Below are 65,520 nucleotides of genomic sequence, written 5' to 3'. Positions count from 1 at the left end.
CTTTGGGGGGGAAGTGAGGAGCTAAATCTCTCTCTGAAACAAACTGTGGACCCACTTCACAGAGACTTCCCACAGAAGATGTCGGCGGCCCTCTCAGAGAACCCTGCGTCCGTCATCCACTCGCTCAACTTGGCCCACAACTCGCTGGACAACCAGGGTACGATAACACACCAGCTGCTCGGCGGTCGCCAGTCACTAGTTTGATGGTAACAAGGGGACCTCTTGTGTGATCGCTGCAGGTGTGTCCAACCTAATTCAGCAGGTGTGTCGCCTCAGCAAAGGACTACGCCACCTCAACCTCTCGAAGACCTCGCTCACTTCCAAAGGTTTGGGCCCTTCTGCTTCGTTGTATGTATTTTTACAAATGAGCATCTGGATTGGATTCTTATTTTGGGAGCATAAAGCCTCTGACGTTCTGGAGGAGTCTCCCTCCCGAGGAGCTCTCCCCTCTGTCCTTTCATGTTCCGACCCAGCTGCGCCTCCTCGTTGGCTCCTCATTGGCTCCTCATTGGACCCTCCTCACTGTGTATCCAGTGGAGAACTTGCACATTCCCTCACATGATCACTGCTGCTGCAGATGTGCAAGAGGTGTACTGATGTGCAACCTCTCTCTCTCTCTCTCAGGAGTGGTGTCTCTCTCTCAGGCTCTGTGCTCCAGTGACGAGTACTCCAACTCCCTCCTGCACCTGGACCTGAGCAAGAACCCCGGGGTCCTATCGGGGGAGGACGCCTCGGTCAGAAAGCACCACCAAAAAGACCCTCCCAGCTCCATTTATTCATACGGCACGTTTCCATCTAAACACAGCATGTTCTTCTCTTTCCAGAACTTGTACCTGTTCCTGTCTCAGCCCAACTGCCTGGTCCACTTGGACCTGTCGGGCACAGACTGCTGCGTGGATTCAGTACGTTTAAACAGAAATGCACACACATACACACATGTAGATATGTATGTGTAGCCTGGACTAACCGTTCCCTCCCCTGTGTCTTCATGCAGCTACTTGGGGCTCTTCTGAGGGGGTGTTGCGCTGATCTTTCCTTTCTCAATCTTTCCAAAAATTCCTTCTCCCACCGGTTAGTTCTGTTTTAAAGATTACCTGCGACCACAAAGGACACCCCTGATCTGGGAGTGTGTCGTGCTTACGTCATCCCCCCATCTCATCCATTATCCCCTCCTTGCATAATCTAATCGTTCTGGTTCTTTACACCCTGACAGGAAGGCGAAGGACACACTGCCGCTGTTCCGCCAGTTCTTCAGCTCAGCCTTCAGCCTCACGTACGTCAGCTTGGCCTCCATGAAGTTGCCCCCCGACGTTCTGAGGTAGTCGCCGCGCCGCGTTCTCTTCGCCCGAAGCGGCCTCCGGTCGGTCCGAAACTCACTTCTTGCATCCTTCCGTGTCCACAGGGCTGTCCTCGCCGGGTTAACCTCCAATCCTCATATCAATGACCTTCATCTGGACATCAGTGGCTGCGAGGTAACAGGCTGTAGGGCGGGGCTACACGCTGATTGACAGGTCTCTATGTCAGTCCATATATGGTCACTTCCTGTTCACGGCAGTGGACATGTCTGTGGTTTAGTATGACAGATGAAGCAGAAGATGTGTGATGATGCTCAGAGAGGGTTTGTAACAGGGACACACACAGCGAGACACACTGAAGTCAGGAAATGGAGGTTGTGTTGTGTTTCTGCTTGAAGTGAGAAGATAACCAGAAGCCTTCTATGGTTTCCTACTACATTGAAAAAGTGACTCATATATTACGCATACAGCTCCGGTCTGCAGGAGCGGCTGTGATCCAGGAGGTCTTCCCCAGAGTCTCCTCCATCGGCACTCTGGATATGTCGGATAACGGTATGTGGCACCACGACCCTGTGTGAGGGTCTGCTGTCCATGAACAGCCACATGCTCAGCTGTGTGTGTGTGTGTGTGTGTGTGTGTGTGTGTGTGTGTGTGTGTGTGTGTGTGTGTGTGTGTGTGATGACAGGCCTCGATGCGGACCTGCTCACGGTGCTGCCGGCCCTCTCCAGGCACGCCTCCCTCAAACACCTCTACATGGGCAAGAACTTCAACATCAAAAACAGGTGCTGCTTCGCTGCAGTTATTGCGTCTGGAACTCCTCCTCCTCCTGCTCCTCGAGCTCATCCCTGCCTTGTTGTGTCTCCAGGGTTCTGGATGAAGTCCTGCAGAAGCTGGTTCATCTCATGCAGGAGGAGGAATGTGTGAGTGAAATCACAGGAAGTGTCCTCGCGCTGTAACACATGATGATGATGTCATCCAAGTAGAAAAGATGTAAACACCACGTGTCCCCTTTAGGTTCCAAGGACATAAGTTCTGCATCACATTTCTCTGTCGACGTGTTGCTGCTTCATGAATTATTATGGCAGGCACAGTGTCTATGTCGCACACACACACACACACACAGTGAATAATTCACGCAGACAGCACGTTCGTCGTGTCCGCAGCAAATTTACTGCACTTCGCTCTCACGGCTCCCATGTTCTCTTCCCATCGTGTGGGTTCTCCCCCCCCCCCCCCCCCTCCCCAGGCGCTGCAGTCCCTCTCGCTGGCCGACTCGCGGCTGCGTTCCCGCGGCACCGTGCTGGTCAACGCGCTGGGCAGCAACACGTGCCTGAGGAAGGTGGACCTGAGCGGAAACAGCATGGACGACATCGGGGCCAAGATGCTGAGCAAAGCGCTGCAGATCAACACCACGCTCAGGTCCAGCCACTCTCCAGAGCTCTCTGTGGAGGGGGGGGGGCTTTAATAATGAAACTCACCTTCTTTTTGTGGCCCTCCAGGAGCGTGACATGGGATCGGAACAACACCTCTGCGGCGGGGTTCCTGGATGTGGCCCGAGCACTCGAGCAGTGAGATCATTGAACTTTGACGTGGTCGGTAAACAGATCTGTATACTATGTGATGTGTTTCCTCTGTTCCCTCCTCCCTCTCTCTCAGTAACTTCACCTTGCAGTTCATGCCTCTGCCCTTAAGCGACATCAGCCAGGCGTACCGCAGCGCCCCCGAGAGGACGGAGCAGGCACTGACCAAGGTGGGCCCCCACCATCTAAACGCCCTGAAAACACGTTTCAGTTTATAAGAAGCGGGCATAGTCGCCCTGAGTCACTCAATGGGTTTTGAAGCCGATTGTACAGTCGCCGTCTTGGATTGTGGTTTGTAGTGACGAAGAGACACTCCCAGTAAGACCCGCCCTAAAGCATCCCCTGCTTCATGGTCTGTTTGACTCAGAATGGACCATCATTTACTAAATGAACTTATTGTAAGTCGCTTTGGATAAAAGCGTCAGCTTATTACATGTAATGTAATAATGTAAAATTAACATCAATCTGTATTGAAGACTTGAAACTAGAGACTGAGACCATCTCTAGTGGCCGCCATCTGCAATCGTTCGCGTCCTCGTCCTCTTTGTCCGCCCGTCCTCGCGCTGTTGTTGTTGTTGTCTCCAGTAACCACGCCCCCCTCCGCCCGCACAGATCCAGCGCTCGCTGGTGAGGAACAACCAGACGCAGCGCTTCTCTCAGCGGCAGGCTCTGCGGCTGCACCAGGGCCTGGTGACCAGCACCGCCGAGCAGGTAGCGCCCTCTACTTGGTACCGGGGGGTTCTACCGGTGTGTGCGTGTGACCCCCCCCCATGCCTGGTAACTCCTGCGCCCCTCTGTTTGCTAGGTGATGGAGCGCCTCTGCGTGCGCGTCCAGCAGCAGGTGAGCGTGCTGCGAGGTGCCGGCGAGGTGGAGGAGGTTCAAGCTGCCAGACAAGTGCTGAAAGAGGCCCGGAGCTCCCGCGCCGTGAGTGTGATTCGCGGTACTTTTAACGCTTTAAACACGGAGATGTGAACCCGCTTGTCCCGTCCTCCACCAGCTGTACCCGTCGCTGTGCGAGCTGGCTCACGTGCTGTCCGTGGACGGGCCGGTGCGCCAGCGGCTTGACTCCCTGGCCAGCGAGCTCGCCAAGGCGGCGGACAAAGAGCTTCAGGTAGATCTCGTAGGACGTCTTTCTGCACCGGGATCTAACGCTCGAGTCACTGATCGCAGCCCCCCGTCTTGTTCGTAGGTGATCGTGGACTCGATGGTATCACTGTGCCGCGAGCTCTGCCCTCTGTCGTCCTCCGCGGCGGAGAGGCTGAGTCCACCGCTGTCCTCCGTCTCCGAGCGCGTGTCCGTCCCCCGCTCCGCCATCCGGACGGCTCTGATGGAGAGAGCAGCGCAGGACATCCACCGAGCCTTAGAGTAAGCAAACGCCCGAGAGCGGTAGAGGGGAACAGCCTCCTCTCACTTTAACCTCGTCCTGTCCGTCTCTGCCTCTTCTCACCGAGCAGGGAAGTGAAGCTGTCGGTGGTTTCCTATCTCACCAACTCCATTGTAGACCAGATCCTGCAGGATCTCTACGCCACCCACAAGACCCTGGTAGATGCAACTTTTCTTTCTGGTTAAAAAAAAGATGTTGTGTGCCTGACACAAATGGATAAACTGAAGAGCGCTGCTGTCCTTCTCAGACTCGGCAGGTGTCCCATCTGAAGCGCTGGGACGTGACGGGAGAGGACGGGTTGGGCTGGAGGTCCAACAGATACCGAGACTCTCTGGACATCACGGACGAGGAACTCGGCACCAGCATCGTGAGTTAGGACACGTGTGCACGCGGCCTCTCTTATCTCTGATATCAGGCACTTTTCTAGTGATTGTAACCACACCAATAATCCGTTAACACGCGAGGAACGCAGCTTGGCGGGAAGAATCTGGGTTTAGTGAATACAATCCTTGATAGTAGCGTTAGCTATTGGGCTGTCTCGTCCCATGTAGCATTAGCTCCTCTTTTGAGGAATCTGTTTGCGTGGAACATCGACAAAGGTGGTACCATAAAAAGTTCTCCTGGTTATACTGTTTGTTTTTGGGTCATTGGGTATTTTCTGAGCAATGTTTGCCGTAATCCGTTGGACCAGAGTTCGACCAACAGGCCGGCTAGTCGTGCAGCTAAATGCTACTAGCTATCTACCGGCACGACGAGCTCCTTCCTTCTTTTTTCAGCTTTCCGTGGTTCGTATAGTGTTCTTCTCTGATGCTTTCTGTCAGCATCTCAGAATCGTTCTCTTCCTCCCAGGACACAATAGCCATTAAGAAGCGCAGCTCGAGGACGAGGCGAATACGACCCGTTTCCACCAGGCTGAGTGAGTGCAGCTGTGAATCCTCCATTAGCCTCCGCTCTCTATCTTAGATGTCTGTTAATGTTTTTACTCTGTCACGAACCTTCTGTGTCTTCTCTCCTCTCACGTCCTCTGTGATCTGTCTCCCTGCCATCAGGCCTGTGCGACGACTCCGGCTCCTCGCCACCGCCCTCCGTGCCGCCCTACTCCTCGCCGCTGTCCCGCTCGGCATCCTGGGAGGACCTGTCAGAGCTGCCCACTCACGGCCTGCCGCTCCATCACGTGACTCGGGTTCGGCCAAGGCCTCCGCGGAGGCACAAGGGATGCCACGCCCCCTCTGATAGCGTAAGGCGGGTTTGATCCTCAAAGAGACACAAGAAGCCCAGTATGCCACTCCAATCAGTGTACTGACCATCTACAGTACCAATGATCAGTCAATTGAATGAGGTGGTTGACGGGTTCTGTATATTTATCCATCTACCTATCTAACTGATCCATTGAAAGATGGGTATATATATATATATATAAATATCCCTATCCATCTATCCATCCTCCCATTCACTGATGTTCATGCCTGCTTAATATACACAATGTGGAGAACTGCAATTAGATTAGTTTCATTGCAACATTTTTAGATAAAGACCAGTGTGAGTATACTGACCCACATTAAAGAGTTTCTGTGTGTGTTTATGCAGCATTGCATTGAAAATGGAGGAAAAAGTCCTCTTGATGACGGACTCCCAGATTTCTACACTAAAAGAGTTCTCCCTGACAGGTAAAACTATGTTTAAATGTTCATTTATTGTACTTGGATCCTCGAACATCCCTTTACAACAGGTCCCAACGGGCAAAAAGAATAATATAACATAATAGATTAAACTACTTGTATTGTCAGTGGGAGTTCAAATTTAGGTTAACTTAAAGGTCAGACTGTCTGTATTTTGCCTTCACAGTTTATTGTAGACAATTTATAGGAGTTGAGGTTGTTCTAAAACAACACAAAAGCTTTTAAAGTTTGTTCCATTAAATGAAGAGAAGGAGAACTAGGACCTGGTTTGGCCCTCTGACATGTGACGCCTTCATAACCCCCTGTAATACGATGGCACCCACAATCGAAGGAGTGCTCTTTAGATTGATCAACGTGTAGCAGGAGATGATTGAGCATCTCCTCCTCTTCCAGCCAGCTCTCCTCGCTACACAAAGCCCACTCACTGAGGAGGAAGAAGAGGAGGAACATGCTGGCCATCTTTGGATTCCGTAGGAACCGCCACCAAACTCAGGGGCCGGAGGCCGAAGCTGAGGTCTACGTGGACGGATGCCACTTTGTTGCCACGGCAACCTCAGGGTTTGTGTGAAAAGGGGGGGCGGGGCCAACTTTCCAAATTCTTCAGTATCAAATACCTCCAGTTGTCTTCATATCCGCGGTGATAATAACAGCTAATGATAAATGGTGCCAACTTGCCAGGAGCCAATAAGACTGGCCGATAGGGTGAAATCACCTGCACACATACAAAGCAGACATTGTCTTTCCATATTCTACCTCCAGCAGCAAAGAAAGATCGCTTCTTCCTTCAACTGTTGACATGAGAGACCGAGGCAGTGAGGTCCTGGCGACGGTTCTTCATGACGCCCTAACGTCTGCTTTCAGGGCGGCCACAGAGAACGTCTACACCCTCCTTCAGCCCCCGAGGTCCGCTGCCAGAGCCGGATCCCCCGGCGAAGGGGCTGATGTGAAAATGAATGAGCACCTGGGGAAGAATGCTCTGGTCTTGAGTCTGCCGCTGGTGCCGGGCATCACACCCCAGGGCATCACTCCCCCTGGCATTGCTCCTCCTGGCATCGTTCCCCAGGGCATCATTGCCCAGCGCATCACTCCCCCTGGCATCACTCCCCCGGGCATCACTCCCCCGGGCATCACTCCCCCGGGCACGGGAGGAAGCAAACGCAACTTTTATTCTCCCAGAGAGGTAAAGTCAACGTTAGCCAGCAGGTTGATAAACGTTTCTTATGTTCCTTACGTATGCTTCAGTAGTTATGTTTAAGAAACAGTACTTGTTCCTGTGAATTCTGAGGGTTAGGGTTAGTCCCTTAGCGTACTTAGAGACTAGACCTGACTTGCCACAAGCCTTCGCCGGAACCAGAAGTTCTTCCTCGCCTCCTCTCGTTGTGTTTCAGCAGACATCCGAAGCGGACTCTGTGTTTGAGCCTCCGGAGGAGACGGACCGGTTCTGGGTGGACGACAGGCAAAGGGCCGCCGAGGAGAAGGCGAGGCAGGCAGAGCAGGACGGCGAGAAACATCGGGTCGAGAGGACCGCCGACCTGTACCGGGCCGAGAGGACCGCCGACCGTTACCGGGCCGAGAGCCGACAGTGGACCGTGGACAGGCACACCCAGCGGCAGATCGACAGGAAGATGGAGCGGCAGTGGGTTGGCGGCAGGCAGATCGACAGGTCGTGGTCTGAGCACGGCCCGCCAGAAGAGCACCCGGCCGAGGGCCGGCGGGCGAGCGGGAGGACAGAGAGGCCGGCGCCTCCTCTAGGCCACAGGCCACTGCCACCATACCCGTCAGACCGGACGCCTTCGCCCAAACAAGACGGGGATCCTCCGAAGGGCCCCGAGGTGGCAGATTGGTGTCAGCAGGAAGACAGGCCGGCGTGTACCGACGCTGGCGGAGGGTTGGCTGAGAGGGGGAAAAGCAGCGGAGGAGGACGGGCCGGCCCATGTGCCTCTAAACCCGACCCACCGCCGCAAAGCAGCAAACCCTACCTGTCCAAGCTGAGGCCGAGGCGCCGCCTGGAGAGCGCGGATGTTCTGCCAGGTACCGCTGCGCTGTGCGGAGTGGAAATCTCATGTTTGTAAAAAACATAACCTTTTTGTGACCTCTTGTTTGGTTCGTAGGTACAGAGGAGGAAGGAGACGTGGAGTGTGACAGCGGAAAGACGGAGACGAAAGAGAGGGAAAGGAGAAGAGACTCTGAGGGTCATCCTCCCCCGATTCCAGAAAAGGTATGCATGTGTGGCTTGTTCTGTGTAAATAAAGAATTATTTAGGTACGTTTTGATTTATTAATGTTTCTTTTATTTCCGGTCCATAAAAACAGCCAAAGACATCCTCGTACGTGATGTTTCCTAAAGAACCGTCCAATGAGAGGAGCTTACCTCCTCCTCCTGTGCCGCCTCCAGGTCTCAGGCTTGTGCACGGACTCCCCACCAGAGCAGCAAGTCAAGGTAAGTCCAACGAGGACGTCCTCGCTGCGTTATCACAGTCGGCTCTTTGATCATATGTGGTGGTCCATATGGTCCACCAATGGTCCATAATTCACTAAATTGACTTGAAACTAGAGACCATAGATTCATTTTTACAATGTTTACTGAGGGAATAAATCAAGAGAGAAGTAGAGTCATTTCCTCATAGACGTCTATGGGAGCAGAGGAGTCGCCCCCTGCTGGTCACTACACAGAAGTAGAGTCATTTCCTCATAGACGTCTATGGGAGCAGAGGAGTCGCCCCCTGCTGGTCACTACACAGAAGTAGAGTCATTTCCTCATAGACGTCTATGGGAGCAGAGGAGTCGCCCCCTGCTGGTCACTACATAGAATTCAGTCTGTAAACATTTAAACTGTCATTGACTTCACTTCTCAGGACCAGAGGGCCAGCATTTACCAATCTTGTTTTCCTCACTCCATATGAACTCATTTTACTCAACTCTACCTGTCCAGGTGAAGAAGGGCACAGACCTCCGGCCCCGGTGAAACCACAGAGGAACCGGAAGGCCATGTCATGTGACGCAGGTTTGATTCCTCCTTTTTTCCATCACGGTCTTCACAGTATGAATCATTCATGTTTGTACCTGTGTGTGAAGCCTCGGTAGCTAACTGTTGATTTGTGTGTTTTTTTGTCCTCACTGAAGGAACTGAACGGGAAAGCCCGAATAACGTTGAGAAGCCCCCAAATCGCAAACCCCCCGTGAAAAAACCTAGACTGCCCCAAAACAGAAATATGTCACTGGACTTGTCTGGTACACGTCTATGTTTTATTGAATCGTGTGTGTGTCTGTGTGTGTGCGTGTGTGTGTGGCAGATGTTACTGTGTGGTTATACAACCCAATGGAACCTGATAAATGGTTTGACGCACATTTCTTCATGTTGTGAGCTGATACCTTTATTGATTAACCACAGATATATGTATTTATTTGCTTTTTTTTCATTTTTTCTGGGATGATGATCAGTTTCTTGTTCCTGTTTTGCAGACAGCCTCGACTCAGCCTCTGGCCACAGCGATCTGTTATGATGCCTGGGACAAAATGAAATAATAATAATTCACCCAAACGCTGTTCTGCTGAAGCGTTGTCATGACGACCCTGGAGCGTGTCATTTCAACGAGGAAACAAAGAAGAAGGACAAGAAGAAAAAAAAACCCGAGCCAGAGAGAAATTGTCTGACAGACATCGTGAAGCATAAATCCTTCTCACTTTCCTTAAAGGCACAGTTCAGATGTTACAGTGCGTTTGTATCAGCTTCTTCTGAGTATCAGGTTCTACTACAGTAGATGTTTAGAGGAACAGAAACTACTGTGGTGGAATCATATAAACCCTTAAACCTCTGAACCCTCCTTCTTGTAGCATCACGTCTCTGCTTTCCCTTCACATGGAAACTCTTTTTTGTGGCTTCAGTAATTTAACGTTATTTGTACTTTGGAAAACCCAAATGATCTTTGTCTTTGGGCCGCGTGTCGGAGCATTGTGGCTTTGATAGACATTAAAATGAATAGAAGTAAAACAACGTGTTTACTAGAATGTGATCCAGCTGATTGCCTTGGTTGACACTTGAAAATGAGTCGCTTCTTTTCAGATGAAACCTAAATTATTTATATCTAGTTTTGTTTTCAGGAATGAAGGGTGATATATTTTATAGAGAAAAGTGAATATAATGTATGAGCACCCTCACTGTATGAATAAAACACTAATGGAGAACAACTTTGACTCTTTCTGTGTCTTTATCGTTAGTTATCATTAGCTTCGTTAGCTATCGTTAGCTTCGGATTTTTACTGTGCAGTTAATAGGAATCATGTCACATTAAATGTTGACATTTTCAAAATGACAACAAATAGTTCACATTGTAAAAATATGTTAAAAAGTGTTTTTAATTAAGGGCATGAATATTAACGGTAATATGCAGTTAATATACAATAGTACAACATTCCCAGGGGACATTTTAATTTTCCCCAATTGTACTTTGACTTTCATAACATTTAATTACTTTAACTTTTACTGAAGTAAAGCATCTGAATACTTCAGCGTGCTCATATTCATTGGTAATGTCTAATTCTCGCTGATAACAAAAGCTGTAAAAAGACATCCAACTGGTTTCCATGATCACATGTGGATGCTAAATATACTGACTGACTCCAGAAATGCACCTCACCGGTTGGCATGGCAACCTCAAATATTTCAGAAATCAAAGAATGTGAGAAACAGCAGGGGGCGACTGATGCCTACGAATGAGGCGGGAAACACGCAGAAACACACACACAGAAATGATTTCAGTCTTGCAGGTTGTCATTAGCAACTGAGCAGTGACCTTTGTTTTCCAAAGATGCTGCGATTTAACGAGTCAAATCAGAGTTACAGACGGAGACAGAAGTCCTGTAGTCATTACCATGAGAAATGAAATGATTAATATCTCAAGATAATGATCTTAATACCTCACAATAGTTATTTAGATATTGAGACATTAAAGCGACAGATTTCATTTCCTTTGTTTATTTTACTGGATAAAACAAGTTGAATGAGGGAGAAACTCTCTGTGTGACCTTTCACTGAACTTTTCACTCAGCCAGCCTTTGGTTTCCTTGATAATTCATCGCTGCAGTTTTCCACACAGAAGATGATTTAATATCTACCCCGAAGCTATTTAATATCTGAGATTTTGATTTATTTTTAGATCACACAGAGTTTTATTGGCAGCGTTTGCAGCGATGTCTTCATTCCGGCAGAGTGAAGCACACCCCTGGTGTTTGAATCATTAATCCACTTTAACTTGATTCATGTGGATTTCCCTGAAACGAGCTGTTATTGATGAACATTCAGGAGAAAGGGAGACACAAAGTGGAGCTTTGAGGACGTTAAATAGACGGATCGTGACATGTTTTAACATGAATGTTAATGTTAATTACTTTTTATTCAAAACAATTATACTTTTAAGCTCATTTTTATTTGCCTAATACTTTGAACCTTGAACATGTCTACGTGACAGTAACGTGATCCTCCACAGCTGATGTGAAGCTCACATCCCACCGCAGTTACCAAGCAACGCAACGAGGGAGGAGAGAGGGAACATGTGTGGGAAGAGGAGAAGGATGCGTGAAAAATGAAGGATGCAGGCGCTGCACAGCAATGTGCACGAAGCTGGTCGTGTTCACACAACACGGATCTTTCTCTCCTCCTTCCGGAAACTCCCTCAGAATAAAACGCTATTTTTATACACTCAGCAAATGTACTTCACTCGCCTGACAAGTACTCTATTTATTTACTTTACCTTCATACCGGTAGGAGTCTCATTATTAGCACCATTAATATAATAACGCATTACTCAACCGTATAATCAATATTGGTATTTGGTTTTTGCATTATTCTTATATCATAAGCAGTAATATTTTTATTTGTAATTATGTTGCTCTTTTATTATCATTATTTGTTGATGAATGGAGACAATATTATCATTACTATATTATTATATTGTCATTTATTTTACCTCATAGTTTACATTGCTTTATTATGATCTTTATTATGAGATATTTTTGCCTGTTATTGTTGTTATCATTATTTATTTATATATTTCTCTCTCCTGCAGCATACCTGAACATTCAGTCATTGCTTCATGAACATATGACCACATTCTTCCACACAGACAGAAAAGTCTCATTAATCTGTTGACTGAATATTTTGTGACACCTCAATGTGTCTGAAACTGAAACCTGTTTTTACTCCATCACACTGACTAAATTAAAATAAATGAAACCATTACTCCCTTCTGACTGGGGTTTACAAATTAAAAATATATGTGTTACAAGTGTAAGGATCGTATTCGTGCCACACTGGAAATGACTTGTGAAGGCAGACGCAGGGCAATTTGATGTAATTACGTCTACGAAAAAAAAGGCCCCGAGTTCTGCTGGGCTGGTCGTCATGGTAACTGTCTGCCCACCGGCTGACGGGAAGTCACCTCGTGGCCCCGGCTGTTGGACGGAGCGACTCAAACAGAACCTTCCCCCCATGTGAGGCTTCTGATCAACAGAAGCAGCGAGCTGCACGCCAATTAACCAACCAAATGTACAAAAAGGCTGATTTTATAGAATTGTACATTAATGAATAACAATTTTACAATCTGATAACATAATAATAACACTTGTTTAAAGCGACACTGTTAGTTTTTGTGCATAGTGAAACGTTAATATCAGATCACACACACACTGACAGACATCTCACTGAATAAATGCTGCACTTGGTCATCTGCGTGAAAAGTGAAGATGACGGCGGCTGTGCTGCAGAGGAGCTGAAGCCTCCTCTCTCTCAAATTCATCATTATGCATCTTTATTTAGAGTTTCCTCCTTGTAACTCCTCATAATCCTTCCAGGAGCGTCTGCAGAGGAGGAACCAATGAACAGACTGTGTCATCTCTCTGCATCGAGCACCTTAATCCCTTCATCATCCTCCTCCTCCTCCTCCTCCTCCAGAACCTCTCCAGCTGCTGTTGTTGTCGTCGTGTCATCTGATTTATTTACACTTTACACCAGCAACACATCTGTCCATCGTTGCACATTGCAACCTTATATATCTCTTATCTTCTATCTTCTTTTACCGGTGTGAGCGTGTGTCTGTCTGTGTGAAACTAGAGACTGAGACCATAAACTCATGTTTACAATGAGGGAATAAATCTAGAGAGAAGTAGAGTCATTTCCTCATAGACGTCTATGGGAGCAGAGGAGTCGCCCCCTGCTGGTCACTACACAGAAGTAGAGTCATTTCCTCATAGACGTCTATGGGAGCAGAGGAGTCGCCCCCTGCTGGTCACTACACAGAAGTAGAGTCATTTCCTCATTGACGTCTATGGGACCAGAGGAGTCGCCCCCTGCTGGTCACTACACAGAAGTAGAGTCATTTCCTCATAGACGTCTATGGGAGCAGAGGAGTCGCCCCCTGCTGGTCACTACACAGAAGTAGAGTCATTTCCTCATTGACGTCTATGGGACCAGAGGAGTCGCCCCCTGCTGGTCACTACACAGAAGTAGAGTCATTTCCTCATAGACGTCTATGGGAGCAGAGGAGTCGCCCCCTGCTGGTCACTACACAGAAGTAGAGTCATTTCCTCATAGATGTCTATGGGAGCAGAGGAGTCGCCCCCTGCTGGTCACTACACAGAAGTAGAGTCATTTCCTCATAGACGTCTATGGGAGCAGAGGAGTCGCCCCCTGCTGGTCACTACACAGAAGTAGAGTCATTTCCTCATTGACGTCTATGGGACCAGAGGAGTCGCCCCCTGCTGGTCACTACACAGAAGTAGAGTCATTTCCTCATAGACGTCTATGGGAGCAGAGGAGTCGCCCCCTGCTGGTCACTACACAGAAGTAGAGTCATTTCCTCATTGACGTCTATGGGACCAGAGGAGTCGCCCCCTGCTGGTCACTACACAGAAGTAGAGTCATTTCCTCATTGACGTCTATGGGAGCAGAGGAGTCGCCCCCTGCTGGTCACTACACAGAAGTAGAGTCATTTCCTCATAGATGTCTATGGGAGCAGAGGAGTCGCCCCCTGCTGGTCACTACACAGAAGTAGAGTCATTTCCTCATAGACGTCTATGGGAGCAGAGGAGTCGCCCCCTGCTGGTCACTACACAGAAGTAGAGTCATTTCCTCATAGACGTCTATGGGAGCAGAGGAGTCCCCCCTGCTGGTCACTACATAGAAGTAGAGTCATTTCCTCATAGACGTCTATGGGAGCAGAGGAGTCGCCCCCTGCTGGTCACTACACAGAAGTAGAGTCATTTCCTCATAGACGTCTATGGGAACAGAGGAGTCGCCCCCTGCTGGTCACTACACAGAAGTAGAGTCATTTCCTCATAGACGTCTATGGGAGCAGAGGAGCCGCCCCCTGCTGGTCACTACACAGAAGTAGAGTCATTTCCTCATAGACGTCTATGGGAGCAGAGGAGTCGCCCCTGCTGGTCACTACATAGAAGTAGAGTCATTTCCTCATAGACGTCTATGGGAGCAGAGGAGTCCCCCCTGCTGGTCACTACATAGAAGTAGAGTCATTTCCTCATTGACGTCTATGGGACCAGAGGAGTCGCCCCCTGCTGGTCACTACACAGAAGTAGAGTCATTTCCTCATAGACGTCTATGGGAGCAGAGGAGTCGCCCCCTGCTGGTCACTACACAGAAGTAGAGTCATTTCCTCATAAATGTCTATGGGAGCAGAGGAGTCGCCCCCTGCTGGTCACTACACAGAAGTAGAGTCATTTCCTCATAGACGTCTATGGGAGCAGAGGAGTCGCCCCCTGCTGGTCACTACACAGAAGTAGAGTCATTTCCTCATAGACGTCTATGGGAGCAGAGGAGTCCCCCCTGCTGGTCACTACATAGAAGTAGAGTCATTTCCTCATAGACGTCTATGGGAGCAGAGGAGTCGCCCCCTGCTGGTCACTACACAGAAGTAGAGTCATTTCCTCATAGACGTCTATGGGAACAGAGGAGTCGCCCCCTGCTGGTCACTACACAGAAGTAGAGTCATTTCCTCATAGACGTCTATGGGAGCAGAGGAGCCGCCCCCTGCTGGTCACTACATAGAGTGCAGCTTTAACTCATGAAGCTTTGACCTCACTTTGAAGAACCGGAGGTTGCCGCCTGCCACATTACAAATGGAATTTTGACAGATGGAATAAAACCTCAGAGGTAAAGGTGTCACTACTGGGGGTGGAGAACCCCAAAACTTAACAGGAAGTGAAGTATGTATGTCACGTATCTGGGGAAGGGGGGGGGGGGGGGTGTGAGAGAGAAGCATACGACGAAGCCTGGGGTGTGTTGGTCATGGAGCATGAGGTAAGTCCCTGTGTGCCCCCCCCCCCCCCCCCCCCCCCCCTTTGTCCCTCACGGAGGCCCTGTTGGTTTAGTGGTTAAGCTTCCCCCCCGGACACACAAACGATGAACGGATAGAGCGGTTAAAACGGGGAGGGGGGGGAAGCGTTATGACAGCCGTCAGATTCACGCCTCTCACATCGACCACACTGCCAGACACATGAGTGCATATTAAAAGCATCTATATAGATCTGTATGTTGGTTGAGTAAATATTTACAGTATCTACATATATGTATAGAGTATATATATTTTACTTTTTTATTGTATATGTTTGATTCATCTTAAGCTGCTGAATAAAGGTATATCTTTAACTGAGGAGACGCTTACAGCCTCCTGCATCTTCCTCTTATGCTTCTGCGTCAGCGCCTCACTCTGAGATTCCATCTCAGAGAGCAGAATGAAGTAATTATTACGCGGCATCCTGATGCAGCAACATTACATTTAGCTTTCATCTTTTAAGTGCTTTCCATCATGGGTTCGGACCCAGAACAACAAGAGTCCAGAAAATACCATTTCTTCGGCAAGGGCAAACTATAAAGTGCTGTGAGTGTAAAGTGCTCCCTGTTCAGGCTTCTGTCAGAACACAACGAGGTGAGAACGCAGAAAACGTACAAACTAGCAACCTAGAGAGCAGGAGTAATGTAGCAGAGACTCCACACTGCTAGAGACCCACAATGCATTGCTGCACCCACTGGAGGGAAGGAAGGCCCGAGAGAACCAGAACCAGAAATGAGGGGCTAGCTGTCAGTACAACGGCAGGTTTTTAAAAAGTCAAAAAAATAGCACGGAAAAAAAATTGGGTAAAGAAATGTCATGAAAAAACGTTAAAAAGTCAAAAAGAATTTGGTCAAATAATGGCATGGAAAGATAAACAAATATTAGGTAAAAAAAAGTCATGCATAAAAAAGCCTAAACAATATTATTTCAAAAAGTGTTTTGAAAAAAGACAAATTAAATTTGGTCAAAAAACGTTTTGGAAAAAAAAGTCAAAATAAATTTGTTCAAAAGTGTTTGGGAAAGAAAAGTAAAAATATGTTAGGTTGAGAAATATCACGGAAAAAATATTTGGAAAAAGAAAATGTCATGAAAAGAAACGTCAAAAAGAATTTGGTCAAAGAATGTCGTGGAAAGAAAAGTAAACAAATATTTGGTTTAAAAACGTAATAGATAAAAAAGCCTAAACAATATTATGTAAAAAAAAATGTTTTGAAAAAAGACAAAATAAATTTGGTCAAAAGATGTTTGAAAAAAAGAAATTAAATTGGGTCAAAAAACGTTTTGGAAAAAAAAGTCAAAATAAATTTGGTCAAAAATGTTTTGGAAAAAAAAATGTCATGAAAAAATGTGTCAACATGTTTTTAAAAATAAAAGTCAAAGAATTTGGTCAAATAATGTAATGGAAAAAAAGGTAAACAAATATTAGGTTTAAAAACGTCATGGATAAAAAAGCCTAAACAATATTATTTCAAAAAGATGTTTTGAAAAAAAGTCAAAATATGTCAGGTTGAAAAATATCACAGAAAAAGCATTTGGAAAAAGAAAATGTCATGAAAAAAACAAAAATATGTCAAAGTTTTTTTGAAAAGAAAAGTCAAAAGGAATTCAAATAAAATAGTCAAATAATGTCATGGAAAGAAAAGTAAACAAATATTAGGTTTAAAAACGTCATGAATGAAAAAGTCAAAATAAATATGGTAAAAAGTTTTGGAAAGAAAAGTCAAAATATGTTGTGCTTTATCAACACATAGTACACGCAGTACATGTGTCAATACAATGAATGATGTATATATAAAGCACCAATAAACATCTGTATAGTTTCCTGTGTGTTAGTGCAAATAAATCCGGAAGGGTTCTAAACTCTTTATGAACACAAACACTCAGGTTACTGCCATTGTGACATCATCATCACGTACGACCTCCTGACCTTTGGCGGCTTTGTGATTTTAGGGTACAAAGTGATCAATGATGTGACTCACCCCCCTCGCTTAGCTGAGGGAGGGGCTTTCCCTTCACAATAAGAGCATCGCTACTTTTTTGGGATTCGATGCCAAGTTGTAAAAAAAAGCCTTTTTAATATTCCAGATTAAATTATGGCTGAAAAATGTTCAACTGTTGTTAAGAGAGACAAAGAGGGAGGGGGGAGAGGAGGGGGGGGGTTGTTACACGGGGATTTGCAGCAGAGGGGACAGAAAGAAAGGGGGCAGTGGCACCCAGTGACAGCGAGCACACACACACACACACACACACACACACACACACACGGTTTCCTCTTCACTCCCAACGTGTGAGTGCAGCCGGTCAGTTGATTATTTGTGTGTGTGTGTGTGTGTGGTGGCAGAGATGTGGAGAACTTCATCTCTATGACCCACGGTAAGAACCCCTCCTGTAGAACTGCTAGTACACGCTTTGCTCTCTCTGGTGTGTGTGTGTGTGTGTGTGTGTTTGTGTGTGTGTTGCTGTCAAGGTTATTTGAGGTTTTTTTAGCTCCGGTCCAAACCCGCACCGAGGCCTCCACCGGAGCGCCGACTCTCCCGGCCCGTCCCGAGCGAGGGGGGGGTGGGGGGACTAATGAGCCGAGTCGACGGGGCCTTTTGGAGCAGACGTTCCTTCTAACTGTTCTGCTGCAGAGACGTTCACCAGCAGCTTCTGGAGTCTCAGGTCGGATCTTTTACTCGCGTCAGAATTCTGGCGCTCCGGGCGGTTTTTGTGTGCGCGAGGCAGATCCTTCTAGAAGATTTATATCTGTTGTGTGTGAGATGGAATCGCTGCTACATGGAGATGAATCCAAACACCAAAGATGAGACTTATATCTTATTTAGATGCTGCTTCGCTTCTGTTTTGATTGTTTTATCTCAAATGATGACGATTCTTTGTTAAAGTTTAGTGATCTCCAGTAGTTCTGGTTTCATCCAAAAGAGTCACAAACTTAAGAAGGTGTGCATTTATAGTCCTTAATGTGTGTGTGTGTGTGGGGGGGGGGGCAGATTAGTCTTAATGTAACTCACTCTCCGTCTAACTTCACGATGAACACGGCCTGTTTCGTCTACTGAGATGTATTTTAAATATAATAACTTCATCTTAATCAACAAACGTTATTGATTAAAATATGGCACCCCTTTATGATGAAGCTTAATTATGCATTTAACAGCTTTATTAATGCTTCAGAAATGATTTGCTTATCCTTCAGTAACTTATTGTAATCTTTTTGTCGAACCTTTATTAAACAGGTAAAAATGCAGGTAACAGATTGGAAAAAAAAAAAAGGAAATCGATCAAAAAACATAGAACCTTTCTTAATTGAAACCTAATAAAACTAAAGACTTAATCAACCAGCAGATTGCATCAATCAATTAGAACATCTTTCATGCTTTGATGACGCATTTAATACATGATAAATTATTATTACATTCATATGATAATAGACGTTATTGGGTTGAATTTGGCCCTACGGGGCATTAGTGAATGACTAAAGGGGAATTAAACACATCACATGCATTGCATTGCATTGTGGGTAATATTAATGCTAAATGGTTAAAGAACTCTTTGCTTTTAGCTTATTAACCCTTTTTAACGGTTAGGGGTGAAACAACAGAAGCTTTAGAATAACGGACAGATCAATACGTCCACGTCCTTCTGTCTTCACCTCAGGACCAGACAACCAGACAAGGACGCAGAGGACACTTCCTGTTGCCTTTGAGCGGCGCCGAGGCCGACGTCTCGACCACGATCCGACTCACGGGAAGAAATCCATCAAAACGCCATGTCCTCGCCCCCCCTCCCCATGCCCTCCCTCCCCCCCAGCCCCCTCGCCATGGAGTACCTCAACGACTTTGACCTCCTGAAGTTCGAGGTGAAACCGGACACTCCTCCGGGCGTCTACCCCAAATCCGGCCTCGCCCCCGACCCCTCCAGCTCGCCGTATACCGGCCAGCCCCCGCCGGACTCCAGCCTGAGCTCCAGCCCCTACGACTCGCTGCCGCCCTCGCCCACGCTCAGCGACGCCCACCCGCCGCCCTCGGGCTCCTCCTCGTCCTCCTCCATCTCCTTTCCGCTATCCATCTCCAACAGCTTCACCTCGGGCATCAGCTCCGGCTCCCAGGGCAACGCGGGGGGCAGCCCGGCCCACGCGGGGCCCCCGGGGGCCGCCCCGGCCTCGCTGGAGGACCTCATCTGGCTGGCGGCGCTGCAGCAGCAGTTCGGTGGCGAGGTGGCGGGGCCCGCCAACCTGCTGGGGGCCCTGGGAGGAGAGCCGGAGCGGGGGGGCGACAGGGAGAGGGGGCCGGTCAACGGCTTCCTGGGCTGCGAGGACGCCGTGGAGGCGCTGCTAAACTCGGCCGCAGCGGCCGTCAGCTCCCAGGTGAGACGACCGCTTCTTCACCTTCACACGGAGTGCATCTTCTCTGCTTCCTCTTCATCACCCCCCCGCCCCCCCCCCCCCTCTACAGTTCCCAGGTCTTTCCCAGAGTTCGAGCAGCAACCTGGGAGACTCCAGCAGCGACAGCGGCGCCGACATCTCCTGCCCCAAAGGGACCGACATGTGCCACCGGCCGCTCGTCTTCCTCCCGTCCGGCGCTCCCAACGCCGGCGCCTCCGCCGCTTACCCACAAGCCCTCAGCCCCCAGGGACGCCTTCATCACCACCAACATCACCATCACCACCCGCACCACCCCATGCATCACCACCACCACCACCACCACCCTCAGATCAATCAGGTACGCGCTCGGGGGGGGGGGGTTGGTTATTAATGTCCGTGTCCATCTGAAGTCTCTTGAGGGATCGCTCTCTGAGTCTTTGAGGGTTAAAGCTTGATTAAAAAACATTTGTCAAAAGAACATGCTGATGATTTATTAAACGGGGGGGGGGGGGGGGGGGCATCGTGGCCCGTCTTTGAACCTGATCTGACGCGGCCCACAGACTTGGTGGTCGGGTTCTGGTCCATGTGGAGCACAGCGTGAGCTCATTACAATAATATCTGCTATTATTGCTGTGTGTAATCCTGATAACTGTCACTCACACTTAGTCAGATTACACAGATTATGGACATGTGGTGTCCACCGTCTTCTAGGGCGGAGGGACAGTGCGTCCTGTTGTCTCTGGATTAAAGGACCAGAGCATCCCCCCCACCAGAAGCCCCCCTGGAGGGTTTATTAGGTGTTTTCCCTAATAGAAATACAGGGGGGGGGGTTCTTTATCACACTGTCTCCACTGGAATGGGGGGGGTGTACCATCTCCCACCATCCCATTTACACGGGCCGTGTCTGCTCGGCAGTGCGGGGGCGGCGACCGCTTCTCTGACGAGCAGCTGGTGAGCCTGTCGGTGCGCGAGCTCAACCGTCACCTGCGCGGCGTCAGCAAGGACGAGGTGGTGCGGCTGAAGCAGAAGCGCCGCACGCTGAAGAACCGCGGCTACGCGCAGTCCTGCCGCTACAAGCGCCTGCAGCACCGCCACGCGCTGGAGTCGGAGAAACACGTGCTCACGCAGCAGGTACGCCCCCCCCCCCCCTCCCGACTCGTTCACCTGGTGACATGGCATGAGGCAAACCCATCCAACACCTCTCCCCCCCCCCCCCCCCCCTCTCCTCCTCAGCTGGATCAGTTACAGTGTGAGCTGACTCGAGTGCTGAGGGAGAGGGACGCCTACAAGGCTCGCTACGAGAAGCTCCTCGCCACCAGCCACGGAGACGCCCCCCCACCGCCGCCCCCCCCGCGCAGGCAACCCACCTTCCCCGCCCCCTGACTACTTCCTCTGAGCATCACCCCCCAGGGGAGAGGAAGGCGAACAATTTGCGATCGATGATGAGTAATCGGACATGGGGAGGACAAACAGGGACGTGTGTGTGTGAGAGAGACACTGAGACACAGAGACACGGAGACACTGAGACACGGAGACACTGAGACACTGAGACACAGAGACACGGAGACACTGAGACACGGAGACACTGAGACACAGAGACACAGAGACACGGAGACACTGAGACACTGAGACACGGAGACACTGAGACACAGAGACACAGAGACACGGAGACACTGAGACACGGAGACACAGAGACACGGAGACATGGAGACACGGAGACACTGAGACACAGAGACACGGAGACACAGAGACACTGAGACACGGAGACACGGAGACACGGAGACACTGAGACACAGAGACACGGAGACACGGAGACACAGAGACACTGAGACACGGAGACACGGAGACACTGAGACACTGAGACACTGAGACACGGAGACACAGAGACACGGAGACACGGAGACACGGAGACACTGAGACACAGAGACACGGAGACACGGAGACACTGAGACACGGAGACACTGAGACACTGAGACACTGAGACACGGAGACACGGAGACACAGAGACACGGAGACACGGAGACACGGAGACACTGAGACACGGAGACACGGAGACACGGAGACACGGAGACACGGAGACACTGAGACACGGAGACACGGAGACACAGAGACACGGAGACACGGAGACACAGAGACACGGAGACACGGAGACACGGAGACACTGAGACACAGAGACACGGAGACACAGAGACACGGAGACACAGAGACACAGAGACACGGAGACACAGAGACACTGAGACACAGAGACACGGAGACACAGAGACACGGAGACACAGAGACACAGAGACACGGAGACACTGAGACACAGAGACACGGAGACACAGAGACACGGAGACACTGAGACACAGAGACACGGAGACACAGAGACACGGAGACACTGAGACACAGAGACACGGAGACACAGAGACACGGAGACACAGAGACACGGAGACACGGAGACACAGAGACACAGAGACACTGAGACACAACAAGTGGTGGAACTCGACTGTGAAGCTTGATCTTTAAACCTCATTACTCCCCGAGCACTGCACAGCATTGAGGTCCATGCAGCATTTGCGCTCCCTAGTTGCGTCTTGTAGTTGTTTCCCACTGTGAGCTGCTGCAGCTGCAGCGGTGTGAGTAGTGCAGTGGTGCTGCATGGGGGGGGGGGGGCCTCGGGTGAAGGACCCACGCCATGCGCTTGGTTTGCCAGCTAATGTTTCACAGTTGCCTACTAAAGTGTTTGAAGCTCACCCAGACCAAAAAGTTATTCTTTGTAAGTCGAATGATTCTGGATTAAAGAATGTACGGGGGGGGTTGGGGGGGGGGCTCATTGAAGAGTGTGTTTGAGCAAAGACCTTTTTAAGCTTCTGCTTGCTCTTCGTTGGCTGCTCACGCTGGAATGGTGCAAAGAGCGGGGCATGATCCGCGTGGTTGTGTCTGGTTCTCCGGAAGCAGTTTTTTTCGGGGGTGTGGGGGGGGGGGTCGGGGGGGATGGGAGGGTTGAACACCTCCGCAGCTCAGACAACCACTGTATTGATGCAACATTGGCGGCACCACAGAGCTGGTCACTGTGGACTCGGGGAACGCAGCAGACGATTAACGGTGCAGGGATTTAAAAAGATAAATGGATACAAATCTCCTTCTTAACTGTCCCATGAAATCATTGCCAGGCCTCATGCATTAGAGCTATTTATTTTGTTTGGATGTAGGTTAAATACATTGTTCTTTTATTTATTCACTTATTTATTCAGTATTTATTGTTTATTTATGTACTGATTGTGATTATTTTTCCTTTTACTGGTTTTATTCAGCTAGCGTGTATTTTTTAACTTTTCCTACAGTTCATTTGATTCCAACTGTGATTAGAATTAACATGATTGCGGACGCCAGGTAAGCGGCGCCACAGTTTTCCTGCTCCTGTTGTAGTGCGGTTCCACATGCAGATGAAATAAAACAAGTACTTCTCCACCCCTGTCACGCCGACGTGTGATTTTGTGCAGATTCCACGCAGATTTTTTTTAACCTTTCGTCTCTTTCGCTTTCACCTATCTGAGCATCTGCATCCTTTTTCCCCTTCAGCCCCCCCCACCTCGCTCCATCCCCTCTCTTTATCTCCGTGCCTCTATAGAGAAGCAGTGACCCTGGGTGTGCACTGTTTGGGATGACCTCATCTCCAGCTCGCCCTCGCCCTCTCTCTCTCTGTGGCCTGTATAATAGGAGCAGGATTAGGGCTATAATAGCGCCCCGGCTGTTCACTGCCGGACTCCATTGTGGCTTTGTGTGTGTGTGGGGGGGGGGGGCGCGCCACAGCTCACGGACACGCTCGCACTTTGACAGACAACATGTTTCGACTAGGATCCTTGGGTCAGGGGGTCGGTGGGTTGGATATTACATGATTTTTTTAAACGTTCTAAAGGGAGCCGGGTGGTGAATTAAAGGCAGAAGGGTTGTCATGCCTCTGCCCATCAAGAGGAAACCCCAATGACTCATTTAAACATACAGTATGATCCTGACACACACACACACACACACACACACAGCCAATTAGAGGAGAAGACCTGTGTTGTGCTGCCCCCTAGTGGCCATCGTGCTTGCTGCTCCCTCCTGCTTCCAAGAGGTCAACGCTGAGAGCTTCGTGAGCATCTCTCTCCTCACTCCCTTCATGCAGCGCGAGCTGCTGCACCAGCTACACCTTTGCAGCAACGAGAGGGTTGTAGCTCCCCCCCCCCACCCTACCACCACGCCCCCCCCCCCCCTCCTCAACTCACCCGAAGGAGCGCTTGTAGGTGAGTCACTGTGCCGTTCGGAGGTTGGTGATGAATGACGGTGCCAAGTACAGACCTGGACCCGAACCTGAGGAGACAGAGGTAGAGAGAGAGAGGTAGACAGATAGAGAGAGAGAGAGAGAGAGAGAGAGGGGGGGGGGGGTAGACAGATATAAATATATATATATAGACATACATAGAAAGATAGAGAGAGAGAGAGAGAGAGAGAGGAAGAGAGAGAGAGAACATCAGTTGAGGGAGAGAAAGAAAGAGAGCGCGCATACTTTGCGGAGAGCCGCGTGACCGGTGAGAGATCATCCCGGGATTGGTTGTGATTTTTTGGGGGGGGGGGTCGGCCTTATTCCCGCTCACTTCAGTTTGCAGATGCCGACAGATGTGCCCGAAGACAATCTCACCAACGAGAAGAAAGCGACCACGGTGAGATGCTGAGCGTCTTTAGTGCCAACAAACATCGGGTGTTCAGTTGACTATCGATAGTTTGATATCTTCTGATTAACGCGTGTGTGTGTGTGTGTGTGTGTGTGTGTGTGTGTGTGTGTGTGTGTGTGTGTGTGTGTGGTGAAGGCTTTTGAGTTTCTCGTGTTAATCACTAACGTAAAATCCAACTTTTGGCTACTTATTTAATCAATTATTTTTTATTATTTATTTATTTGCTATTTTTTAAATGTTGCCATTAACAATCCTTTATTAGTTATTTAGTGACGGAAAGCATCACGTGACCACAATTCCCCCTCCCGCATGCTAGCTAAAAGCAGCTAAAGGGAAGCTAACTAGCGGTAGCTAACGAATGTTTAAGCTAACGGCTGCTAACGAGAGGAGAAGAAAGTTGAACGTTTAGCGGTTAATTATCCATTTTTCCCCCTCGGGAGATGGTGGAGACTAAAAGGGAGCATAGGGAGTGAACATTTGATTTACCTTTATCTGGTGTACATGACAACGACTCCAAAACGAACGATAATGTTGCTAATATTAAGTAATAACTGTTTGCTAACAAAGTTCGCCAGATTAGCTTAAACAACGGAAATGTTTGGGAGGTAAACACATTGCAAAACTCTCGCGAGAGTCACTGGTTGATGACAGGAAATCATCTCGCGAGAGTTTCACAACGACCAAAAAATACTACGCCATGGGAAAAGGGAATACTAATACTATTTAATTAAGTATTAAGTTATATTAAAGGCTAAGAAGTAGACTAACCTGGAAGTTAGCCTCGCACTGGTTCCATTGATAAGAAACCGGTTGATTTTGGAGTTTTGTCGTTCCATTTAGACACTTGTTAAAAAACCACTAACTCAATCTGCGTGGTGTATCACATAATGTCTGCAGCGCTCTATTGAGTTCTAACCCTTCAATTGGTGTCTCAGCATCCATCGATTCAGAAGCTATGAAGTGCTAATAAAGCCTTTTTAGGATTTAACAATGACATAAGTAAATCAGTTCAAATTACTCACAAAAGAAACCTTCTTAAGCACTCTAAAAACTTAAAAGAACACGTCCATTTAGAATGCATGTAACCCATCAGTAAATGTGCATTGACCGTCCTGCAGTGCGACAGCATGACCCTGCCCTGCGCCCCGGCTGTGCGCAGAGGCAGCACGCCGCTGCCCATCAAGCACCAGCTCAGACGGGAGGAAGCCGTCCACGACGACTGCGATTGGACTTCGGGGCCCGTCGGCCCATCCGCCGCGGCCATCAGCTTCAGCCCGGCGCTGGACGAATACCCGGCCCAGGCGGCGGAGGGCCGGCCCGACGGGCCGCTGAGGATCGCCCTGCTGGGCCAGAACGGCGTGGGGAAGTCCTCTCTGGCCGTGGCCCTCGGCGGGGACACGGACCGGACGGCGTCCGTGGACTCCGAAGGTGAGACGGCAGCCTGCGGGAGACCGGACCGCCGCAGGTGATGGATGACGTCTCAGGTGAGCCCTAACCGCTGCGCTCCCTGTCCTCAGGGGAGGGTTACGTACGCACGGTCACCGTGGACGACGAGGACAGCACCATCGTTATCTTTGACAACTGGAGACAGGTGAGCTTCTTCTCGTAGCCTTCTCTGGCGCGCTGTGCGTCCTTCACAGTGATGTCTTTATTAATTTAGATATGTACGTATACACACACCTGGTCTCGTCACAGACTGCAGCATCATCGGCCTTAAAATGTGTTGTTTCACTTTAAGACGTTTGGACGTGTTTTATTTGGACTTCATTAGAAGCCATTTGTTTGATGCAGATGATTATGTGTGTTTTATGAAGACAAATGTTCCTGGATCAGAAAGCAGAGTGAGGAGACACCCGTTCTTACATAAATTGGGACTTAATCGTATCCCAGCATGCACTAGGACACGTTTACATATAGAATACCAATTGAAAGAGGTGAACTATAAATGAAAAGAGAAACTCTGTTAGCGCTTTGAATTAAGGTTCTTAACAGGGTAATAATAAGAGGCTTATTAACATTACTGGGTGTTGGGTAACTGTTCTAACTATTCTATTTATTAGCAGTTAAGTATTCAGTCTGCGGCATCTGTTATTAAATAAATGAACTATGGCTCGTGGAGCATGTTTGAGATGTGCTCATGTGGCTTATTGCACGTCACATTGTTTGTTGTTCTTGTTTGTCGGCTGCATCTGGTCCAAGGAGGGAAAGCTCATTATCAGGTTGTTTATCACACTTTTCTCTTCTTTTCCCTCGAGGGCAGCTCACTGGCATCAGAGAGAGAGAGGGAGGGAGAAAGAGAGAGAGAAAGAGAGAGAGACGGAGGGAAAGAGAAAGAGAGAGAGACAAAGAGGGAGGGAGAGAGAGAGACATTTTTTAATCTTTCATCCCGATGTTGGTCATTCCATATTGCGATAACCAGCCTCTGTTTAAAGGTACAAAATATAGATATTAACATTTAAAAGGTCAAACTTCACACGGCAACATGTAGTCATTGAAGTAGAACGTTTGTTTGACGTCTTCAGATTGAACAGTTTGATAAAAACAAATTGAGAGTAAAAACAGTATTTAGCGTGATATTATTCAGTGTTACTCTCAGAAGTAAATGAGTATTGGCATTTATCAGTCATTCGCTCCTCCCCCCCCCCAAACCCCCCAGGACCTCTCGGCTCTGCAGTGCGAGGTCGGTGTTTTGGTGTTTTCGGTGACCGACCGGCGGAGCTTCCACCGAACGGCTCAGCTGAGGCTCCTTCTGAGAGAGACGCAGCCCCTAACCCCCATCATCCTCGTGGGCAACAAGAGCGACCTCGTCCGCACGCGCGAGGTCACCGCTCAAGGTCAGCGAAGCTTTCAACGTGACGCGAATCTCACCATAACTTAGAATAAAAAGTTCTGCTTCTTAGCATCAAAGCTACTGAAGTGAATGAATTGGTCAACAGGGATTTCAAATCAGAGGCGGAGCTTGTGTTGCATCATCTCTTCAAGGGTTTAATTCAATTATGTAATTCATGCAAATTATTCACAATGTTGCTATAAAGGGCATAACTCCTCCCCTCTGCCCCCCACCCCCCACAGAGGCCATGTCCAGCGCCGCCCTTTTTAAATGTCTGTACCTGGAGATCTCCGCCTCCCTGGACCACCGCACCCCGGAGCTCCTGGAGTGCGCAGTGCGGCTGGCCAGGGGTCAGCCCCCGTGGCCGCCGGGGTCCAGCGCCGAAGACATGAGCGCCGGGGGGGGCCAGCGGGGGAGCATCACCTCCCGGGCCAAGCGCTTCCTGTCCAGCCTGGTGCCTCGGTACCCGCGGGAGCGGGAGGTGGGCCGGTTCCTGAGGCAGAAGTCCCGCTCGTGTCACGACCTGGGGGCGCTGTGATCGCCGCGCGCGCGGGGGGGGGGGGGGTGATGGGGGTCACAGGAGAGACGACGGAGGAGTTGACGTCCATCCATCATGAGACGAAGCGGCCAAGATGAGATACTGTTGTAGAAGACATGTAAATAAACTAGAGCACTGACCCATAGCAACGCGTAGATCAATAAATAAATTACTTTTTTGGAGTCCTGAGAAAGTCTTTGGCTTCTTTTCATTTTGCTCTCATTGCTGCATGGATCTCATTTCACACTTCAGCTGGGGGTGAAGCCGCGACCACACACACACACTCAGGAACTCATTAGTGGGTTAAGAGACTTTTCTGCTGATGAATCACGTTGCGCTCATTTACACGGTCCGGTATCCATGGCGATGAGTAATGGAGGACAAGAAGCGAATCTGAAGTGGGGGATTTAAAGTGAATTTGTGGAGCGCAGCTCAAAGGAAAAAGAGGTTATTGTATACGGAGTGACGGTTACTATGCAACAGTCGTCAAGGAGACGCAGCTCTGTAATGCAGAGAGACACAGAGATGGATTCCCCTGCACGGTCCTTTTTTAAACGTTTAGCATTCAGCTCCAAATGAAAAGCACTTCCGTCCTCCCACTTGTTCCTCCCACACGGGAACAAAGACGTTCCACATCCAGGTCGTCACGCGCCTCATCGCTCGTGTTCAGAAGAGAGAGCGCGGCGGCATCATGTGACTCATCGGCTGCAAACTCCTGGAACCGTTTGAAGGGTTAAGATGCCGCAGTCGTTGGAGGTGAGCAGCAGCTCCCCCTGGGGGCCGGGGGCCCTCTCAGCAGCTCCCCCCTGGGGGCCAGACGCCCTCTCAGGAGCTCCCCCCTGGGGGCCCTTGCAGCAGAGAGGAAGGTAGATGTAGGAGAGGAAGAGCAGCTGAAGTCCAGTTAGAAATGATACCAGAGGGACTAGAGGAGCACTGACAGTTGTGTGAATAGAATCATCTATAAAATAGAGTATGCACATTTTTATAGAATTGGCTCCAGTAAATAGAAGAATCACCTTAAATACTGTTGGAAATGTCTCCCTTTTTCCAGTAAAAAAAAAAAAAATCAGTACATTTTATTCTTTGGATCTAAAGGGCTCAGACCCAAGTGAAGTTCCATGTCAGCTGTTCTTTTGCTGTCGAGCCTCTGGTCATGTGACTCTCCACACATTTGACACCTTGGCTTCCGTTTCTAGACAAATCACTAAAATGAGTTTTGTCAAAAGGAATTCATCTCTCAGACATAAGTGAATACACCAAAATGTTCATTATTGCGTCAGAAAGGTATTTATTTGCAAAAGTTAGTGAGCAGAAATAGACATTCAGCCTCGTGATGGCGGTGAATCTGATTTAGTCATCATTTAGTTTCCCATTAGCCCGACGGCGAGTCACACGATGGAATGTTCTCCTGCTGCGACATGCCGAGTATCTGCTGGGGAAAAGGTTTCATGGGACAAAACCACTACAGAAGCACTGAACTCTATTTTAATGGAAGCGTTTCGGCGGGAGAAAGGCAGGAGGAAAAGGGGGCGGAGCCCCGAGCGAGGCGCCGCCTCAGAGGCTGCAGGCCTGCAGCTTCTGGTCGGCCAGCTTCAGGGCCACCCAGGTGTTGAGCATGGAGGCCCTCAGCTTGCCCCACACCAGGTGGTCGGTCAGCCCGAAGATCTGAGCCGCGAACTGGGCGGCGGCCTCGGGGGAGAGGATGGTGGAGCAGCCCAGACCTAGACCACAACAAGGAGGGGGGGGGGGGGGTTAGTGCACGGACACATGCACGTACACATTGTGGAGCAGCAGGTGACGTTAGTGACGACAGGTGGACTGCTCACCGCTCGGCATGCGCAGGGAGGACCAGACGTCCTGCGCCCCCCAGTCCGGGGTGAGGGGCGGGCAGTTGATGACGGGATACGCCGTGTTCCCGGACATCACCGGGCCGAGGCCGTTGCTTCTTCCGGCCACCGCTACGAACACGGTGGGCACGCCGTCACCTGGGGGGGGACAGAGCAGGTGTTACGTCCCTATACCCTCTAACCCCGCCCCCATACCCTCTAACCCCGCCCCCGGCGCGTCCCCACGCACACCTTCATATTGGGCTTTGATGCGCAGCGTCTCGTCGGGACCCTTGTGTGCCGAGGTGACCCTCAGGATGCAGCGGACCCCGAGGGAGGTGCAGGCCTTCCTGATCTTCTCACAGTGAGCCAGGTCCGAGGTGGAGCCCATCAGAACCACCACCCTGCCGCCGGCCCGAGGCTCCAGCAGCAGCTAGAGACGAGACGCCAGCACTTGTTAGCCAAATGCAAGTGGGCCCATGTGCTAACCTACTCGCTAACGTTAGCGCCAAAGGTTCTGCATAAAAACCAACAGCAGGCTGTGAGAAGTGAAGCTAAAGCGTCATTCTGTGCAGTGACCAGCAGGGGGCGACTCTATGGAAATGACTACTTCTCTTGATTTATTCCCTCAGTAAACATTGTAAACATGAGTTTATGGTCTCAGTCTCTAGATTTTGTGAATGATGGTCCACCGTGAAGAAGCTTTCACAGCATGTTTTCACTGGTGATATAACATTTAACCAAATGAACTCCAAAGCTACTAAAGAAGCTTGAAAAGATTTGCAACCAGAGAGGGAGACTGGGCAGAGCTACGATATGATTGGCCAGTCTGTTTTGAGGGCGGAGCCTGCTTTGGACCATTATGGAAACTTAAATGTATCGCTTTAACAAGACCTGTTTCTCCATTCAAGATTTCAAGGTAGGTTGGTAGAAACGAAAAAGAACTCAGCACCTTTTAGAGTTTAAGAAGAAGAAGAAGAACTCAGATAATATTTAACGATAATGAAAAGTAAACAGCAGATAACAGGAGATTCAGGTCCAGCGTACCTTGACCCTCTCAGAGACCCACTCAAAGTTCCTCTTCACCATCTGCATGGCCTCGGGGGTCACTTCTTTCAGGTCGCGGTACACCTAGCAGAGGGGGGGTGGGGGGGGGGGGGTGTTATCTCAGCTTCACAGGTCATCGCTCAGCAGGAGGTCTCACAGTCCCGACCTGCTTATCTTTCTGCTGACTCCGGTCTCCGGCCGGCCACAGACGCCATGAATCGTTGTCAATCACGTCGGCGAGGACGATCTCCTTGGTCTTCACGTTCACCCCGAACTCGATCTACAGAGCAGGGGAAGGGAGGGAGGGGGGGGCCTGAATAAAATGGAGTGGAGCAGAAGAAACGCTGGGTTCGACCAGCAGAGGGCGCCGTCTTACCTTCATGTCCACCAGCGTGCAGTCCTGAGTGGCCCAGGACTTCTCCAGGATCTCAAAGATGGCCACGGTGCTGCGGCTCATCACGTCCACCTCGCACTGGCCGATGGCGAGCCCGGCCGGGGAGAACTTGGCCTCCAGCAGCTGCTCCTCGGACCACTGGGGGTCGTTGTTGGCGTCGTCCTGTCAGAGGCCAGCGGGCGCTTTGAGATGGGAACGTTTGGGGGTCCACGGGACAAATCGGAGGAGGCTGCAAGAGAAGCTCAGACTCACCTTAAAGAACATCTCCATCTTGAGGGGGGAGAAGCGGTAGCCTTCCTTGACCCCCGGGTTCCTCTTGAGGAAGGACCCCGTGGCCACTCTGCGGCAGACCCACTCGATGGGAATCATCTCGCAGTGGGCGGCGATGAAGGCCGTGTCCGAGTGCTGCTTCACGAAGGCCGTCTTGATGCCTGCAGCACAGAGCAGCCTCCGGCTTATTCAACGCTACCAGAACCAGAGCCAGGGTTCTACAGATGCCCACGGGCCCGTCCCGGATCAAAGGGGACAAATGTGTTCATTTAACGATGCAAAGTTTGCTTTCAAGTCACATGACGAGGCTCATGTGCAGCACGTTGTTTTCACTTATCCCAGATTACCGTTAAATTAGTCATTAATGACCCGAACCACGTTGCCATGACAACGCCACGTTACTGAGGGGATCGGTTCTGTGAGGATACGAGAATCAAAGTGTTTGATCATTGTAAATATCAGAAAGAAGACGAACGACTTCTGAACTGTGGAACTGGCTTCGGTCTTAATGCAGAAAACCGTTTCATCTTCACCATTTTTTAATTACTTAATGTTACAGGAGGTTAAATTATACACTTTGCATTTTCCTTAAACGTAAAAGGTGTAACAAAGTCATCTCACAACCTCTAAACTCCACCTTTACAAATAGAAAATGGAGTCAATAATTATACTCCTCTGGTTTGGACCCACTGACATGAGGAGACTCAACACGTGACATGTGGGGGGGGGGGAAAATCACACCTCCAGCCAACAGACTTCTCTCACACACATAAAATATAAATATCTATATAGATATATACGGAATGTATAGATATACACGTGATGTAGATCTAGATATAAACGTGATGTAGATCTAGATGTAGACAGGATGTAGATCTGCTCCGGGCTCACCGCAGTCCTGCAGGAGGCGGAACACGCAGCCCGCGGTCCCGTTGGCGATGGCCGCCTTGCCCTCCATCTGGTCCTTCCTCACGGCGTTCCCGGCCGTGATCTGGTCCTTGGACTGGACCAGGACCATCCCGGGCTGATCCTCCAGGAGGAAGATCTGCTTCGTCTTCCCCTCGTTCAGCTTCTGGCCGACTTTCAGCTCTGTGAAAGAAATAAAAAACACATATATAACACATGGAAAACCACGTGTGAATGAACGTGTGGCTGCAGGCACGTGGGTTAGGGTTACCTGGGGGGGAGGACGTCATGGTGAAGGTCTGCCGCGAGCGACTCTCCTGAAACGCACAAGAACAAATGTGAGGAAAGCGGCGCGAGGAAGAGGAGGCGTACAGGAAGTCTTTTACCGCGGAACATCAACCAATCACGGCCCTCTGTTCAGCCGGGCAGCCAATCACAGCAGCGCTGTCGTGACCACGTGGGGGTTGAGGACAGGCACATGTCAGAAATTCTAAACATTTGCCGAGAAGAAGAGGTACTTTCGTGACAACCTCCGAACTAATCTCCTCTTTTAGACAAGAGAAGAAGAAGTGATCGATCCCAGCTGACTTCATCAGGACCGGATCGATCGGTCAGACCTCGTGAGCTCTGTCACCTTGGAGCACCACGTGCTTCCTCTCGTGTGTGTGATCCTTCCGGTGATCTCCCTCCGGTTCTCCCCCCGTTAAAGGCTCGTTTTAATATCTTAAGGAGCTGCACGCGGAGCGCACACGAGTTCGCTGCACGTGCTCAACAGTGCGCGCACGCTCTCATCGCCCAGGGCAACCGGGAGAGGGGGGAGCGCCATCCGGTCCACCGGGTCAGCCGAGGACCGACCACCGGGACGATGGAGTTCGAGGGCTCCGGCATCGGGGAGGAGTGCGGGGTGTTCGGCTGCGTGGCGGCGGGAGAGTGGCCCACGCAGCTGGAGGTCGCCCAGGTGTTGACGCTGGGGCTCGTGGCGCTGCAGCACAGGTGAGCCGCGGGGCGGGGGGGCCGGTGGGGGGGGGGTCATGTTGAAATGTACTCTTTTATTCTTAAAGTCACTTCCTTCCGTCAGAGATCAACTCGCTTCTTGGTGAATTCTATAAGTCTAAAAAGTTCTCCTCTGACTCAAAGCAGCTTCTCGTTTTAAGAAAGACAAGTTTTAACTTAAAACAAAAAGTCACATGACAAAATGAGAGGAATGCCCCCCCCCCCCTCATTTGTAAGGGTCATGGGGGGTCACTCGGACCTCGAACCTGTAAGAACCAAGTCCACCTTCAAAGATGAAAGTTACAAGTAGTTTATGCCATAATAATATTTATGATTAGGTTAAAAAATGCATCTTAACCCACATTCTATTTGTTTGTATTTTGACTGCAGATGGCAGAAATAAACAAGTAATAAGTAAGTAAAGGTTGATTCTTAAACCTCATCACAAACTTAATCCAGAGTCACAGATTCATTTCAATCATAAAATGGAAATAAGGTTTATTTTTATTGATCAATTAAGATGTTTTAATCATCCAGATAAATTTATATCAAATTTGACCAATAATCCAAAACATTTATTTAGTTTCTTGGACAAAAAGCATCAATGAGAGTTTTTTTTTTTTTTTTTTTTTTTTTTGCATTTTGACCAAATGGATCAGTTGTTCGGTTGATTTAGGACTTGGGGGGGGGGGGGGGCATTGTGATTGGATGCTGACTTACCTCGCTGTCTGGGGGCGGAGCCTGCGAGGGCATCGAGCACACAGAGTCTATCTTCATGATGGGGATGTGATCCGGCTCCTCTTTGCACTCCGTGGTGTCACAGGGAAGCTTCTTTGGGGGGGTTTGGAGTGTGACGTCTGGGGGGGGGGTCAAATGGTTTATGGTTATTACCTCCAACCCTGTTGGGTATCAATAGAAGTGATTTTTGGACGTCCCCCCCCCTCTCTCGAGGACAAACGAGCCCTTGTGCCTGATTGAATTTCTGAGGCGGCGTCACGGGACTCGGCGAGTCGGCCATTAGAGGGGAGCACGTCATGTGACAGGAGGACGCCGCAAACCTCCATCCGCTGCTTTCCTCTTCCTTCGGCTGGCGGGGGGGGGTTCTTCTGTCTTCACTTGGGTTTCACAAGAGCCTAAAAGATTTAAACCACAGAGGAAAACATCTGGAAAACGTTGTTTATTTCCCATTTAATTCAAGGATTTTCTTCTCCTCTGTAGATAAATTATTTGATTAACTTTCTACAGAAGAGATGAGCGTCATCATCTAATAACTGACGTTTTTCTAAATTGTTTTCCTGAGAAAAGTCACTCTTTCACATATCGATCATCTCGATGAATTAACGATAACTATCAATAATATTCAAACCCACATTTAAAGAAGGTGAAGAAACCGGACTCTTTAAAATAGAAGAACACTTATTGGCTGTTGATTCACCTTCAAAGTGATTTCTATTGGTTAAGAAGTGGATGACTTCAACTTCAGCGTCTCCAGAGCCGACCAATCACATTAAAGCGATGGAGAGAGAGAGAATGATGAAACACTCACTGGATCGGATCGGATCCGAGCGGCGCTCCGGTACCGGTTTGCTGTTGCCCGGGGTAACGTCGAGGCTCACCGAGGAGGCGGAGTCTCTGTCTGTGGGGTCGTCTGTCGCCGCCCCCCCCGTCTCGCTCGCCCCGTTCGTCTGGTCGGGCTCGTTCTCCTCGCCGCCCTCCGACGGCAGGAGCCCCCCCGCGCGGTACGGCGAGCCGTCGGCGGGGCGGTTCATGATGGCGTCCACCTCGTCGTAGAACCTCATGAGGCGCCTCGGGTCGGCCTCGGAGCTCCGCCCCCTCTGCAGCGAGCGGTAGAGGTACTTGAGGTTCTTGTACTTGGTGTGGCACTGCTTCCAGTCGCGTTCGATGCCCTGCTGCATCAGCCGGTTGGAGATCTGGACGAAGATGTCCCTCTTCCTGGTGGAGCTCTCCAGCTGGCGGCACACGCGCCGGTCGGACCAGACGCGGATCAGCGCCCGGACCTCCTGGTCGCTCCAGTTGCGGCCCGTGTCCGCCACCGTGACCACGTGGAACTGCTCGGAGCCGGACGGGTCGCAGAGCGTTAGGTGGCCATCTGGAGGGACACGGATCCAGCAAAGAGGGGGTTAAATGTGCTGTAAATCGCACCCCCCACTCACCCCCCCCCCCCCCCCCCCCCCTCCCCCCTCACCTCCCCAGGCCTCAACAGCCAGGAAACAGAAATCAATTACAAGTTGACTTTAAAGAGTCACTAAACGACTACAAAGAGACAGATGCCCCCCCCCCCAGGTCAGAACCCCCTTAAGTCAGCCAGCTTTAAGGCCTCAAACATCAACCCCCCCCCCCACAGGACGGCCCCCACCTGTCCGTTAAACAGCCCAGTGCATCTTTTCCATAACATACGTGTTTCTTTGCATCTTTAATGTGGTGTGTGACTGTTTTCCTGTTACACACGGGGGGGGGGGCGAGGGGGGGGGCATACCTGTTCCTCTCCACTTTGCCCCCACATCTTCCTCCATATCGTCACCATCGCTGTTGTCGTCTGAGAAGTAAAGTGCAGATTCTGGTGAACATTCTGCGGACCGAAGCGTCTCTTTGACTGAAACCCTGAAAACGCACCGTCTTCGATCTCGATGACGACCTCGCTCTCCTCGGCCGGCGGCGCCCGCAGCCTCCCGGCCCCGCCCCCTCCCTCGCTCGGCCTCGCCTGCGTCTCCGCGGCGCCGTAGTCCGGCCCCCGGTCCAGCAGGATGGCCTCCACCTCGTCGAAGAACTTCATGTACTTCCCCGGGCCGCCCCCCCCCGCCCCGGCGCCTCCCGCGGCGTGGGCGCTCCTGGCGGTCTTGTAGTCGTACTTGAGGTTCTTGTATTTGGTCCGACATTGCTTCCAGTTGCGCACGACGCCGAAGCCCCTCTGCATGCGGCGCGCCATCTCCTGGAAGATGGACTTGTTGCGCAGCGTGCACTTGAGGCGCTCCCGCACGCGCCGGTCGGCCCACACGCACAGCAGCGCCCGCACCTCGTCGTCCGTCCAGTGGCGGCCGCCCTCCTCGGCGGCGGCCAGGGCGGGGGCCCGGGGGGGCGGCGGCGGCGGCGCCTTCAGGCCTGCGTGTGGTCGTTCAAACATTAAAAGCAGCTGAAACGGGTCGACCGGTTTATTCTCACATGACTTTGAAACCTCCGTTTACCTTCCTGCATCGGGAAGCTTCCTGTGTGGCTCGCCTCCTCCTCCTCCTCCTCCTCCTCCCAGCGCTCCTCCGTCCTCCCCCCTCCTCCCGGGGTGGCGCTCTGGAGGCCCAGGCTCCGGCACTTGGCCCGACACTCCCACCAGCCGCGCTCCACGCTGAGCCTCCTCAGGCGCTCTGAGATGGACTCAAACGTGGCTCTGGTGTCGGCGCGCCGGCCTCCCGCCTCGTCCCACGCCGCCACCAGAGCCAGCACCTCGGCCTCCCCCCACGGCGGCCTCTCCGCCGAGCCCCTGCCCCCGGCCCCCTCCTCACTATCACCTCCTCTTTGTCTCTTTGCTCCTCTCTCCATGTTTTGAGCTGACCTGGAAACGCTTTTTTCCCTCCGATCCCTCTGTCTCTGCCGCCCGGTTCCCTAGGCAACCAGGCGGTTAAGCCTGAGAGCAACGCCTCCATGCTGAATAGCAGCCTCACCACTGGCTTAAGCTGTGTGCCGAGGGGGCGGGGCTAACGGTAATCCGAGAAGCAGCTTGGTATTTGGCTGAAAGCTGCAGCGAGGCGGCCTCACCCCTTCCCCCCTTCCAGAACAAACCAGTTCAGTTTGCCCTGGGCTGCCCCCCCCCCCCGCCCCCCCCGCTGCCAGAGAGGGGGAATTTGAGCTCATGTGGTTTTGTGTTTGTCCCCTCAGGGGTCAGGAGAGCGCCGGGATCGTCACCAGCAACGGAGCCAGTCCGCCCACGTACGCAGCCCACAAGGTACCGCCGGGGCCCTGGGGGGCCGCGGGGGGGTCAAGTAGACTCAGCTACATATTAATATGACACTTCTTAAATAGTTCATGAGCTGCATATTATTTATTTCCACTTTGACGTTAATAATCCGTCTGAGATGCATGAAAAACAAAACCTGCTTTATTAAAGTTACATAAACGTATTCAAAATGCTGTATAACCAAAAACTACAAAGGTCGTTCATCTTCATATTAATGTGATATTACATTATAATCTCTGTTCTAATGTCTTAGAAATGACTCAAAATGAACATCCTGGAAAAAAATAACATTACCGCAGTTAGGAAGAATTTTGATTCTGGTCACAATAAAAAGGTTAAAATGTGTTCTGGTTGTTGGATAAGATTTATTTAGAAAACCAATCACTTGAATATCGTGTTGCATAACTGAGATGAATGTTCTCTGAGGCTAATCCTCGGGATGCTGCACTGAGCGTGTGCGATGGTGACGTGTTGCGTAACCCTCGCCCCAGGGGATGGGGTTGGTGAGCACGGCCTTCCCCCCCGAGGCGCTCCTGAAGCTTCGCCACGGCAACCTCGGCATCTGCCACACGCGCTACTCCACCACCGGCATCTCCGAGCTGCAGAACTGCCAGCCCTTCGTGGTGGACACGCTGCACGGGAAGATCGCCGTGGCCCACAACGGCGAGCTGGTGAACGCCGAGGCGCTGCGCAAGCGGGTGAGCAGGTGCAGCCCTGGCATCAATGCACACGACATGTTGCATTCTGGGTAATACATGGGCTTGTGTGGTGCAGGTGATGCGTCATGGCGTCGGCCTCTCCACCAGCTCGGACAGCGAGCTCATCACCCAGCTGCTGGCGCTGACCCCCCCCATGGAGGAGCAGGACGCGCCGGACTGGGTCGCCAGGTCGGCGCTGTGATAGAACTCGGTGTTCTTTTTTTTTTTAAATCTGCCTTTTTCCAAATGTTCATTTTTCTTTTGGCTTTACTTCAGGATTAAGAACCTGATGAGCGAGACGCCGACGTCGTACTCGCTGCTCGTCATGTTCAAAGACGTCGTCTACGCCGTGCGCGACCCGTACGGGAATCGACCCCTCTGCATCGGCCGCGTGGTGCCCGTCTCCAAGCTGCACAGCGCCGGTACGGCTGGTGGAGCTTCTCTTTATTCCCCCCCCCCCCCCCCCCCCCCCCCTCAGAGGTCTCACTGGTTCTCCGTCTTCTCCTCAGGGGCCGGGGTGGAGGACACGGAGGGCTGGGTGGTGTCGTCCGAGTCCTGCAGCTTCCAGTCCATCGGCGCCAAGTCAGTTGTGCAGCGCGCCGGCAGACGTGTCCCCCGCCGCCGCGAGTGAAGCATGGTGGGTAACGATGGCGTTTTTTTGCGTCCCTCAGGTACTTCCGGGAGGTGCTGCCGGGGGAGATCGTGCAGATCTCCAGGCACGGGGTGAAGTCTCTGAGCGTGGTGCCCCGCCCTGAAGGAGACCTCCCGGCCTTCTGCATATTCGAGTACGTCTACTTCGCCAGGCCGGACTCCATCTTTGAAGGTTTGAAACGCTTCCGTTCTGTTGGATTATTAATGAATACTGTGAGATGATTGATCTCGTGGCGGTGATGGTTTGGGGGGGGGGGGGGGGGTTGAGAACCTCTTTGAAGAACCATGTGACCGTGTGCTGCAGGGCAGATGGTCTACACCGTGAGGCAGCGCTGCGGGCGCCAGCTCGCCATCGAGTCCCCGACGGACGCCGACGTGGTCAGCACCGTGCCGGAGTCGGCTACGCCCGCCGCCCTGGGCTACGCCCAGCAGGTCAGTGCCCCGCCTCCACGGACCGCCTGTGCCAACGCGCTCGCACGCCGCCCAATCCGATGACCTCACCCCCCCCCCCTCTCCTCAGTCCGGGCTGCCGTACATTGAGGTGCTCTGTAAGAACCGCTACGTCGGCAGGACGTTCATCCAGCCAAACACCCGCCTCCGCCAGCTGGGCGTTGCCAAGAAGTTTGGCGCCTTGACGGACAACTTCGCCGGGAAGCGGGTGGTGCTGGTGGACGACTCCATCGTCAGGGGCAACACCATCTCTCCCATCATCAAGCTGCTGAAGGAGGCCGGAGCGAAGGAGGTTTGTTGATGGAGGCGCTCCTCCTTTATTTATTGGAACCTGCGTTTGTAACTCACTCATTTCCAAGATGGATGTAAGTTACGTATTCTGACCCGTGGTCCCCCCCCCCCCTCGTCAGGTCCACATCCGAGTCGCCTCCCCCCCGATCCGGTTCCCTTGCTACATGGGCATCAACATCCCAACCAAGGAGGAGCTCATCGCCAACAGGCCTGAGTTCCAGGACTTGGCCAAATACATCGGTGAGAACGCCGCGTCCATCGGAACACGTGGTTCTATCCCTGCTGCGTCTCAACCTGCCCCCCCCCCCTTGTGCAGGTGCAGCCAGCGTGCAGTACCTGACGGTGGAGGGCCTGCTGTCGGCCGTGGAGGAGGGGATCGCCTCCCTGCAGCAGAAAGACCAGCTGATTGGCTCCAGCAACAAGACCGGCAAGAGGGCGGGTCACTGCACCGCCTGTCTGACCGGGAAGTACCCGGTGGAGCTGGAGTGGTAGCTCACAGGGGGGGGGTGTTAATACTGCTAAGAGACAGAAGTTATGAATATATTCAGCATGGGGATCCTTTCAGTTTAACAGACGTAGTGATGTTTTGAGTGTTTGAGCTTCTTCTCCAGAACATCAGGCTCTGCTGCACGAGGAACCAGAACAGAACCTAGACGTATTTAGAACAGCTCTACCGACGGCTTGTGCTGCAGGACCCAAGAAGGTCAAAGGTCAAACGTGTTTGGATGAGCTACTTAAAGATGTGTAGACAACAGATGCTTTGGTTCTTTTTTAGTGTCATTTAAACCTCATGGATTTACTGTGTCAGAAAAGCGCACAAGGCTGGAGACCAAAAGTTTATTTTCCTCATCAGTGTTTTATTTGGCCTCCTTTGTTACTTTTGTTTTCTCAGCCTTAAACATGCATGAGTAGAATGTAAAAGTGCACAAATAAACAGAATAACTGCAATGACAACGAGTGCTTTATTTTCCACAGATGTTTTATTATAACCAACAGATTAAAAAAAAAAAAAAAGCCATTGAGACAATTAAAAAGAGTTTGAGCTACAAATCATCAACATCTCCGAAAACCACCAAGAGAAGAAACTTCTCACTGACAGCAGTCACCGTTTCCTCAAGATAAAACATGAAAAACCAGAGGCTGCCCCCCCCAATAAACGTCCTGCGATTTAAAAGAACAAAGTGATCATCGCTCCGTTTTACAGACCTGTGTCTCCTAAAGTGTTGTTATGGTTTGAATGACCTGAGCGAGGTCAAGGAGCATTCATTAGGCCCCGCCCCCTCAAGGGTCAGAATAAAACGGGGTTTTAATCCATTTACTTCAGTTACACAGAAGCGGTTTATTGGAGGTGCACGAGTGACCTCAGCTCAGTGCAGGCAGATCCTCTCGACTCCTTCAGACCTACTGATGTGCGTCTGCTGACCGCCGCCGCAAGCTCAGCTTGTGACACACGGCGGGCGGCCCGGCGGCGTGTTGAGGCTGAAGCAGACGGCGCCTCAGCATCTCTCTGCCGTAGCGCTTGGAGCCCGGGGAGGACGGGCAGTGCTCGTCCCTGTAGCGCTTGGACTGGGGGTGCGCGTCCCGGTCCAGCTCCCTGTGGCGTTTCCTCAGGAGGGAGCGGTGGGGCGACAGGGCGAGAGCCGCCAGGGCCGAGGAAGAAGCAGCTCCGCCGGCCTCCGAGTTTCTGGCACAGAAGCGGCAGGGGAGCCCGCTGAAGGACGACGACCTGCTCTGGCACACAAACTTGTGGTAGAGCTTCAGAAAGTCCTCGTCGAGCTTCTTCGGGGAGTAGGAGACGGGGGCGGGCGGCAGGGAGGGGTCGAAGGAGAGGCGGCCCGCCTGCGAGTGGAGCCAGGACTGCGCGTCTGCAGGGGGAACGGCTGGCTTCCACGGAGGGGTGGAGATCAGCCGGCTCTCCGAGGAGGAGCGTTTGGGGCTCCTGGAGAAGCCGTGGGGAGATCTGCCGAGGCCGGCCCCCGCCCACGCAGGACTCTGCCGGACCGGAGAGCCGTAGAAGTCCGATCTTTCTTTGGAGGTTTCCGTTGCGTAGGTGGAGCAGACATCCGCCTGCAGCGAGTGTGCGTTGAGCGGCAGCCTCCTGGACCTGGGAGGCCCGGGATGGCAGGGCCGCGCCGTGCACGCCGAGGGCGGTTCCCCCAGGCGGAAAGAGGGCGGTTCCCCCAGGCGGAAAGAGGGAGGTTCCCCCAGGCGGAAAGTGGGCGGTTCACCTGGCCCCAAAGAGGGCGGTTCCCCCAGGCGAAAAGAGGGCGGTTCCCCCAGCTGGAAGGCGTGGGACACCGTGAAGGTCTCGTTCAGTGAGCTCTCTCTTGGCTCGAAGGGCTCAGAGGGACCAGAGAAGTCCATAACGAGGACCGGCTGGTGCAGTTCTCGACGTGTCCCCCGAGGAGACAGCGTCCTCGAGGGGGACCAGTGGGCGGTCTCCCCCCCCACACACTGCCCTTTCCCCGGGCTGCTTCTGCTCTCCTCCGACAGCGTGCGGTCTGCTTCGTGGTTTGGATTCCTGTGTCTCATCTGGACGATGAAGGTGGTGCCGAGACTGCTTCTGCCCGTGTGACGCCTCCACCTGCGGTACCTCCTCAGCACGGTGTCGGCGGCCTCGAAGACGTGCTGCCGCCGCCACGCCTTTCCTATTCGGCTGATCATGTCGGGGTAGAGCTCCACCAGAGAGCCGCTGTGGCTCCTCAGGCTCATTTCCAGCTCCTGGTCTTGGTCCTCGGGCTGAACATCCATCTCAGAAACGCTCTGGTTCTCATCCAGTGAGCTGATGGTCAGAGCAGTAGAGTCGCTGTTAGACCAACCTGAGGGAAGGAGAACACGGTCACCTACAGGCTGCTTCACAATTGTAAGATCATATTTGACATCGAAGTATGAATAGCTGGAATCCAGATACTGTGGCTCTAATGGCCACCAAACCGTTCTAGAAACGCATTTCTTGCATTTCCATACTTATCCAGAGCTGGAAAATAGTTAAATGGAATTCCTTACACAGCCCAGAGTTTCTCTTTTAAATGCAAAAGCTCTGCTCTGCCATGTCGTGTTTAAAACCTCTGCTTTCTTGCTCTCACCGTTGTCCTCCAGAGGCGCCCGAGAGGTGGAGACACAAGTCTCGTCAGCTCCACCACCTTCATACGAGACGTCAGACTGTTGAAAATAAACCACGATGAATTAAGGACTCACTGAATAATGAAGTATTGAGATCAATTAAGTGCATTTACCTGAGAGCCTTTTGAAACGTCCTGGGCTGGGGGGGGGGGGAGGAATGTCAAAGGAATTGGATTAATAATAAATACACACAAACATCTTGGTTGTCGTGTTGAGCTGTGGATACGTGCCTGTCATTGATTCCTCGCTTAAGTCGGTCAGGCTCTGAGGAGACAACAAGTGTTGGATTGCAATCACTGCACATGGATTTTATATCTAAATTCACAGAGGACTCAAAGACAATAACAATATGTAAATCAATCAAGGAAGGAGGGAGATTCAATATGAGATCTGAAATTCCTCTTTAAGATTCTGGATTCTGTGATTGTTTTTATTCATGTAACAATCATGCAGCATTTCTATTTACTGAACTCTGAAAACTGAGGAATACAAATGTCTTCAGTAAAATATGCATTATATGTTAAATCTATGAATCAGGATGTCGTTTTGTGTCTCATACGAACCTTTGACTCCAGCTGGGTGAGCTCTGCTTTAGACTGCCTCATGTATTGTCGTAATGCTTCAACATGCAAAGAAAAGATACACAATGAGGTCAACTACAGCGGGAGAGACAAATCACCGACACGTCCGTTTAACTGAGAGAAGACAATAATAAAGCTTGTGTAATAACGTGTGTAATTAAATTACTGTTTAATCAGTCAAATGTGTTGATCATTTAGAATACAAATGTCACTAGGATGAGGTAAATACACTGTTTTAATATATGGACATATATATTGTAAATACATATGTGCATGTATATTTTTAATATATATCAACGTTACCGTTACAACACATCCTAAAGAGTATGACGTCACTATGACGTCGCCATTGTAATCTTTAAATCAAGCTTTGTAGTAAATTTACTTTCGCAATTGGTTTCGCCCAGGTCCACTTCCAGAGCCCCATCTTGGTAGTGAAGCTTTGAATACTGTTGAAAAAAGCAGAAGAAACGTTAAGCAGCCATCTCTGACGTTAACTTAAGCTAACGTTAGCTATGCTACTACGCTCCCGCAGCCGCCGTTAGCCCGCTAGCCTCGCTAACGCACCTTGGCTATGATTCGTTCCAGTGAGCTTTTGTACTTAGAGCCATTCATAGTGAGCCGCGAATTCAATAGTTCGTCCATGTTGACCGTAAAAAAACGTTTCTTGACGTGAATAAAGCAGCAGGCTATCCGATGCTGGGAAAAATGGCGCTTTTTGGTTTAAAATTATTTTTGGGGCCCAACGATTGGACGGAGTGGCCTTCACCGTCAATTGGAAAACAGGGATTTCTAAGGTCTTTGATTTCAGTTTGAAAATCAACATAACCAACGAACTTTTGAAATAGTGAGGTCACGTGTGTAATACATTTTAGGTTGGAGGATATTTTGTAATATGGCAACGCGTTTCTTTCTACATTGTTGTTTTTATGCCTAATAACGATAGGTTTGATTTCCTCAACTTGAGACGACTGACAATAACCAAAGCGTTTGAAGTAGCCATGGGCCTGGGACGTCATCCCCACGCGACAAACACTGATACGTTTCCCTTTACTCCATCGAAAACAAAACCCAAATCCTAGTGAACAGAATCTGAATGGGGTTGTTTTCTACACATAGCCGACACTAGTGGAGACTGGTCGGTTCTTGCTTGGACGTCTCTTCGTCAGCATGGCCGCTCGGACGCTGCAGGAGCTCGTAGCCGCCGCCGCCTCGCTGCATCCGGACCGAGTGGCTGTGAAGTATGACGGCGGCCCGGCGTCCGGCGGCCCGGCGGCGCTGCTGAGGTACCGAGACCTGGTCCAGCGGGCCGACGAGCTGACCCGCCTTCTGCGACAGAACTGCGCCCCCAGTGGCGGGCTGGTGGGGCTGTGCGGGTCCGATGATGTGTTCATACCTGTGTGGATCCTGGGGTGAGTTCACCTGACCAGGACGCTGGAATGTCTTCTTTTAAAGGGTATAATAGTGATGATACGTTTTATACCGTCTTTGAGGGTTTGCATATGTAATTTAATTTAATTTAATTTACTGTTTTCTTTATCTTTTGTTTTTATTATTTTGACATGCTTATACATTTAATACCCTCTTTTCTTGCATGTTTTCATACATACTTTGTCTGGACTCTTTCAATCCTGTATGTTGTTGTATGTTTTTTACATGTGTGATTTCATTTTACTTTATTGTTTTGTATCACATTGAGTTCACTCCCTTCTACGCGAAGTGTGCTGCTACAAAGAACTCTTCCTTGACTAAGCACGATGAGACGGGGTGATAAACTGCCGCGTGTTGTCGTGCAGCATCCTGCAGTCACCTGCCGCCTACGTCCCTCTGGACCCAGACGCTCCGGGTCTCCTCACTGCTCGCGTGATCAGGCGCTGTGGCCTCGAGTTCTGCGCTGTGAAGACCGACGTCCTGCAGGTTCATGTTGACTGTCTCATGGATGTGTGGACACAACAATAATGAGCAGGATCTACTTATTGTTATTGTTATTAACCCCACAGTGATTAAGTATAAGTATAATACATAGTAGTCAAATAGTAAAGGTGTAATAAATACGTAAAACGAACTAAAATGAGATAAAAAATCATGAATCCTATTGAAAGCATCATGTTATATCTCCAAGTGTGACATCTCGTGTTTTTCTTACACATCTGTTCATTTTCCTTCCTCCGTCCAGTCGTTCCGTGCGGCTCTCGTGGAACACGCGTCCGTGCAGGTCCGCGCCGTGCTGCCAAAGTTCAGAGTGACCCTGGTGCGCGTGGAGCTGCTGCCCGTTGCCGAGCAACCAGGACCGACCGGAGGCCGCAGGGCGGGCGGCGCCGGGCTCGTGGACCTGGCCTACGTGATGCACACCTCTGGGACCACCGGGGATCCGAAGATCGTGAGGGTTCCGCACAAGTGCATCCTGCCCAACATCCTGCACCTGAGGTGAGAGATCGCTGCTGCATCATCATCATCATCATCATCCTCCTCCTCCCTCCTCGTGTCTTCTCTCTCTGATCAGGACTTTGTTTGAGATGAGCTCAGACGACGTGGTGCTCCTGGCCTCGCCCCTGACCTTTGACCCTTCGGTGGTGGAGATGTTCCTGGCCTTGTCGTCCGGGGCTCAGCTCCTCGTCGTGCCGACCGTCATCAAGAAAATGCCGAGTCGGCTTTCTACGCTTCTGTTTGAGGAAAACAAGACGACTGTGCTGCAGGCGAGCGGGAAAATAACCTCGTTTATCCCTAAAATGTCTCCGTTCTTCCACTAACAAGGTCAATGACTCCATGAACGTGTCGCCCCGCCAGGTCACGCCGACGCTGCTCGGCCGCTTCGGGCGCCGCGCGCTGCGACAGGAAGTGATGTCGCGCGGCTCCTCGCTGCGCCTGCTGGTTCTGGGCGGCGAGGCCTGTCCGCCCGCGGCTCTGCTGAGGAGCTGGAGGCACCGCGACAACCGCACCCACATCTACAACGTGTACGGCATCACCGAGGTGTCCTGCTGGGCGTCGGCCCACAGGCTGCCCGAGGCTCCGCCGCGGGGCCACGACACGTGAGGGCGCCCGTCTGTGCACATTTCCTGTTTACCTGTCAGGTGCCTCGATGATCTAACACCTGAGCGCCCTCCAGCTCGCCCTCTGTGCCGCTCGGCGCTCCTCTGAGGGACACCAGGCTGGAGGTGAGGGACGAGCGCGGCCGCGTCGTCACCGAGGGCGAAGGCCAGGTGTTCATAGGTGAGCACCAAGGCTTCCGACACACTGCTGTAGTAATCATCTACAGTCATGTGATGGCGTGATGTCTGTTCACACGCACTCTTCTCGACAATTAGTGACCTCGGCGTTTGTCTTCGTGGGTCCGTATGACGCAGGCGGGGGGGAGCGAGTGTGTCTGCTGGACGACGAGGAGGCGGCGGTCGCCGGGACGATGAGGGCCTCCGGAGACTGGGTGGAGGTCAGGGACACGCAGATGTTCTTCCTGGGGCGGAGGGACCGGCTGGTGAAGCGCCACGGGAAGCGGGTGAGCCTGGACGGCGTGCAGCAGGTGGGACGCATTTCAAAAGGCTTTTATTGGTCACATGGACGTAAAACTAACTCACTTAGAACGGCGTTCTGATTGGTCGTTCACAACTCTCTTGACTCCGCCCCTCAGCTTCTGTGCGGCCTGCCTGAGGTGGAGGCCTGCGCCGTGGTCCTGCACGGGCCCGTCCGGCTGCTCGCCTTCGTCGTGGCGTCCGCAGCCGGGGGCCAGCAGGGGGAGGAGCCGCGGCCCCCCCGCGGAGCGGACGGCGATCTGAGCCGACTCATCCTGAGCCGTCTGTCCCTGCTGCTGCCGCCGCACAGCGTCCCCGACACGCTGGTTCTGGTCCCGGCCCTGAGCCCGACTCGCCACGGTCAACACAAACATGTGAACAAATACCAAACGTATTAAAAGCAGAAGGCAGGAGTCCTAAAAGGTGCTTCTCCCCCAGGTAAAGTGGACGTGACGGCGCTGATGGAGACGTACGGGACACGGAGACGCTCTTCATCCCGGTTGGATCCCAGCGAGCTGAAGCTGACCCTTCGGTCCTTGTGGCAGGTTCGGACCGTTTACTTCTGCTTCGTCGACATGTCACCTGTCACCCGTCACCTGTCATCTGTCAGCTGTCAGCTAACTGTGGATCCACTCCGCCGCAGGAAGCTCTCGCTCTCCCCGAGGACGCGGCCGTGGACGAGGAGTCCAACTTCCTGTTGAGCGGCGGAGACTCTCTGAAGGCGCTGCGGCTGCACGAAGACGTCCTCGCCGCCGCGGGAGCGACCTCGCCGGAGCTCCTGGACGTCATACTGGGCGGGACCTTCTCCGACATTCTGCGGCACGTCGAGGGGGCGGCGCCGGCGGGCGAGAAACGCCGCGGCGACGAGGGGGGGACACGAGGGGAGGAGACGGGGGCTGTTAAAGTTCCAAGACGAGAGCCGGAAGTCGTGGACCCACGTGGAAACACGCCCGGCGAGGGAGGGGGGGGGCGAGCTCTGGGCCTGGAGCTGAGCTGGTCCTCGGACACGGGCCGCTGCGTGGACGCCTCCCCGGTGATCCTGGCGCACGGCGGCGCCGACCCGGGGGCCGGGGGCCGCGAGGCGACCGTGTTCATCGGCTCCCACTCTCACAGGATCCAGGCGTTAGACCTGACCGGTGGGGGCCTCCTGTGGGAGCGAGTCCTCGGGGGCCGAATCGAGGCCTCGGCCGCCGTGTCCCGCTGCAGGAGCCTCGTGGTCATAGGTCAGCCCCCCCCCCCCCCCCTGCGTGAAGACGTCAGACAGGGTGTTGTTGACATTTGACTAATTGGTATTCGGGGGGGGGGGGGGTTCTTCCAGGTTGCTACGACGGCTGTGTGTATTTCCTGTGCGTCGCGACTGGGAAGACGCGGTGGACTTTCCAGACGGGAGACGCTGTGAAGAGCCGCCCCGCCGTGGACCCCCCCACGGGTCTGGTGGTGGTGGGCTCGCACGACGGACACGTCTACGCCCTGGACCCCGAGGTGGGGCGCCTTCGGATCGCTAGAGGAGGTGAGCTAAGCTACATGTGGAGCAATGAAGGACAATGTGTCCCCCTCAGGAGGAGCGGTGTGTTTGGAGGCGGAGCTGTGGGGGCGGAGCCGTGTTTTCCTCGCCGTGCCTCCACCCGTCACTCAGAAAGCTGTACGCCGCCTCGCTGGGGGGTCGTTTGCTCTGTCTCTGCCCTGTAAGTAGAAACTCTCGCGTTTCACACGCTTTTGTTCCGTTGTTTTTTAAAAGTTGTTGTTTCTCGCTCCAGGACAGCGGCGAGGTTCTGTGGTCGCACCGAGGCGACGCCCCGTTCTTCTCCTCGCCAGACGCCTCCTCTGGTCAGGTGGTCATCGGATCGGTGGACGGAAACATCTGCTGCTTCAGCCACACGGGGGCGCCGGTGAGAAGCGGGATCTGAAGGGAACACTGCGTCGTAGTTTCGATCCAGAATGTTTGAATGCAGGCTGCAGGTGCAGCAGGTGCAGCAGCTCGGTGCCTCGGGCTCAACGTCTCCTTCTAGATGGTTCTGTTCCTTCCACTTACTGAACATTGCGCCTCCTCCTCCTGCAGGTCTGGCGGTTTCTAACCGGCGGTCCGGTCTTCTCCTCGCCGTGCGTGACCCCGGACCGCCGCCGGGTCCTGTGTGGGTCACATGACGGCCGCCTGCACTGCCTGAGCCTCGCCGACGGCTCTCCGGTTTGGAGCTTCCTCACCGCGGGGAAGGTGTTCTCTGGGCCGCGCGTGTTTGACGGCGGCGGCGGCGGCGGCGGCGCCGAGGGGGGAGGGGCCCTGGTGGCCCTGACCTCCACCGACGGCACGGTGTGGATCCTGGACGCGGGGCGGGGGGGACCGGCGCTGGCCCGGTTCCGCCTGCCGGGGGAGCTGTTCTCCACCCCGGCGGTGCACGGGGGCTCCCTGGTGGTCGGTTGCCGTGACGACCGCGTGTACTGTTTGAACTTGAAGGAGGAGACGGGGGGCGGAGCTTTGATCAAAGATGATGAAGAAATAAACAACGAGTCGTCGGGTTCAGACATCAGAATTTAATTTACATTATTCAGAACATTTTCTGTCCCAAACGAACGATTCCAAACGAATGAGCTCTGACATCACACACAGACCACTGAGGGGGGGGCAGCGTGGTGGTGTCACCGGACGTCGTTTGTTCATCGCAGGAAGCTCTCCGCCCCCCACAGCCCCCCTACAGATTTATTTGGACTAACATGGCGCTATCACATTGTTCGTTTAGAGAAATGAGTTAAAAAATGTACATAGAGAGAAGAGCCCCCCCACCCCCCCTTTTTAGTTCCTGTCATAGTTAATTAGTTAATTTGAGGGTTTGAATCCACGGCTTCATTAAAGAATAAAAGACTTGTTGCTTGTAGCCCTTAAAACACCAATGATCGATCACATGATGATACGTGACATTTCACACGTTGTGTGTCATTCGCACAACAATTGTTCACGTGTGTGTGTGTGTGTGTGTGTCCACGAGGAGGAAGATGAGGATGGAGGGCGTTACTTGTTTCACAGTCAGGGGGGGGGTTGGTGAGTTTGTGAGTTTTCTTCGCATTGTGTGTGTGTGTGTGTGTGTGTGTGTGTGTGTGTCTGTGTCTGTGTGTGTGTGTGTGTGTGTGTGTGTGTGTGTGTGTGTGTGTGTGTGTGTTGGGGGGGGTGATGCCTCAGAGTCTGGGGGGGTCTCTGGTGTTATTTGATGATCTGAGGACAGTCGCTCCAGGCTTTGGCCTTCCGCTTGGCGAGCGCCAGCCAGGCCGGCTCCGTGGAGACCTGCGGCGAGTCGCCGGGGGGGAAGCGCTTGGTCACGGCGGGGGGCGACGGCGTGGAGTCGGCGATCTCCACTGGCGAGACACATCAAGCACAGGGTCGCTGTTCATGACTTGGTCTTCAAAACATCAGGAAGATATTAAAAAAAGCTAAAAAGTGACGTCTCGTTTTGTTCAAAATATAAAACTAGAACCTGAATCCTCACATGAATGAACCTTCAAGCTGACGTTTCAGCTCCAATCCATCAATAAATAAATCTATAAAGCGCTGTGTGTGTGTGTGTGTGTTAATTCAATAATGAATAATAATATCAGTAATATAAGCTGACATTAGCGTTTATGTATAAATGTTATTCATTTGACTGGATGAATGGACCTTCATGCAGTAGATGAATCGATCATCTTGTGGTGGAGCTGCTCACCGGTGACGGAGCTCGGCAGAGTGTTGGCCTTCTTCAGGTGTTCTCGCCGCTCGAAGCGTCCCAGCAGGCTGTCGGGCCGCCGCGGCTCCTCTGGCGTCGGCGGTTTGGGGGACGGGCCGCCGCCGGCTGTGCTCTCCGTGGGGCTCGGCGGCGCCACCTGCAGGAGGAGGAGACGGCGTGAGAGGGAGCGAGGGCGTGAGGCCGGGGTGGGGGGGCGGGGAAGACGTACGCTGTCCCTCTCGCGGGTCTGCTTCTCGGCCGCTTTGTTCTCCCGGTGGCTCCGCCGGTCCTCCCGGTTCTGCTGCTGCTCCCTGAAGCCCTTCTGCTTCTGCAGAGCCAGCGTGATCCACAAGGGCCCGGCCTCCTTCTCCTGCACCTTGGAGCCGTCCAGCGAGTGCCGGCTCTGCAGCGAGGGTTTATCTGCAGGACATTTTGACCGATTAGTCTCGTCTCTTCTGACCACATTAACCAGAACAAGGAGATGTTGCTTTAGTCAAGGGCCCCCCCCCGCCCCCCCCCCCCGCACTGACCTTTCTTGAGCTCCGTCTTGCGGTCCGTCTTCTCTCTCCAGGGGATGTTGATGGAGGGGAAGAAGGATCTCTTCTCCTTCGGCTCCTCCTCCCCTTGGACCTGACCTCGGTGCAACTGGGCGACGGCCGACAGTTCTTCGCCCGTCCTCTGCGCCGCGGCCGCCCTCGCCGCTTTGGGCAGCGGCGAGGGCGGCGGCGTGGGGGGCGCTCCGCCGGGCTTCGCCGATGCGTTGGGCCTCCGGTAGACGGGGGGCTTGGAGAGCACCTTCTCGCCGTGTTGTGCGGCCAGGACGGTGGACTTGCCCAGTTTGGCCCGTGGGGTCACGTGGGAGGCGGACGCGTGCAGGTGCTTCCCCCCCACGGCGTCTCTCTGAGGCGACGTGGGGCTGGTGGATTTGTCGGAGAAGACGGAGGAGGCGTCGGAGTCCGGCTCGATGGGGGTGAGCGGCGAGGGGACGCCGTCGAAGGTGTCCCCCGCGCTGTACCGCTTCTTCCTCTTCTCGGCCGACTGCTCGCTGTGGAAGCGCAGGGAGAAGTTGGTCCTCCTCAGCTTGATGCCGAACGGCGAAGGCGTGTCCTCGCCGTCCCGCCCTTGGAGCTCGCCGCCCTCGGACGTTCCGGCCTCCGACGGCTGCGCCGCCGCGTCGGCTCCGGGGCTCGGCACCAGGAAGGACGGCAGGTCTTTGGCGAACATGCACTCGTCCGAGCCTCGCTCCGCGACGCGCGCGCTTTTGCTCGTCCTGTTCTGGGGTTTGCTGGTCGGAGCCGGCGAAGCGGCAGCGGCGGCGATGTCTGACGGATCGGCCTCCCGTCCCGCCTCCTTCTCGTCGGCACCGAAGGCCTCGGAGTTCCGGTTTGAATCTCCGAACTTCTTCTTGGCGGGAGTGATGGAGAACTTGGCGCTGGCGGACATGGTCTTCCTGAGGTTCGCGTGGGGGAACGCCGCCGGGTCTTCGCCGCCGGGCTGGCTCTTGCTCGCTTCCGGGTTCTCGTCGTACTTCCCCTCCTCCACCCCCTTGAATATCTTGGACCGGATGCTGGCCCATTCGGCCAGGACGGACTGGTCCGTGGAGAGCGAGGACTCGTTGAGCGACTTGGTTTTGCCGGATTTGCGGTCCGGCGAGGTCCTGCTCGGCGGCGTCCCCTGCGCCTTCCTGTCGTCGCCCAGGCCCAGCAGGGACATGCAGGCCGAGTCTCGGATCTGGTCCAGGTTGACGGCCGTGCCGCAGAGCTGGGCTCCCGTCACCAGGATGGCGGTGTGGGGGACGTACGGGGACGTCGGCAGGTTGGGGGACTCCGGTCCGGCGCAGGAGGACGAGGCGCCGTCCTGTTGCTCGGACGGGCTTCCGCTTGGTTGGGGGGACGCCGGCGTGACGGGCGTCAGGTGGACCTTCTGGAACAGAATCTGTTTCTCCCCGGAGGAGACCTTGAAGGAGAAAGGCCTCTGTCGCTCCTCCATCTCCCTCCAGCGCAGCTCCTCGGCCTTCCTCTGCTCCTCCTGCTCCTTCCTCATCCTCTCCTCTGCCGTTTTCTTTTCTTCAATCTCCTGCAACCTTCGCTTCTCCGCTTCCTCCTCTCTCTTCCTGTCCTCTTCCTCTTCTCTTAGCTTCCTCTTCCTCTCGGCCTCAAGTTCCTGCTGCCTCCTCGTCTCCTCTTCCTCTTCCTCTCGTTGTTTCCTCTTCTGCTCTTCCAGCAGTCTCCTCTCCTCCTCCCTCCTCCTCTCTTCCTCCTCTCGCATTCTCCTTTCCTCCTCCTGCTTCAGCCTCCTCCTTTCCTCCTCCTCCGCCCGCATCCTCCTTCCCTCTTCCTCCTCCCTCATCCTCCTCTCCTCTTCCTCCCTGACCCTTCTCTCCTCTTCCTCCCATCTCCTCCTCCTCTCGGCATCCTCCATCCTCAGCTCCTCCGCTGCTCTCTTCCTCCCCTCCTCTTCCTCCAGCTCCCTCCTCTCCTCCTCGTGGAGCCTCTCTGGGTAGTGCTGGTCCTCGGGTTCTTCTCGCACCACACCGGGAATCGAACCCTCCTGGAAAGGAGATACGAAGTAGAATCAATGCGTATTAAATCTACAGAAACCCGCTGAGGCGCCTCACCTGTGTGAAGCGCAGGTGTTTCCGGGACAACCTCTGGTTTTTGGGTTTGACGGACAGCTTGTGCCTGGCGGCGGTGTTGTCCAGGCGGGGGACCGCCTGCGGGACGGCGTCCAGGTTGATGGACTCGATGGTGCCGGTGGGTGGGAGGACTCGCCTGGACCTGGGGGACTTCACGGGCGTGCTGGGTGGTCCGGCTTGATGGACCTGCTGGTTATGAAGAGGAGAAGCTCCAGGTGAACACGGAACGTCCTTTTCACACTGAGATGAAATAAATCTCATGATCAATGCATGAGAATCTGTGTCAGTGTGTTGTTACCTTTGGCTCTGCAGGTTCGGCTTCCACCTGGGCCGAGACCTTCAGGGGACTCTGGGGAACCTCTTCCTCATCGGAACTTCCCTCATCTCCCTCACTTCTCCTCACAGAAGGAGGCCTCTGGCCGAACTTGATACCTTGAGCGATCTGCCGCTGTTCGGACAGAGAAGGCGACCCGTTAGGGGAACAGGCCGAGGACGTCACAGAACCCCCCCCCCCCCCACGAGGCTCACCTGCAGGTTCCTCACTTTATCCGAGACGTTTTCCTGGGACATGGCGAGTTCTGGACCGGGCTGCGCCTCCGGGGAGAAGATGCTCTCGTGGGAGAGGGCTCGAGAACCGATGGGATTGGCCCCCCTGTGGAGGGAACGAGAGTCTACGTCCGCCAATCACTTTCAGACACTGAAGGACCTCCTCCCCCCCCCCCACCCCCGAGGCTTCAGCAGATCAATTCAACACTGCAGGAAGATCCCCGACCCCCAGAACTATTCCTGCCGTTATGAACATTGTTCTTAACGTAGGAGGGGGGCAGCTTTTATGGTGGAACGACAGATATGACTCGCTGGAGTGATTCATCTCCAGCGGGTAATTAATTACCTCAGATGTCGAGAGGACTCCTCGTCGGAGGATACGACTCCATCGCAAACCTCGCCGGTGGAAAAACTGGCCTTCAGCGGCGCTCCATCGAGCCCCCCCTCGCCCTCCGTCCTCTTCCTCCGCCCAAAGAGCCGTCTGAGGGGCTGGAAGCGGCCACGACGCCTCCTCTCTGCCGGCAGGAAGCACAACGGGTCAGCTATCGGCTCGTGGATCTTTACGAGGGGCCCTCTGGCGAGATGGCGGGCGGGGCCTCGGGGTGGCCTCCTGCCCCGGGTGCGTGTGCGTAGATAGCGACACACAATCAGTGGAGTCAGCAGGATGCCAAAACAAGATGGAAGATGGAGTGAGATGGAAACCTGCAGTTTATACTTATTCATATGTAAAAAAAAAGGAGGTTTGCAGCGTTGGAGGATTCTCAACAACATCCTGACGTCATGTGACATTCGACCTGCAGTCTTTCAACAGATAACAAATCTACACGAGGAAGTCGTGCAAAAACTGAACGAGTCAGAGGGATTATTACCGAACGACTTTTATCTCATTCAAGGCCAAATGCCAAGACAATAAGATTGTAAAAAAACAGAGACTAAAGAGACTCAATATGATTCCAAAAAGTCCCAAAGCGACAAGAAAGAGACAGAAAAAGATTGAGCATGAATACAAAGACAGAGCAACACAAAGAGGCCTTTTGTGTGTCTTTGTGAACCAAATAAAACACATTGCGACACAACGGATGAGGAAATGAGGAACCGACTTTTGGCTGATTGCTTTTTAATTGCGCCTCGTTTCTTATGAAGTCCGAAGGTCCAAAAGCTTCCTTAAGAGCTCTGGAACGAGGTCACTGAAGACAAAACAACACCAAGCTCTGTGCTTCTGTCTGTGTGTACCTGTGTCCATGTGTCATTGTGTGTGTACTTGAGGTCCTCCGTCTGGGGTTTCATGGTTACTCTACACTCCCCCCCCCTCCCCCCGGCTCCGTGGGTATCGCTGTTGGAGCTAAAAGTAGCAGCCGGTGTGTGATTTCACGCTGCACACCGCACCAAGTGCATCATGGCCACGTAGACCCGGGACTGTGTGTGTGTGTGTGGGGGGATGGGGGGGGGACACCCTAACAAAGTTATGAAGACGTTAATAATTCTGGCTTCCCATGGAATTTAGTATCAACCCAGACACTCGTTACACAAAACAATCATAAAGACACAAAACCACCTCAAAGAGACACAAAACCCAAACAAAGAGACAGAATTATTAGTTGTTTAGTAGAAATTAGGGCCGGGACTCGATTAAAAATATTAATCTAATTAATTAGAGGCTTTGTAATTAATTCCTCGAAATTAATCGCATTTTAATTGCATAAATATTTGACCTGAGAACAGTGAGAAGTAATTTTTTTCACATGGATTTTTATTTTTGTTCAACCAATTCCAGCAGACAGGTGTGTTGTGTTGTGGATTCCAGCCTGAGAATCTATGAGAATTGAGGTTGGATTCAAAAGCATCAACAGGTGTGTGGTGGAACAGTGCAGGGAGATAGCAGGAAGGCTGAAGTGTGGAGGATCCTCAGTTCAAACCTGCTCTCTCAGAAGGAGGGTTTGGTTGCAGTCAGGGCTTCAAACTGTTAACTTTAAAACAGTTTTGAGGTTTAGTTAACAATCCCAAGGTCTAATATGAGAAACGGACACAATGAGGCATGTGCTTGAATAGCACAAGGGAACAACTGAAGCCGCTTCAGGCTCCAACCTGCTGTCTGACGTTGTGGGTTCAAGCCCCTTCATGCAGACATCACATCTGCTTTGAAAGAGTTTTGAGGTTTGAGTAGCAGTCTCAAGGTTAAATACGAGAAACAAAAATTTAATTGGTGCATGGTGAGGTAGTGCAGCACAAGAGCTGAGGAGCTACTGTCCTTACCCTGTAGGTTGTGGGTTCAAGCCCAGTCTTGGGTTTGAGCCTTTGGCTTTACTTCAGGTTTGAGTAGCAATCTCAAGGTTAAATACAACAAACAAAGAATTGGTTGGTGTGTGGTGAAGTAGCACAGCGGAAGAGCTACTGACATAAGCCCCTGTATGCACTTGAAGGTTGTGGGTTCAAGTCCAGATGTGGAAATAGCATTTAAAAAGAGTTTTGAGGTTTAGCTCACATGCTCAAGGTTAAATAGGAGAATCAAAGTTGCCAAAATGTGACCAGGACTGGTAGTGTAGGGGTGCAAGAAGGAGCCGAAAGCCTCTGTAAGCGCTGCCAGTGGGTCAAATCCCGCTCCTGCCAAGTCTTGAGCGCACTACTGTGGAGGTAGTAGTGGGGGCATTGTCCCCAGTGGTTGTTTCAGAGAAGTGAACCCTGGGGGTTATGCAGAAACACAAGGCGCGTTCACTTGAGTTATTATGGCATAGAATGATGAAGAATCTTTTGAATGATGATGAATTGACTTTGATGTTAATTGCTTTAGCTTTTAGCACTTATTAGCCATGCTAGGGTTCCACCTTTTTGACGGGAGAGAAGGCCGGATGAGTCAGTAAAGATGAGCAGATGTGTCTCATTCAGTGGTCACACTGACATGAAACTTATTACAGCCTCTGAGGGCCTTTTTCAAGACAATCACATGTTTGTCTACTTCAGGGCATCCTGTGGACAACCTTAAACTGACAGTCTGGCACAGGGTGTAGATTTGTTTACCCTTTTTAGTGCATCCACCCTCCAATTCTCTGTTACATTCAAATTCAACTCACTTGTGCCTTTACCAATGCAGGAAGGATGAATAGCATGGTTGATCCTCCAAGATGCACCAATCCGTCTCTGGGGCAATATCCCATTATGATTTTTTATAAATGTCAGTTACCCAAAACTAAAGGATTTAGGAAGAGCCACCATGTCCCTTGAGGGTTGAACCCAGATAAGGTTTAAAGTTAATCTAATTAATTTCACATGGATTTTTATTTTTGTTCAACCAATTCCAGCAGAAATATAGTACTTTCAGAAATTCAGGTAGCCTATAGGTAAGTAGACCTTCTGTAAACTATGTTTTTTAAGTAGACCAATACTTTCAAGTACATTCAGAACATTGGTTATTTTTTCAGACGTGGACTTAGTTACCCTGGTCCTTAAACCAGTCATCTGGTGCAGTGTGGGTTGGGTGTGGGTCCTTGTACGTCCACGCTAGCTGCTAATTGTGTTGCGTTGAGGTGATACTTGAGGCTCGATGTGAATTCCTTGTTGCACAGCTTGCACACAACCACGCTCTTATCGACGCTTCCATCCGTGTGTTTATTATAAGAAGATTTCCCATTCACGGGGCCACCCGACACGGTCTCGTCAGCTTCTTCGTTCATGTTCACTGTGGTTTGTTGTTGTCTGAAGTCATGGACGCTAGTTGGTGCTCCAGTATAATCGGTCCCCCCGAAACTCATCCAGTGAGAAACGTTCCGCGGTGCAAAAAATAAGTGTAAAAATGCGTAAAAAATGTTGAATGTGTTATTTTTTGTGTAATTAATTAATCTTAATTCACATTGTAATTAATTAATCGTAATTAACGCGCTAAATTCCTGGCCCTAGTAGAAATACATATATATTTAATTGTAAATGGTAGATTGTGTGTCTGCAGGTTTGAGGTTGTGTGATTTTTATGAACACAACTCGTACCGTTAAAACTCACCACTGAGTGCAGTGACATTGTGATGTGACAGCGAAGGCTCCCGGGGCCTTTCGGCTCTGGTACAAAGCCCACAATGCACTGCTGCCGGCGCGCTCACTCCCTCATGCATGAAACCAGAAAGGTTTTATTCCCCCCCCCCCCAGCATGGACGGCTCAGCGCGTCCGGTCGGGGGGGAACATCTCCTTCTGCTGAAGGTAATCAAGCAGCACGAGCGACACTCAGAACAAAAGGGCTCATGGACTTAGAACGTGTAAAACCAGAGAGACGCAGTGAGGGGGGGGTGCAAGTTGCCACGGGCAACCGCTTTTAAGCAATGAGCCATCCTCCGCCTCAGCATAATTAACAAAGAACAGGAGGCCGCTTCCTTTCGTTGGATCAACGTCTTCTTCTAGCGAAGAGGAGAAGAAAGGAGTCAGAATCACAGCACGCCATGCTGCTCTTAAAGGGACAGCGTCTCCTTAAGAGGCTTTACCTGGGCCTTTGGATTGGATCGCCTCTAACAGCTGGTCGTGCTTGGTGTCCGTGGCATCCGTCGCCATGGTCACCGCGCACCTGGGCTCTGCAGCGAGAAGAAGGACGGATGACTGTCTAGCGTGGACTGGTGACACCCCCCCTCCCCCCCACTGAGAACACAGGCTGCGTTCCAGTCTGCAAACCGCCACAGACGCACCGCGAGTGTTGTCTGCTCACCGGCATTTAGATACACTGTGTGTGGACGTCTTGAAGAGTGGACACATTGGCTCACTGTGAGACGTCCACGGAATGAGACACCCGACCGAGCACAGAGCTGATCCACGAGAGAGAGAGAGAGAGAGAGAGCCATACTGTTTGCAGCTGGATCAGCAGGCCGTGGGCTTCCTTCCTTGGGGGGGGGGGAGAGCAGGGAGCGGGGGGAGTAGGTGGGGGGGCTTTGTCCTGCCAGCGTAGAACAAGGAGCACAAGAACACGTCTGAAGATGCTGGTCTTGTGTATTCAGTCTGCAAGGAAACAAGAGCAGGACATGTGTGTGTGTGTTATTATTGTTGGGTGTTTGTTGTTGTCGTTGTTGTGTGTATTGTTGTCGTTGTGTGTGTGTGTGTATTTTGGTTGTTAGGGTTAGGGTTGTTCTTGGAGTGTGTGTTGTCGTTGTGTGTGTGTTTGTTGTCCTTGTGTGTATTGTTGTCGTTGTGTGTGTGTGTGTGTGTGTGTGTAGCTGCAGTCAACAGAGCAGCCGGAGATGGATGAGAGAAGCAGGAGGATCAGCTGTGTGCTCTACAGGCAGTGGTTCTCACATGGGGGGGGGGGGGGGATTTGTTTTGTTCTGCACTCATAAACAGGAGAATATCTGTAAGGTACTCCAGAAGGTTCCAGAGTTGGAGCTTCACGTGTTAATGATGTTCAGTTAGTGAAATACGGTCCATTTAGAGTCGAGCAGACCATCCAGCGGGGGGGCGCTTTAGGGCGGGGCTACATGATGACAGGTCACACATGTTCATTCACACCTCCACAGACGTCGTCTCTCCTCGACAACAACTGCATGTCCATCAACGCTCTCCGCAGCTTGAACAGCCTCTGGTTTCCATGGCAACATGTTGAAGCAGCAGCAGAGGCAGACACAAAGTCCTCGTCCAGCTCGTCCAACAAGTACGTGTTGACAATTGTTTCTCTCGATGCGTTTTGTTTCAACACAGAAGGCACCAGCGAGATGTTACAAATATGGAGGACAAACATCTGCGTGGTGATCCAGAGCTGTGAGTGTCACCTACCCAGAGAATCTTCTTCTTCTGCTCTGGTCTTACTTTTATTACTCTTTATTTATACGTCCTACTGAGACACAACGATTCATTCAGCTGTTTAAGACAAAGACAAATAAATGAATTACATTTAGCTGACGCTGTTATTCAAAGCGACTCGTTGCATTTAACCTCCCACACAGTGGGAGCAGTGTGCTGCTGCAAAGGCACCCAGGGACCAGCTGGGGGTTGGGTGTCTTGCTCAGAGACACTTGGACAATAAGCCACCAGGGTTCAAACCGCCAACCTTGCATTTCCCGGCGCACCCGCTCTCACTACACAGAAGTAGAGTCATTTCCTCATAGACGTCTATGGGAGCAGAGGAGTCGCCCCCTGCTGGTCACTACACAGAAGTAGAGTCATTTCCTCATAGACGTCTATGGGAGCAGAGGAGTTGCCCCCTGCTGGTCACTACACAGAAGTAGAGTCATTTCCTCATAGACGTCTATGGGAGCAGAGGAGTCGCCCCCTGCTGGTCACTACACAGAAGTAGAGTCATTTCCTCATAGACGTCTATGGGAGCAGAGGAGTCGCCCCCTGCTGGTCACTACACAGAAGTAGAGTCATTTCCTCATAGACGTCTATGGGAGCAGAGGAGTCGCCCCCTGCTGGTCACTACACAGAAGTAGAGTCATTTCCTCATAGACGTCTATGGGAGCAGAGGAGTCGCCCCCTGCTGGTCACTACACAGAAGTAGAGTCATTTCCTCATAGACGTCTATGGGAGCAGAGGAGTCGCCCCCTGCTGGTCACTACACAGAAGTAGGGTCATTTCCTCATAGACGTCTATGGGAGCAGAGGAGTCGCCCCCTGCTGGTCACTACACAGAAGTAGAGTCATTTCCTCATAGACGTCTATGGGAGCAGAGGAGTCGCCCCCTGCTGGTCACTACACAGAAGTAGACTCATTTCCTCATAGACGTCTATGGGAGCAGAGGAGTCGCCCCCTGCTGGTCACTACACAAAATGCAGCTTTAACACGTGAAGCTTCACTTTTCTTACCTGTGTATGTCACATATTGAATAATAAGGCACCACCCACCCTCTTCTTGAGATATTTCACTTTATACCAAAATAATTCACTAGCCGACTACTCGATGTGAACATCCCTCGAGCTTCTGCACCACAAAAGACCTTCTCAGAAAACCAGCAGCCATCGGTGCAGCTATAAACACCACCTTCATGAATCATGGAGGGCCCTGGTCTCCGCTGCGTCGCCGCTCTCTAGACGTCCACAAAGGATTTCAGAGCACGGATCACATGACCGCCGTTACATTTTCCACATCAGCCGAGGGCTACGTGTCAAACACAGACAACGGGTCTTCTTGCTCCACCTGCATGAGCATCTTACACCAAAGCTACGGTTTTCTTCACTAAACTACGTCACCTACCCCTTCGGCCGGTTTGCGCTTCTTCTCCGTGAGCGAGGCTCGCTGCGAGCGTGAGGCCGTTCCACCTGCCTGCTGTCACTGTGGATCTAGGGCATCACCTGGAGTCAGGTGTCAGACGTAGCGAGGGTGTGTGTGTGTGTGTGTGTGTGTGTGTGTGTGTGTGTGCGTGCATCAGGGAGAGTGAACACCCCTTTGAGTATTCCTGTATCGATGATGATTGGATTTGATGCTCTGCGACGCAGCCACAGACTTTAGGGAAGAGAAATGTTGCTGATGGATGTTTGAGGAGCACATGTACAGTCTGGGGGGGGGGGGGGGGGGTGTCTCCTATGTCTGTGCTGAGAAGGCACAAAGTGACACTTTGTTAGCGGCCCACCAGAGAACAAAGTGGCATTCATCGTCTCCAACACAAAGGCGCCCGTTGTGCGGCTAACGCTAATCGAGTTAGCACGTGTCTACGTATTCATTTTGTGCCGATACACAGAGAGCAGAGACCTGGAGACGTGAGTCAGCATTTTTTCCCCTGGTCTCTGAACAAAGGGCTGATCCCAGAGTCCCCCCCCCCCCCCCCCCCCTCGAGACCTTAAACCCTGAACCTTCAAGGACTCACTGACATCACCTGTGAAACTCTGGAGAAGCTTTCAAGATTCCGATGGGAGAGAAATGTCACCTCTGTACTCAAAGTTATCAAATGGGTTCATGTAACAACTTCAATAAGCAAAATAGAAAAGTAATTTAATTGCCTTAATTAAGTCCCTAATGACTCTGCTTCTGGGTAGTGACCAGCAGGGGGCGACTCCTCTGCTCCCATAGACGTCTATGAGGAAATGACTCTACTTCTCTCTTGATTTATTCCCTCAGTAAACATTGTAAACATGAGTTTATGGTCTCAGTCTCTAGTTTCAAGTCTTCTTCAATGCAGCATGATGTTCATTTAGTGAATGATGGTCCATTTAGAGTCAAACTGACCATAAAGCAGGAGATGCTTTAGGGCGGGGCCTAACATCAACAGAGACATGCACATCTGTAATCAGTCAAGTTTTCACAACGTGATTCTATAAACCAATGAGTGACATCACAACGACCACATGGCTGAAAACGCTGACTTTTCCGACGTCACCTAAGTGCCTCAAACAAATCTTGTGTTGTTTTAAGAGATAAAAATGTGTTGCAAAGAGCACAAATGCGGCATTAAATAAGTGTTACTTTATAAAATGTTATTCGTCAAAACGGTTGATGATTTTGATCCGGTTTGAATATCTAAATAATAAATACTATGAACTCATAATGGGTGTTATATAACTTATGTTATATATATTATCAAAACATGTTTTTGAATGTATTTAGACGAAAGGTGTGTCTGGGGTTCAATCGAGTTTTTATGTGAGGTCAAAGGGCCTTAAATGAGTCCCATTAAAGGGAATCTGTCAGCGGCTGATATGAGATGTCAAATGACGTCACCAAACATGGACAGCTTATCGATCCTAATCGATCAGTCAAACACCCAAAGCCACCATCAGGCTGTGAATTCCTCCACCAGCCTCCTGCATGGACCCACCGAGGCGAACATTTCAAACGGGAGAAGCCTTTCGGGCTCGGATCGGTGAATCCTGTGTTGCACATGCGGCCCGCGCGCGTCCCTCCAGACTCACGCGCCGTGCGGGAGCCCCGCAGGATTCACGCCGTCGCGGGTCGATCCGCGGCCGCTGATGGCCGCGCGGGGAGCGCAGCTGTCAATTGGGGGGCAGCAGAAGCAAAGAGGAGAACAAAGAATGTGGCCTTCGCTTCTCGCGCAAACATCCAAAGAGATTCGATCCAAACACGAGAATCGATGCGCGTTGTTTCACGTTTGCTTATTTATCTGCACATTAAACCCAGCCGGCATGTTGACATCGAGGTTTTGCGCATTTCAAGTCGGATCAAAGTGCAAGTGTCAGCCCATCCACAGCGCGCGCGCGCACACGCACGGACAAATATATACACACACACACACACATCTGCGAGGGATGGAGCGGGTGGACTGATGGACGGAGACAAGGTCATCGTGAGAAATGAAGAACAACAATAAAAGCAGAAATAACCAACTGCACCTTTCCGCGAGTCCTCCTCCCGGCGCGCGCAGACCCCCTTTGTGTGGCCGATGCTGCTGCTGATGGTGCTGATGGTGCTGCTGCGAGTGCACGACGGGGGAGACGCCTGCACGTACGTACGCACGCACGCACACGCGCACAGCCAGTCCCAGCACAGCACGCGTGCTAGACTGGAGTGGGTGGAGACGGGTGGGGGTTGGAGACGGGAGGAGGGTGTGGCTGCGAGCGGCGCGGAACGCACGAGCTCCCCCCGGCACGTCACGACGCGAGCGCGTTCCCGCCCGTCAGCTCGGTGCTGGTCGGAAGTCACTCAAGAGGAGGATGAAGAACGAGCCCCGAGGAGGAGGAGGAGGAGGAGGGGAGGAAGAGGAGGAGGAGGAAGCGGAGGACAGCACCAGGGTCGATTTCATATGCTGTGTTCTGATCATCATCCAGAAGGATCCTACACATCCATCTCCTCCCAAAGATTCCATTGGACTTCATCAGTAAATACACAATCATCACAGCTTCCGGGGCTCCATCATGTCGGTTCTGGAGAAGAAGAATCTCCACCTTTCAGCCCGTAAAGAGGAAGAGAAGACAGAGAATGGAAAGAATGGATTCATATTTGGCTTTTGGATGAAACCATTTGCTAAATCGGGTTTCCCTGAATTTTGAATATTTTTTTCTGTTTTTTTTTTAAATCCAACAATTGATTCCTTTTCCACAAACATATCTGTAATAAATATAAAATCGTTCTAAGAGATAAGTTCTCCAATAAAATGTTAGCATAAATACAACATAGAATACAAAACAGCAACTATAGTTGCTGTTTAAAGATCTGATCCAAAGATCAAACCAACACAGGCATAAAGGCAGATTGACTTTATTACAGGTATTAAAACATTCAAAGCCCTTTGGACTCTGAAGGCCTTTTGTAAAACGTGCCAAGATTTAGAACATTTTAAAGCCAACTTCCAGGACGTGTGCAAATGATTAATATTAGAATCGGCCATTTCTTTCCTCCACCGTTTAAAAGCAAAGGACAATACTGAATCCAACTATGACGTCCTCAATTTCTGGTAGATCTATGAGCTTTTAACTCTAGTATTTAAGTATTTGTTCACACAAAATAGATTTCCTCAGTGTTCACATTCACCGTGGTCCTCTGCTTGGGAGAAGATGTGTGGGCCTTTGTGTGGAGCCCACTGCAGAGCTGCATGGGTGGATGAGACGGAGTCAGGTGGTGTCTCTGAAGGGAAATACAAGAACACAATGGGTCTTACTGCTATGTCCAACCTTTACAACGTACCACACCTTAAGTTTCCTTAGAGCAATCACAGTCTCCTCAAATATGGCTCAATGCTGAGGAACATGCAGAAGGCACCAGCTAAACTACACTTCCCAGCTGGCATTGCGGTACTGCAGGATCAAAGACCAAAAACTTAAGCTGACTGCATATATTTGCAGAATAACAAAAGCCTTTCCTGAATGCACTTAATATTAATCGTAATAGTTTCAGTGCACATGGGAGGATTTTACTTTGACATTTTATAAAAACCGGATGTTGATGGAGCGTCTCTAAAAATGTACTTTACTAAATTTGGCATTAGCTTCCTGTTACGACCCCGCCCTTCACCTGCTTGCCTGCTGGTGGCGGTGTCTTCCAGGGAGGGCGTGAGAGATCGCACACCCCTGCTCCCCAATTTACTTTTGATTGTGGAGGGGATAAAAGTCTGGTTTCCCCTCTCAACGCCCGCCTCTTCCTCCAGGGGAGCGACTGCCTCTGGAGACGTCACTTTGGCCTACCTTTGTTGTCTTATCCAATGCATACCAACCTTTTCTCTCCCCCCATTTGGACTATGATTTTCCCTTTTGTTTGAACCTAGACTTTGTTTGTTTAGTTACAGTTATTGAAAAAGCTTGAATAAACTCTTGCGTTTAATTTCAGTGGGCTTGTGTTCTTTATGTTGCGGTCAAAACGAGCTGGCCGTAACATAAATTGGGGGCTCGTCCGGGATTCCTATGGGGGTAGGAAACGTTGGTGAGTATTGGTTGTATGTGTGTGTATTTTTGTGAATGGTTACCTTTATAATGGAGAACTCTGGTTAGTTTAGAGTGTTTCCAGCTGGATTGTGAAAACAGTCCTTCCAACGGAGCACTGTTTGTTGTTTTGTTTTGTTATTTTGCCTTTCTTGTTTTTGGAGGTTATCCTGGGTGGAGATTCGCTCTCTGTAGGGGGTACGCTTCCGGACTTTCAGTTGTACTGATTGTCGCGGAGCTCAGCGTTTAAAGTCGCCTCGAGCCCGGTACATCTCTGAAGACCAGGTAGGATTCAGTTAGTGTGTTCTGAGTTAGGGGCTGGGGTTTTCTCGTATTATAAACGGTAAACCATTCTACAAAATTAGTAAAGATCAATCATTGTGTTCATGTGTAGAGTGCGGTTTCTTTTCGCGCTTACACTATGTTTTGACTTGTGGGAAGTCTTCGGAAGTTTTGTGAATGAAGGTTGTGGAATACGGTGACGTGATTCCTATTTTGAAGCAGTGGCTTATGGGAGTTGTATTTCGAGTAAACAGCGTCTCACGTGTGTTAGATAGCAGTCTCGTTTGTGTCACTGTGCGTATACAAATACGAACAAAATGTCTTCGGTGCTCGAAGATTTCTTTGCGTGTCCATCAGCAGCTTTGCTTGAGAGTTGTACAAAGGAGCAGTTGGTACAAGTTGCCGAACACTTCAGTGTTGATCTTACTTCTCAGGAAAAAAGGCTGAAGGAAACTATGATGACTACGTTGAAGCGATCACTTGTGGATAGAGGAGTTATGGAGGTAATTAGTGAATCGTTTGTGCCGACCCCTGCTGAGGTTGATAGTGAAGGTGAGACCAAATTTCCTGAATTGTCTGTGCAAGAGAAGCAATTGTGTTTAGAGGCCGCGAAAATTCGTGCTGAACGCGACGATCGCGCTATGAAAGAGCGCGCGGCAGAAAGAGATTTTGAAGGGAGGAAATTAGAGCACCA

The 65,520-nt window shown here is 51.4% G+C and overlaps 8 protein-coding genes across 15 annotated transcripts in view; 5 read left to right on the top strand and 3 right to left on the bottom strand.

Annotated features, from left to right (window-relative positions):
* The window catches only part of LOC119216783 (capping protein, Arp2/3 and myosin-I linker protein 3-like), a 13,372-nt gene extending 3,511 nt beyond the window's left edge, over positions 1-9,861 (top strand). The window contains exons 11-40 of one of the 2 annotated variants that reach the window (XM_037469916.2): positions 63-157; positions 240-326; positions 625-734; positions 825-902; positions 995-1,071; positions 1,214-1,318; positions 1,403-1,472; positions 1,766-1,847; positions 1,981-2,077; positions 2,161-2,215; positions 2,542-2,714; positions 2,795-2,863; positions 2,952-3,045; positions 3,488-3,586; positions 3,681-3,800; positions 3,874-3,987; positions 4,066-4,241; positions 4,331-4,418; positions 4,508-4,627; positions 5,110-5,176; positions 5,310-5,497; positions 5,848-5,927; positions 6,333-6,497; positions 6,801-7,119; positions 7,331-7,970; positions 8,051-8,157; positions 8,252-8,378; positions 8,871-8,942; positions 9,062-9,169; positions 9,401-9,861. In XM_037469916.2, the coding sequence (XP_037325813.2) occupies positions 63-157; positions 240-326; positions 625-734; positions 825-902; positions 995-1,071; positions 1,214-1,318; positions 1,403-1,472; positions 1,766-1,847; positions 1,981-2,077; positions 2,161-2,215; positions 2,542-2,714; positions 2,795-2,863; positions 2,952-3,045; positions 3,488-3,586; positions 3,681-3,800; positions 3,874-3,987; positions 4,066-4,241; positions 4,331-4,418; positions 4,508-4,627; positions 5,110-5,176; positions 5,310-5,497; positions 5,848-5,927; positions 6,333-6,497; positions 6,801-7,119; positions 7,331-7,970; positions 8,051-8,157; positions 8,252-8,378; positions 8,871-8,942; positions 9,062-9,169; positions 9,401-9,441 (3,823 nt within the window). In that variant the 3' untranslated portion in view covers positions 9,442-9,861. The remainder of the gene's footprint in view (positions 1-62; positions 158-239; positions 327-624; positions 735-824; positions 903-994; positions 1,072-1,213; positions 1,319-1,402; positions 1,473-1,765; positions 1,848-1,980; positions 2,078-2,160; positions 2,216-2,541; positions 2,715-2,794; positions 2,864-2,951; positions 3,046-3,487; positions 3,587-3,680; positions 3,801-3,873; positions 3,988-4,065; positions 4,242-4,330; positions 4,419-4,507; positions 4,628-5,109; positions 5,177-5,309; positions 5,498-5,847; positions 5,928-6,332; positions 6,498-6,800; positions 7,120-7,330; positions 7,971-8,050; positions 8,158-8,251; positions 8,379-8,870; positions 8,943-9,061; positions 9,170-9,400) is intronic. The other variant, XM_037469917.2, reaches the window with a different exon arrangement.
* Positions 9,862-18,803: 8,942 nt separating this feature from the next.
* On the top strand, positions 18,804-21,022 carry nrl (neural retina leucine zipper). Its single transcript, XM_037469688.2, has 4 exons — positions 18,804-19,642; positions 19,731-19,997; positions 20,555-20,770; positions 20,873-21,022. Exons 1-4 carry the CDS (start codon positions 19,046-19,048, stop codon positions 21,020-21,022), a joined length of 1,230 nt encoding a protein of 409 aa, XP_037325585.2. The 5' UTR covers positions 18,804-19,045.
* Positions 21,023-23,872: 2,850 nt separating this feature from the next.
* LOC119217211 (GTP-binding protein REM 2-like) lies at positions 23,873-27,909 on the top strand. 2 transcript variants are annotated; one of them, XM_037470693.2, is made up of 6 exons: positions 23,873-23,907; positions 24,264-24,324; positions 25,455-25,764; positions 25,854-25,927; positions 26,993-27,170; positions 27,409-27,909. In XM_037470693.2, the coding sequence occupies exons 2-6, from the start codon at positions 24,271-24,273 to the stop codon at positions 27,702-27,704; spliced, it is 912 nt and encodes a 303-aa protein (XP_037326590.2). In that variant the 5' UTR covers positions 23,873-23,907; positions 24,264-24,270; the 3' UTR covers positions 27,705-27,909. The 2 variants fall into 2 exon arrangements, with proteins under 2 accessions (XP_037326590.2, XP_037326589.2); XM_037470692.2 differs by lacking the exon at positions 23,873-23,907 and having other exon boundaries at positions 23,914-24,324; positions 27,409-27,908.
* A 1,059-nt stretch (positions 27,910-28,968) lies between these two features.
* On the bottom strand, positions 28,969-36,707 carry paics (phosphoribosylaminoimidazole carboxylase, phosphoribosylaminoimidazole succinocarboxamide synthetase). 3 transcript variants are annotated; one of them, XM_037469536.2, is made up of 15 exons: positions 36,344-36,707; positions 35,775-36,260; positions 35,638-35,697; positions 34,687-35,250; positions 34,199-34,273; positions 33,861-33,997; positions 32,419-32,464; positions 32,133-32,330; positions 31,224-31,402; positions 30,954-31,133; positions 30,744-30,857; positions 30,578-30,661; positions 29,783-29,963; positions 29,531-29,689; positions 28,969-29,425 (listed from the first exon to the last, which is right to left on the bottom strand). In XM_037469536.2, the coding sequence occupies exons 1-15, from the start codon at positions 36,690-36,692 to the stop codon at positions 29,259-29,261; spliced, it is 2,979 nt and encodes a 992-aa protein (XP_037325433.2). In that variant the 5' UTR covers positions 36,693-36,707; the 3' UTR covers positions 28,969-29,258. The 3 variants fall into 3 exon arrangements, with proteins under 3 accessions (XP_037325433.2, XP_037325434.2, XP_062419637.1); XM_037469537.2 differs by lacking the exons at positions 33,861-33,997; positions 34,199-34,273; positions 34,687-35,250; ... (1 more) ...; positions 35,775-36,260; positions 36,344-36,707 and adding an exon at positions 32,782-32,901; XM_062563653.1 differs by lacking the exons at positions 33,861-33,997; positions 34,199-34,273; positions 34,687-35,250; ... (1 more) ...; positions 35,775-36,260; positions 36,344-36,707 and adding an exon at positions 32,678-32,794.
* ppat (phosphoribosyl pyrophosphate amidotransferase) lies at positions 33,006-40,151 on the top strand. The gene is made up of 11 exons (XM_037469540.2): positions 33,006-33,140; positions 37,029-37,095; positions 37,599-37,805; positions 37,882-37,994; positions 38,082-38,227; positions 38,315-38,387; positions 38,477-38,628; positions 38,761-38,888; positions 38,977-39,198; positions 39,317-39,437; positions 39,514-40,151. Exons 1-11 carry the CDS (start codon positions 33,013-33,015, stop codon positions 39,687-39,689), a joined length of 1,533 nt encoding a protein of 510 aa, XP_037325437.1. The 5' UTR covers positions 33,006-33,012; the 3' UTR covers positions 39,690-40,151.
* A 51-nt stretch (positions 40,152-40,202) lies between these two features.
* On the bottom strand, positions 40,203-43,594 carry si:dkeyp-117h8.4 (uncharacterized protein LOC572032 homolog). The gene is made up of 7 exons (XM_037469538.2): positions 43,469-43,594; positions 43,287-43,350; positions 42,884-42,939; positions 42,551-42,584; positions 42,434-42,459; positions 42,284-42,359; positions 40,203-42,016 (listed from the first exon to the last, which is right to left on the bottom strand). The coding sequence occupies exons 1-7, from the start codon at positions 43,544-43,546 to the stop codon at positions 40,599-40,601; spliced, it is 1,752 nt and encodes a 583-aa protein (XP_037325435.2). The 5' UTR covers positions 43,547-43,594; the 3' UTR covers positions 40,203-40,598.
* A 465-nt stretch (positions 43,595-44,059) lies between these two features.
* aasdh (aminoadipate-semialdehyde dehydrogenase) lies at positions 44,060-49,020 on the top strand. Of its 2 annotated transcripts, none has more exons than XM_037469523.2 (14): positions 44,060-44,313; positions 44,698-44,818; positions 45,078-45,328; positions 45,405-45,597; positions 45,689-45,930; positions 46,008-46,111; positions 46,246-46,418; positions 46,527-46,767; positions 46,846-46,952; positions 47,051-47,630; positions 47,726-47,889; positions 47,967-48,092; positions 48,165-48,296; positions 48,467-49,020. In XM_037469523.2, the coding sequence occupies exons 1-14, from the start codon at positions 44,072-44,074 to the stop codon at positions 48,938-48,940; spliced, it is 3,150 nt and encodes a 1,049-aa protein (XP_037325420.2). In that variant the 5' UTR covers positions 44,060-44,071; the 3' UTR covers positions 48,941-49,020. The 2 variants fall into 2 exon arrangements, with proteins under 2 accessions (XP_037325420.2, XP_062419636.1); XM_062563652.1 differs by having other exon boundaries at positions 46,207-46,418.
* Positions 48,922-62,826, bottom strand: cracd (capping protein inhibiting regulator of actin dynamics). Of its 3 annotated transcripts, XM_037469524.2 has the most exons (9): positions 62,523-62,826; positions 53,627-53,795; positions 53,263-53,386; positions 53,033-53,182; positions 52,717-52,923; positions 50,630-52,649; positions 50,329-50,519; positions 50,100-50,256; positions 48,922-49,752 (listed from the first exon to the last, which is right to left on the bottom strand). In XM_037469524.2, the coding sequence occupies exons 3-9, from the start codon at positions 53,302-53,304 to the stop codon at positions 49,601-49,603; spliced, it is 2,919 nt and encodes a 972-aa protein (XP_037325421.2). In that variant the 5' UTR covers positions 53,305-53,386; positions 53,627-53,795; positions 62,523-62,826; the 3' UTR covers positions 48,922-49,600. The 3 variants fall into 3 exon arrangements, with proteins under 3 accessions (XP_037325421.2, XP_062419639.1, XP_062419638.1); XM_062563655.1 differs by lacking the exon at positions 62,523-62,826 and having other exon boundaries at positions 52,717-52,920; positions 53,627-53,760; XM_062563654.1 differs by lacking the exon at positions 62,523-62,826 and having other exon boundaries at positions 53,263-53,405; positions 53,627-53,744.
* Between the last annotated feature and the right edge of the window lie 2,694 nt (positions 62,827-65,520).

Source organism: Pungitius pungitius, chromosome 7, assembly GCF_949316345.1.
Source record: "Pungitius pungitius chromosome 7, fPunPun2.1, whole genome shotgun sequence".
In the NCBI taxonomy this organism is placed as follows: domain Eukaryota; kingdom Metazoa; phylum Chordata; class Actinopteri; order Perciformes; family Gasterosteidae; genus Pungitius; species Pungitius pungitius.
The sequence above is the reverse complement of the archived record's forward strand: the minus strand, read 5'-3'. Positions and strand labels throughout refer to the sequence as shown.

Coding starts and splice junctions, on each gene's coding strand:
- si:dkeyp-117h8.4 (XM_037469538.2), bottom strand. CDS start 43,546: ATGGACGAACTATTGAATTCGCGGCTCACTATGAATGGCTCTAAGTAC. Junction 43,351..43,468: donor TGGAACGAATCATAGCCAAG/GTGCGTTAGCGA, acceptor TTTTTTCAACAG/TATTCAAAGCTTCACTACCA. Junction 42,017..42,283: donor GGCGCCTCTGGAGGACAACG/GTGAGAGCAAGA, acceptor TCCTTCCCTCAG/GTTGGTCTAACAGCGACTCT.
- ppat (XM_037469540.2), top strand. CDS start 33,013: ATGGAGTTCGAGGGCTCCGGCATCGGGGAGGAGTGCGGGGTGTTCGGC. Junction 37,806..37,881: donor CCGAGGCGCTGCGCAAGCGG/GTGAGCAGGTGC, acceptor TGTGTGGTGCAG/GTGATGCGTCATGGCGTCGG. Junction 39,199..39,316: donor AGGAGGCCGGAGCGAAGGAG/GTTTGTTGATGG, acceptor CCCCCTCGTCAG/GTCCACATCCGAGTCGCCTC.
- cracd (XM_037469524.2), bottom strand. CDS start 53,304: ATGTCCCAGGAAAACGTCTCGGATAAAGTGAGGAACCTGCAG. Junction 53,183..53,262: donor ATAAAGTGAGGAACCTGCAG/GTGAGCCTCGTG, acceptor CTGTCCGAACAG/CGGCAGATCGCTCAAGGTAT. Junction 52,650..52,716: donor AACACCTGCGCTTCACACAG/GTGAGGCGCCTC, acceptor TCTCCTTTCCAG/GAGGGTTCGATTCCCGGTGT.
- LOC119217211 (XM_037470693.2), top strand. CDS start 24,271: ATGCCGACAGATGTGCCCGAAGACAATCTCACCAACGAGAAGAAAGCG. Junction 25,765..25,853: donor GGCGTCCGTGGACTCCGAAG/GTGAGACGGCAG, acceptor CCCTGTCCTCAG/GGGAGGGTTACGTACGCACG. Junction 27,171..27,408: donor GCGCGAGGTCACCGCTCAAG/GTCAGCGAAGCT, acceptor CACCCCCCACAG/AGGCCATGTCCAGCGCCGCC.
- paics (XM_037469536.2), bottom strand. CDS start 36,692: ATGGAGAGAGGAGCAAAGAGACAAAGAGGAGGTGATAGTGAGGAGGGG. Junction 34,274..34,686: donor CTCGGATCCGATCCGATCCA/GTGAGTGTTTCA, acceptor TAAATCTTTTAG/GCTCTTGTGAAACCCAAGTG. Junction 32,331..32,418: donor CATGACGTCCTCCCCCCCAG/GTAACCCTAACC, acceptor TTTCTTTCACAG/AGCTGAAAGTCGGCCAGAAG.
- aasdh (XM_062563652.1), top strand. CDS start 44,072: ATGGCCGCTCGGACGCTGCAGGAGCTCGTAGCCGCCGCCGCCTCGCTG. Junction 46,112..46,206: donor CGAAGGCCAGGTGTTCATAG/GTGAGCACCAAG, acceptor CTCGACAATTAG/TGACCTCGGCGTTTGTCTTC. Junction 46,419..46,526: donor GCCTGGACGGCGTGCAGCAG/GTGGGACGCATT, acceptor TCCGCCCCTCAG/CTTCTGTGCGGCCTGCCTGA.
- nrl (XM_037469688.2), top strand. CDS start 19,046: ATGTCCTCGCCCCCCCTCCCCATGCCCTCCCTCCCCCCCAGCCCCCTC. Junction 19,643..19,730: donor CAGCGGCCGTCAGCTCCCAG/GTGAGACGACCG, acceptor CCCCCTCTACAG/TTCCCAGGTCTTTCCCAGAG. Junction 19,998..20,554: donor ACCACCCTCAGATCAATCAG/GTACGCGCTCGG, acceptor TCTGCTCGGCAG/TGCGGGGGCGGCGACCGCTT.